Source organism: Benincasa hispida, chromosome 8 (genome assembly GCF_027475165.1).
Source record: "Benincasa hispida cultivar pf3 chromosome 8, pf3_genome.v1.1, whole genome shotgun sequence".
NCBI lineage: Eukaryota > Viridiplantae > Streptophyta > Magnoliopsida > Cucurbitales > Cucurbitaceae > Benincasa > Benincasa hispida.
In genome coordinates, this window is record NC_143485.1 from 62437289 (window position 1) to 62509377 (window position 72089).

At 32.7% G+C, this 72089-nt stretch overlaps 2 protein-coding genes across 3 annotated transcripts; one reads left to right on the plus strand and one right to left on the minus strand.

Annotated features, from left to right (window-relative positions):
- The first annotated feature begins 33880 nt into the window (after nucleotides 1–33880).
- LOC120083247 (pyruvate dehydrogenase E1 component subunit beta-3, chloroplastic-like) lies at nucleotides 33881–38433 on the plus strand. Of its 2 annotated transcripts, none has more exons than XM_039038920.2 (4): nucleotides 33881–34277; nucleotides 34359–34462; nucleotides 34552–34595; nucleotides 37142–38433. In XM_039038920.2, exons 1-4 carry the CDS (start codon nucleotides 34190–34192, stop codon nucleotides 38112–38114), a joined length of 1209 nt encoding a protein of 402 aa, XP_038894848.1. In that variant the 5' UTR covers nucleotides 33881–34189; the 3' UTR covers nucleotides 38115–38433. The 2 variants fall into 2 exon arrangements, with proteins under 2 accessions (XP_038894848.1, XP_038894849.1); XM_039038921.2 differs by having other exon boundaries at nucleotides 33889–34277; nucleotides 34359–34456.
- Nucleotides 38434–64228: 25795 nt separating this feature from the next.
- Nucleotides 64229–66284, minus strand: NCED2 (nine-cis-epoxycarotenoid dioxygenase 2). The gene has a single exon (XM_039038086.2). It carries the CDS (start codon nucleotides 66017–66019, stop codon nucleotides 64286–64288), a length of 1734 nt encoding a protein of 577 aa, XP_038894014.2. The 5' UTR covers nucleotides 66020–66284; the 3' UTR covers nucleotides 64229–64285.
- Between the last annotated feature and the right edge of the window lie 5805 nt (nucleotides 66285–72089).

Genomic DNA, 72089 nt, shown 5'->3' on the forward strand with positions numbered 1-72089 from the left:
AACGGTCTTAGTATATATAAGTTAATTTCTTTTGAAGCAAATCATATCTCCATTCCATTTTAAAAAAAAAAAAAAAAAAAATTACTTCCAAAGAAAGAGAGAGAATAATTTTGCTCAATCAAACAAGAAACAGAGATTAAATTCCTTTTCATATTAGGAACTACATATACATCATCTAATAACATATATTATTTCTTGTCCAAAAGTAACTTAAGCCTGCCTATGGCAAAAACCTCAACAGTACCAACTCGAAGAGTAATTCTCAACTTCCAATTATCTACAAGAATTAAATCACTTATAGGAAGAACATACGTGATTAGTAGCCCCTAAATCAACTATCAAGTCAGAATCATTATTCTCTACTAAGCATGACTCCAAGACAAGTAAATCAAAGTTCAAATAGGGAGCTGACATTATTGATTTTGTCTATATCAACCCAATCCTACTTGAATTGTAAGGACACTCGCTCAAACAACTCTTGCATTGATTGCATGATCTAAAGTGCAGTATGCTCTCAAATTTTTTGGCCAAGTCATTTGGTATACTCATCAAAATGTGAACTTGAGCCTGAAGATTGGCCTTCATCCACCTTTTGTTTACATCACGAAAATTTCGTGTTGCATCAAGGGTTGGAACTGGAGGACATTCCTCAGTCAGGACGAAGTTAAAGCCGTTAAACATGAACATAGTTTTAATTGATTCTTTCCAAGTTGTATAATTGAATTCGGTCAATATTTCAACATTAAGAAGGTTCATTGAAGCACTAGACATTTTTGCTGATACAAAACAAATTACTTATTTTAGACACTTATGCAAAAATTCATTTTAATCCAATCAGTTTAGCAAAAACTATGAACCCTACATTATTTTATTTTGTAATTATGCTTTAGTGATTTAGGACAAAAGTCACCGAAGGGTGGTCAGTCACCTCTTCCTTGAATTGAGACACTTCTCAACCAGTCATTACACCCTAATAACTTTTATTCCTATAACGATTAGTCACCATTATTTTGGTCAAGAAATTGTTAACTTGCTTAGCAATTTTTTGTAAGTGTACTCTTCGTTTTAGATCCTAGAGTTCTGTCTCAATGAATAAACTGAAGGGAAAACTCGATTGGGGAAAAAACTAAAGCAATCATATCTAGAAACTATTTCTGAAGTTTACCATTGATATTGACCTAATGCACAACCATCCGAAGGGGGACACTCCCTAGGCGCCTAGAAGCCATGGAAGAAGGTCTCAGAATGCAAACCAATGAAGGAGACCGTAGGACATGTTGACACATATCCTTCTCCCATTTACTATAAACACTCTCTTCATTAACCTTGATAATGACCCATGCAAACACCATTCAAAGGGAACGCTCCTAAGGTGCCTCGAGGCCAAGCATGAGTCTCACAGTGTGAACTTTTAAGGAAACAAGAGTGAAAAAAGTTGACATATCGTATATATCTTTTCCCTCCAACTGAGTATTTTACAAAAATTGGTTTATTAACTTAGTAAAAATCAACTAATTAATTTTTAACCAAGTCTTTGTTAATTTGCTCAATATAACGCTTATATTGAATATTTCAACAATATGTGACTTCATTTGTTAAACTTTTTAACGAAGTCAATCACTTATTGCATGCTTATAAAATAATTTTCCAATTCACCTTCCAAATCAGTTCCCAGGTAGAGGTGTTTCATTTCCATCAGGTTAAATACCTCAACCTAGACAAAACTTCCTTAAACAAAGGTCCCTTATGGGCAATTATTTTATAAATTTAATCTCTTATTGAAATTAATTTTAATCCTATTAAAAAGAATTAAAAGATTAACCTATTTCTAATCTCATTAAAAACTTGTTTAACATAAGTCTAGGTGAATTAATTTTAAACCATTTAAAATTAAATTGGGCCTATGTTTGCATGTAACTCTTTATTATAGATTTTAATTATAATTTCATTATACTTATAACCATTATAAAATAATGAAAAATAAAATTTATAATTGCATTCAAAGACATTGATTAAATACAACATTTATATTTATCTAAGTAATGTCATGCTTAATGCAAAATTTATTTTAATTGAAAAATATAACACTTATATCTAACAAATATTAAACACACATATCCATCATGTCATCATACATTATAATAATTAGGAGCTAGTATGATGCATGAACTATTGGGGTTGATGCCCTAAATCTCATAAGTTCTGTAGTTTGTAATTGTAATGTACAAACGATTTATTTATTTAATAATTTAAGGTATTTTATTCGATATTTAGTAACATTTATCCACAAAACCAATAAACTAAGATCCAAGATTATCTTCTGTAGCTTAAACATGTATGTAGAGACATACAGATGGATCACGTTTAAATAATAACCTAAATGGTTTATAATAGATGGATACGGCTGGATACCTTATCTTGGTGACTCTACTAATACAACCCGCTTTGTAGATGTTACAATTATTGTAAAGTGCTACAAATGATCTGATCCATATCATTCATATGGAGACATGTGAATGAGCAAAAGGGTCTATATAAGATCACATCACGAAATGAATAGTCTCATTATGTAACGCCGTTAATAGTAGACACTTATTTTCATCAGGATGACCATAGTTGACATGACCTAAATCCTTAATGAGTTGTGAACTCTTGCCTATGAAAGCGGATTTTGATTTGTATGGGTGAGAGTGATCAGATCTATGACTCAATAAGCGGATTTTGATTTGTATGTTGAATAACTGAGATTATTGAGAATTAATTTTGAATTAATTCTAATTGTTCAAATTACTTAAAGGAGTTAATTAATATGATATAATTGATATAATGTATTCAATACATTATAATATAAAGTTTATTTGAGATGAATTAAATATTCAAATATTACTTATGTGAATTGGATTCATATAATTAAATTTAATATAAATTTGATTTATATTAAATACCACGATTTATTGAGAGAAAATATAAACTATAGATTATATTGTATTTGATATAATATAAACTATAGGTTATGCGTTATATTTTGTTATAACATATAGTCTATTATTTAAATTAATTTAAAATTAGAAAGAGGGAGTTATTAAATAACTTTCCTCCCTTATTTTCTCTCTAAAAATATCGTGTTAGTAGGAGTGGTTTTTTGGGACCTGATTAGTCATCTTCTTCTTCACAAAAACATACAAAGAAGAAGTCTGTGTGTTTTTCCCCAAAAAGAATTCTCCCAAGAAAAAAAGTTATTTTTCTCCTCTCAAATCATCTCCGTCTCCCAAAACTCAGAGTCCACACACTCTTGAAAATTTTCTTCTCCTACAGAGAATACGGAGGTTGCTTTTTTAGTGGTGTCCTCGTTGACAAACTTTTTATTCGTGATTGATCGTGACCGAAGAGGAGGCCTTCGTGAAAATATATTGTTTCTTCAAGGATAAGTTGAATTCTAACCCTTCTTCCTTTCTTCTTATTATAAAGCATGCTGTAAATTATTTTGTGTATATGCATAATTTATTGTTCTGTAAATTTATTATGTAAAAATTGGGAATTGGGAACGATCCCACTTCCATAGTGAACCTCACAGTTCTTTCACGAACATGCTTAATGTACCATACATCTAAAATAATATAACACTTATATTAAGATGCATGAGCATGCTAATTTAATCATGCATCCAAAAAATATAACACTTATATTTTGACATGATGCATGAACATGTTTATTCTAATGTGGGATTTTGAATCTAAATGACATACTTTATGCACCTTCAAAAATAATTTAAATCATACATCTCATACATAATTCAATTATAAAAAAAAAAAAGTTGACCAACTATAAGTATTCCTAGAAAATCAAATAAAATCTAAAACCCTAGATTTTAAAAAATCCTAAAAGAAAATGGAAAAAGAAAAAAACATTGCTTCTGTTCAGCGGCGACACCGGATAAATTAAATCTCAAAACGACAACCCAACCGTTCAAAATGAGACCCTAGGTGTCCTAAATATACTGGCCAAATTTTAGTACAATCCAATGGTTTAAACTCTAGTTATCAATAAATTTGTAAAAGTTGTCCCTTAAAAATCGAATTGCACTGTATTGTTTCCCTTCTTTTTTCTTGTTTTGCCTTTGTTTTCCCGAGTTCTTTTCGCAACAACTTTTTGCCACAAAAGACATATACTTACAAACTCAATTTACAGTAAGATAATACTCAGAAACAATGGGTTTTATATTGATCTCATCAATTGAAACTGTAAATCTAAATACCAAAAGCCTAACAGTCAACCTACAAACCACAATTAAAATCACATACATCGCATGCATATATTTTAAAAGAAACCTAACATTCTATTCTAATTTTGTTTCTAAAAAATAAAAAAATCAAAATTACGCAAATTGGTCTCTGATGCCAATTGAAGGGATTGAATCCCAAATGGAAGCATGTGATCACCTTGCAATTTTGTTTTCGATTTTACATAAACAAAATACGTTATAAAAATAATAACATAATGGATAAAAAATCAAGATTAGCATGCATTTAAGAGAAGAAAAGAGGGAAGAGCTAAAACTTAGCTTTGTAGATTCTCAAATTCTTCGCGATTCTCTTCTCCGAAACATTTCTTCAATGATCAAGGGACACCACCGTAAGTGAAACCTTATTATTCTCTAGGTTCCCAAGAATTGGATGAGTAGTCTCCACAAGAGGAAGAAAAAGTAGTAGAGAAAAGAAGGGAGATTTTGATAGAAGTAATAAAAGACTAGAATTCAGAATTCCCAATTCAACTGTCACAAACATGGGCCATGAAGACCTATTTATAGAGAGGAGGGGTGACCCCTTTATCCTAGTCTTTCCTATTCCCATGAAGACCTATTTATAGAGAGGAGGGGTGACCCCTTTATCCTAGTCTTTCCTATTCCTACTCTAATTCTAATTTAATTAAATAACTTTTATTTAATTAATTAGTCAAATAATTAAATAATAATATATTTTAAATCCAAATTAATATATCATTTATAAATTAATAAGTAAACATGCTTATTTATCTCTACTTCTCAAACTTAATTAATTAATTAATTAATTAACCATTAATTAATCAATTAAACGATGATACTAAATAATATTTAATATAGAATTAATCAACATATAATTATCACATATTTATATGTAAACATCTCTTTAATATTTGAATTAATATTTAAATCTTATTCAAATATTTTTCTCTCATAATTAGAGATCACGTCTATAATTAACAATATTATATTAATCTTATTAATATGCAATTGATTTGAACAATTCAAATAATTCCTCCTATATATCCTTTAGTGAGCTAACAAGGGACCTTATGGACCTACAAATTAAAAGTTCCATTGATATAAGATTAATTAATTAAACTTTTTAATTAAATTAATTAATTTTCATTAACTATCGATCACTCTACTAAAGACCTATAGTTGTACTATTTGCACTGTAGATTTATTTCTATATTCACGAATATAACCAATCAATAGTGAGTCGACCCTTCACAAATTGCTCATAATTATAGCTGAGTCAAAATACCGTTTTACCCTTGTAGTTACATCTAACTCCTTAAATACCACTAATCCCTCTAATAAACAAACCGTTTGTAGTTCAACTATAAAACAACACCTCTCGTGCCAATGAGAGGTTGAGACCTCAATGTTCAAGACTCAGAATCGGCTATTAAGGGAGTAATTTATCTACTTTCCCTAAGGTCGGGAAAGGAGTGAATTCCATCTTGTGTAGTTGTGTTTCCTGCTCCCTACTCGGACAAGTCCCCAAAATGGTAGTCTTGTTCAGTCGCTAGAAAGGTCATTCTCACCTATACAAATCAAAGGATTGCCACCATAGATAGGAGTTCATAACTCACTCAAGATTAAGGTCAAATCACTTATGGTCATCCTAGCGAAATGTAATTTTCTTCTAGCAACGGTGTTATAGAGAGACTATTCATTTTGCGGTCTGATCTTATACAAACTCTTTGTATAGAATACCTCCGTTCGCATATCTCTGCATGGACGATCAGGATTAGATTATTTGTAGCACTTTACAACAATTGCAACATCTACAAAACAGGTTGTATTCATAGTGTCACTAGGATAAGGTACATAGCCTTATTCATTTACTACAGACCATTTAGATTATTACTTAAACATGATTCACCTGTATGTCTCTATATGTTAAAGTTTCATAAAATAGTCTTCTTAGTTTATTGGATTGAATTGATGCAGTCAAAGCATTAATAAAATACCTCCTATTTTATTAGATATATAATTTGTCTTTACAAACTACAAGATACACTTGATTTAGGACATTAACTCCAACACAACATAGCTAACAAAAAAGACTAGGACTTTTAATAACATGGGTTGTCAGGACCTTCGAAAAAGGCTATAAAAGGTTTATTATAGCTATTTTCGTTAGCTATCATACATGTTATTTCTTGATAGTGAATGTAGGAGAATCGGACATATCATGTATATCATTTTTTTCTCTCACTAAGTATTTTACAATTGAGGGTTCATTACTTAGGTAAATTAAGCTAAAAGATTTATCTAAGTCTTGTTAAATTCGCCCAATATAACTCTTATATTAGATAGTTTAACAATGTGTGATTATCATTTATTAAATATTTTAATAAATTATAATCATCTATTGTATGCTTATAAAACATTTGACTAATTCACCTTCCAAGTCGGTTCTTAGGTAGGGATATTCCGTTTCCGCCAACTTAAATACCCCAATCCTAAAGGCAATGTTCTTTAAACAAAGGTCCCTTATAGGAAAATATTTTATAAATTTAATTATTTATTTTCTCATTTTAGTCCTATTAAAATAAAAATAAAAAATTTATTTTAAATCTAATCTTATTAGAAATAAAATAAAGATTAATTAAAAAAAACTTATAACCATTTAAAACAAATAAATTAACCTTATCCTAATCGCATTAGGCTAGCATGCAATCGAAACATATGCATCTTGTGGTATTATTAATTGAATATAGCTATTATAAACAAATTAATAAAACCATATTCCATGCATATCACATTCATTAACATACATAATATAACTCTTATATTAATGTTTATGAATAACTATTTAATAGACATTTCTTTTTAATCAAACATTAAAACATATAATATAATTCTTATATTATAATCATGCAAATTATATAGTATAATCATGCAAGTACATACTTTAAGAAATAACCTAAACTTTAAATATAAATTTATATTTAAATATGATACATGATCATGCCTTTTCATTAATTAATATAACTCTTATATTAAAACTAATGAAAACAATAAACATGCTAGCATATAATATAACACTTATATTCAATAAATACATGACATACTAATTAAAACATGCAACCATATGCTATAACATTTATATTAAATATGATGCATGCATGCTTATTATAGCATGCAACCATATAATATAACACTTGCAACCATATAATATAACACTTATATTAAAAATGATGCATTAATATGTTTATCCTAAGGTGGGATTTTAAACAATATGACATACGTTATGCAACATATAATAAACATTAATTTAATCATATATCATTAGAAAAAGTGAAATTAATCAATAAAAATAAACCGAATTTTGGCATCCTAAAACTTAATTAAATTAATATCATCATATTATATTAACTTAATTATAAAAAATAAAAAAATAAAAGAAAAATGAAACTGTTGCAAAACCCACTCCATTTGAGCCTTGAATCTTTGACCTAGCAACCGCTTACATGCGTGTCTCATCCTCGGAGTGTAGCAATGCTCTGGGGAGCGTAGCTATGCTGGCTTTTTGTTGCCGTAGTGTAACACTATGCTGCCTCCAGATTTACTACGCTATAACTTTCCATGACGGACATTCAATAATAGACAAAAATTACGTTGGAACGCTCTTGCCTAGTATTGCAATGTTGAGCCTTCTGTGTTACAGCGTAAAACATAGCGTTGCGCTGTAACACAGAATGTTTTTCTCTACTTTGTCCTTCATCTGTTTTTGCTTCATTTTCCACCCATCTTCACAGCAACTCTTGCGCTTCAAATGACATGGACTTACAGACACGATTATAGAATAAAATGCCCAAAACAACAAGCCCTTACATCGGTCTCATCAATTCAAAAACTATAATCTAAATGCCAAAATTCGAAATTACCTATTTCACAAGCTTATACATAAAATGTGCAGAAAGCTACCCACCTCTACCCTGTTTTCAGTATAAAACAGAAATCAAAAGCATGATTTGGCTCTGATACCAATTAAAGAAATCGAATTCCTCAACGGAAGCGTGTGAACACATGTACAATCAAAATTTATTTTGGAAATTGTGAAAAACAGAGACACATGTATTACAGGATAAACATAAAATAATAAGCATGCTTTTACATAGAAAAGGGGATTAGAGAGCTAACCTTTGAGGAAAATCTTCAATGCTTTCCTCCCCATGTCATAAACAATTTGTACCACGAACATCTCCTCGAACTTTGATGCTCCTTCCAAGAACACGAATAGACATCACCACCAGGCCTTCCTTGCTATTCTCCGAAATGAGAATCATATGTGTGAGCTCCTTGATTTTGGTAAGGGAAAAAGTAATTTAGAGAGGAATTGCATGAGAGAATTTGCAGAGAAAATTTTCATTCAAGAACAATACTTGTTCTTCTTCTTCTTTCAACATGAGAGGGGAGTTAAAACTCCCCTCTACACATCGATAGAATAAAAACTCCCTATTGGTAGTTATCTTTTTAATTTATTTAATTTAAATACATATTAAATATTATTTAATATACAATTAAATTAAGAATATTAATTAGTAATTAAAACTCACATATTTAATTTTATTTGAATCATACTCAAACCAAACCTATGGTTTCAATATGAATCTTATTCATATTAATTTTTAGGAGTGTACGATGTTCGATTCGATCCGGTTTTGGACCAACCGAACCAAAGTGCTCAGTTCTCAAGTTTACATAACTGTTGGAAACTGGTTTCCATTGGTTTCAGTTCCTGAATCGAACCAACCTAAATCGGTTCAGGTCAGTTTCGTTCAGTTATAACTAATGGTTCTTTTTTTTTAAACAAAATATCATTTTCCACTGGTGCGTTGTGCCTTCTATTCAACTAGATTTTTACTATTCCTTGTTACCAAAATCTCAATTAAAGTTCATCCAAAATACCAATCAAAGTTCATCAAAATCTCAATCAAAGTTCATTCAAATCTAAATTAAAGTACATCCAAATCTTAATAAAATTTCATCCAAAATCTCAATTAAAGTTCCTCTAAATTTAAACAAAGTTCATCCAAAATCTTAAACAGTTCATCAAAATCTAAATTAAAGTTCATCCAAAATCTCAAAAAATTTCATCCAAAATCTCAATAAAAGTTCAATATTGAAGACATCCATCTAGAGTTGATCCAAATTCAAATATAAAATACAATCCATCCATCTAGTCTAAGTCCCCATTCAAAGTTCAAACACAACCTAAAATCAAAGTTCAAATATGAACTTAAAGTGCACAAATTACAAATTTGTGAAGTCCAAATACGATAAAATTGAATTCTAGACAAAGCAAGCTCAAGGTTCCTCTCACTCCATTCTTCAGTCATCTTGATTAACTAGTAACTACCATAGAAGCTTCGCCTTCTCCACTAATTATTTCTACAAAAAAAAAAAAAAAGTTTATCAAATATAAATAAAGAGATATCAAAAAGTATACTTAGATTGAAAAAAATTACCTGACTCAAATTTTTCAATACGGTCGGTTGTTATCTCAATTATCTCATCTTTATGTATAATTGATGCAGAACACATCCAATTTTGTGTACAACCAAGAACTTCAACCATTTTTGAAGACAATGTACTCTGTTATAAGTCTAAAACCCGACCTCTTGTGCTGAAAACAGACTCTGAAACTACAGTTGAGATAAGAATGGAAAATATATCCTTAGCCATTTTTGTTGAATCGTTTACTTTCCAGAATTTGCTTTCCACCATGTTAAGATGTCAAATTGACTATCTACGAGGGGATAAACTAATACTTTTAGAGTCTTTTATTTTTCGCATGACTCAATGATATACTTATTGAACTCAGTCTTACTCCCTTGACTATCTTTTTTTACTCAAGTGTTCAACAAATCTATAATAATTGCGAACAGCTCAAGATTCATCATCATTGTTCTTCTCCATCAAATTCTCCAATTTCTCAATTTGATTTGTTGTGCTATCCTCCTCCTCATCAGTACTTTTATACGCATTATACCTTCTTCTAATCACATCTTCAATTTTTTTTTTCCTAGCATAAATCTCACAAATTCCAACTTATAACGACGGTCTAAAACAACATCAACATACAAGAGAAGATTTATCCTATCGTTTTCCTTCTAATATTTGTCACATTTTGTTTCCATTCTTCTCAATGGCAGACAACAAAGGATTATCACATATTGAATAATCTTGAATTTGTTGTTGAATTAAACAAATTTCATGGAAATAGAGATTTGATGTTACAGTCAATGATGCAGAAATTCGCATAGTAACATAATGAAATAACTTCAAGAACTTGATTAAAGCACGTGCATTATCCCAATCTTCGCTCATAATAGGACCACTTCCTTTTTTCTTTTCGTTTTCCAAAAATTTTAAAACATATTGTTCATCCTCAACTTCTAATCTTTCAAATGCTTTTTGAAATTTTTCAATAACATTTAACATAACATATGTGGAATTCCATCTAGTATGAACATCCAAACAAAGTGAATTTTTACTAGCTATTTTCTCATTTCTCACACAATTTTAAAAAGTAGCTAGTCTAGATGGTGAAGATCTTACGTGTCGAATTGCATGCTGGATTTTAACAATTGAATCATTGAGTTCTTTTAGAGCAATCCTCACAATGAGATTAAGAATGAGCACATCTTACATGCAAATATTCTCCATCTAAAATGGTCTCATTCCAATTTCTCAGTTTTCTTCTCAAATAATTAATGGCCACATCTCACACTCAAAATATTATCTATCCCTCAATCCGACAAACATTTCTCAATTTTTTCCCCAATGATTTCTCTTTTATGATTTGGAATCATGCAAAAGTTTAAAAATTCTTTTTTGTAAATTCTAATTATCATCCATAAAGTGTGCTTAGAGAACCATATAACTAACATTTTGAATTGAGGTCCATGTGTCCGTCGTCAAACTAACCTTCAACCCTTTCTTCCTAATAAATTCTTTCAACTTTTTTTTTATTTGTGTAAAGTTGAAGACAATCTCTTGTAACCGTCCATTTGATGGCACAATAAATTTAAGTTGCAAAGTACTAGAATATTCACGAAATCCTTCCGACTCAACCACCCTAAATGGCATCTCTTCAACAATAACACAAATCTCTTCAACAATAACAAATTTTACAAGTACTAGTCTACATTTCTCGACGCTAAAAGTTGTGGCAACCAAACTAAAACTTCCTTCTCCTTCCTTTTCTGTGTTTTCAAAAAGAAATAGTTTTTGTTTAGCATCATTTATTCTTCCTGGATATTTTCTACACTTAGTACGAATATGCTTTAACATATTTGAGGTACCATTGTTTTGAGTATCACATGCATAGGTAAACACCATAATAATTACACTTTGCTCCAGGGAAATCAGACTTACTTTCAACTTTTGTAAAGTGTTCCCACACACCTGAGGTCTTATTCGTAGTAGTTGTCTTATTCTTCTTCACCACTTTTGTTTCAATAGATGGCTAGTTGAGTGGTAACTTCCTCTTGTCTTTTTTCTTTCTGCTGGGACTTGTATTTTCACTCACACCCACCATAAAAAATAACTATTTAACAAAATAAAAATGACATTAACGATTTTTTAGAATTGATATTCTAAAATCTCACTTTTTTTCCCTAAATAATTTCCACCAAAAGAATTAAACCAATTTTGTAAATAAAAAACATTAAAATCAACAGATCCGTTAATTTGGAGAACGATATCTGAGATGGAAGATGAAACTTGGAAGTAGGACAAAATGAAAATGAAAATGGAACTTCCGAGCGGCGGCTGGATGTACGACTCCGAGTACGAACGTAAACGTGAAGGCGGCTGGGTTCGCGCTGGATGAACGTGGAGCGGCGGCTGGATGAACGTGACGGTCGACGACTGACACTGGATGGAAGAATGAATGGGAGTGGTCACCTGGTCAGTGGAGTCCCTGATCAGCTGGATGGAAGAATGAATGAGATTAGGGTTTGGTTTTTTTTTTTTTTTTTTTTTAAGTTGAACAAAAAGATTGGGCTGGACTTATGGGCTTGGGGTATACATTTAATAACTTAATATTTAATATGGGCCGGCTGGTTAAATCTTAATAATACTTAATATAATATTTAATAAATATTAATATATAGGATCAGTTCGGTTCGGTTTTCCTCGATTTTTTAGGATAGCCAATTGTGGACCGAACCGAACCGACTAATTCTACTTCTTAGTGAACCATCAGCTAGTTTTTTTTTTAAATATATAAAAAAAGGACCGAACCTCGATTCGGTCCGATTTATCGGTTTTTGTCGGTTCCTGCACACTCTTATTAATTTTAACCTATAGTTTTAATATGAATTTTATTCATATTAATTTTAACCTATAGTTTTATATGGATCTTATTTATATAAATAATATTTTAATCTTATTCAAATATTTATCTCTCATATTATAAAGTACAATTTTGAATCTCATTCCAAATTAACTTTGTATTATAATGTATCTACATACATAATATCAATTTGAATCACATTCAAATATTTATTTCTCTCATATATAGTATTAATTATAAATCATATATATAATTAACTATATATTATAATGTATCTATATACATTATATTAATTATATCTTATACAATTAATTTCCTTATTTAATTTGAACAATTCAAACTAATCCAAAATTAATTGATTCTCATTTTATCCTCAATGAGCTAGCAAAGGATCTTATGGATCTATAGGTTAGAAGCTCCAATGATGTGAAATTAATTCATTAAACTATTTAATTAAATTAATCAACATTCATTAACTTTAGGTCATTCCACTAAAGACCCACAACTGCACTCTCTGTATTGTAGATAATCAATCAACAGTAAGTCAACCCTTCATTAATTGCTTGTAGTAACAGTTGGGTCAAATTACTGTTTTACCACTTATTATATCTAACTCCTTAAATATCGTTAATCTCTCTAATGAACAAACAGTTTATAGTCCAACTATAAACTAATCTCTCTCGAGCTAGTAAAAGGGTGAGGTTTCATTGTTCAAGATCTGAAATCAACCTTAAAAGAGTAATTCATCTACTTACCCTAAAGATGAGAAGGAGTGAATTTCATCTTGTGATACTATATTCCCAGCTCCTTACTCAGACAAATCCCAAATTTAGTAGGCTTATTGAGCTACTCTCACCCATACATTTCAAATGATTATCCTAAGTTCTTAACTCACTCAAGATTAAGATGAAGTCACATATGATCATCCTATGAAATGTTAATCTCTTCAATCAATTGTACTATAAAGAGAGATTAATCATTTCAAGGTTTAGTCTTATACAATTTCTTTGTATAGGATACCCCCACTCATATGTCCCTGTATGAATGATTATGATTAAATCGTTTGTAACACTTTACAAGTATTGTAATATTTACAAAGTGGGCTATATCCGTATAGGATACCCCCACTCGCATGTCTCTATGTGAATGGTTTGGATCAAATCATTTGTAACACTTTACAACTATAGTAATAGATAATGCACCCAACCTTATCTATATACTACATACCATTTAGGTTATTACTTAAATATGATCCACCAAACCTATAGTGGTTTACCTTGTAATAATGAATGAAGGTTAATTTAATTAAAGAGTATAATTAATTAATCTTGGATAATTTGAGCTCATAATCTGTAGGTCCACAAGGTTCCTTATTAGCTCACCATGGACCAACAAGGATCAGTTATGATTTGAAATACTCAAATTTCTTTAGGGAAAATATTAATTGTATTAGATACAATTAATATATAACTTATTATAAAGTTTATTTGAATCGTTTGAATGAGGTTCAAATAATAACTATATAATATGAAATTTTAATTATTTATTTGGATGAGATTCATATAAATAGGTTGTTTAATTTAAATAAGATTTTAGTTAAATAAATAGAGGAAGAATTAATTTAATTATTTGAGTTCGATTCAAATAGTTAATTATTTAATTTGGATTATATTCAAATTCAATATCCTCCAGAGAATAAATATTTAAACATGATTTAAATACTTTAGACTATTTAATATGATATGTTATTTGGGTAAATATTTATTAATATTGGATATTATTAAATATTTAATTTAACATCTCTATAGATGGGTGATCCCAATAGGATTAGAGTAACCAATTCTATAAATAGTGTTCGCTTTTTTGCCCTTAACCTTAAATTAATTAATTAATTAATATGTTGATGATAACAAACCTACTTTTATTTATTAATAATTTAAGTATTTTGAAGTGTCCGTTGCATAAAGCTCGGAACAATGGTTCCAACACAATTTGAATCACCTAAATTGGACCTCAAATGAAGAGATATGGCCAAAACAAGCTTAATGAAAAAATCCCGAGAGAAAGCGTACGCATTGAAATGTGCTACTTAGAGCCATGGAGAAATGACACATGGTGGACTTTTGATTTTTTGATTGGTTTTAAAAAAAAATGAATTTAATATTATCTTATATTTGTGTCTAATGGCTAATTTTTGACACATTGTGGACATTTGCTTTTTGTTGGATTTTTAAAAAAATATATACTATATATTTTTTTAATGTCGGGCCGCTAGTTGAGTCTAAATTTCCACCATTCAATTTTCTTTTACCAATCTCTAATGACCCAAATTAAATTTGGATTTCACCCTTCTCCTCTATTTAAACACATCTTCTTCTCTAAATTAATATAACAATTTTACATTACTTTTCAATCCTCCATAACTCAAAACCACCATTGCTATTCTCTCTCTAAGATTCAATTTTCTTCTTTTCATCTAATTTTTTAGAGATATCTTATGTATTGTGAGGATTGATTTGTTGTGAGCAAAAGATTGTAAATCTACTCTTCAAGAGAGTTTTCCTCGTATTGTTCTTCATTTCCATATTCATTGTAAGGGTTGCTCTTGATCCCTAAAAGTAGTGGTTGTAATGGTTTGACCCTCAACCGTGAAAATGATCGGGTTCGTTATTGCTCCCGAAAAAAAAAAAACGTTGTAGTGGTTCGACTCTAAACCGTGCAAAGAATCAAGTTCGTAGTGACATACCCAAGAGAAGCTTATAAAGTAGATGTAGGCCAATTGTGTCGAACCACTATAAAATTCTCAGTGTCAATTTCTCTATCACTCTCTTATTTAATTTTGTAATTAATTTATTAATATATTCCATTACCTTGAATTAATTGCTCTAGTTTATTCTTGAATTTGTTTATGCCAATTTATTGATCTTTTTAATTGAATGTATTTGCATAAAATTTTTGTTTAAATTACTAATTAACAAAAGTTTGTTAATTTGTTTAATTGGCCCACATTAGAAAAAGTTGTTCACTAGTTTAAATGAACTCTATTCACCTTCTCTAGGTTGTCATACTGATCCTACAATAGGACCCGTGAGAGTTCTCATATAACACATTCTATACAAGAATAATCTCTAAGTTTACTCTAAAACTCTCCCTTTAGGAATTCTCCCAATTTTCTTAGAAAAGTTCTAATAAAATTCTTCTTTTTAATTCTCTCTATTTTTTCAAGAAGCGGTTCCTACAAGCCGAATCCTTGCCATAGTCAAGGAAGATTTCGTGGAATAAGAAGAATTTAAGAAGGATTATCAATTTCAAGAGAAGATTTCATTGTGATCACATATCGACAGTGGTATGGTTATTAATATTTTCTTATTAATTTATATTTTTAATTATTTCAAAAAATCAAAGAAAGTGATCCCATACTTTCGTCGAAATTCAAATCCCTTTATTGAAAATATAAGTTAATTTGTGATTCAAATCCCTTACTCGAGAATATAAGTTAATTCGTGGGTTTTCTACCTTCTCTCTCATCCCTCTTTTTTGCCTTTTTTATGTCCTAAGGGAAAAACCATGTCCACTATTGTATTCATTTAATTTCTTTATCAGTAACTTTAATCTCCCATTTCCCAATCATACCAAAAGCTACCATTAAATGTTGTCCCATAGATTTAATTTAATATAATGAGAATTAATCTAAATATCAACCTAAATATCTCTCAGTTAACATTTATAATATGTGCTCTTGATAAAGAGATCATGTTGAACATAATTCAACTAATAATAATCATTAATTATGATGCTCAAAATTTCTAAATTGTTATGAAGCACCTCTAGAAACATTTGATAATACATTTATTTTTCCATTTCTTGTATCTCTTTCTTTCTTTTTTAAACATACTATTATATTTGGTAACTGTTTTTTAATTTTAAAAATATGTTTTTTCCCTAAAATTTTTAATTTCTCTAAATATTGATTTATATATATATATATGAGTCTTTTTAAAAATGCACAACAATAAAATTTTTTACTCTTCTAATTTAATAATACGTTGGAGTGAAAATTTGAATCCTTGACATTTTAGTTGATCATATACATATATTATACAACTTTAATTTATTAAATAGATTAAAAGTCCTTAATTTAAGGGGGTTAAAGTTTTTTCTTCAATACTTTGATTTTTTATTAATGAAAATCTCTATTCATGACTCAAAAAATTGTTGAGTTTACAAAAATGACCTGCTTTTTTGGAAACAATATTTTCTAACATTTTTTAAAATTATTATATATTATTTTATTGGAATTCCTTTGGGAAAAATGACTTTTTTGCCCTTATTCATTAATTGCTTGAAATTAACTTCTACCAAAATGTTTACCTAACTTTACCTAACGTTTTTTTTTTCTTTGAAGATTAGGTAACCCAACAAAAATTTGATCTTACAAAATCTATCAAAATCTCCCCATAACTCATTTTTGCAGAACTGATCTTCCAAAAGTTATCTAGAAAGGTACGGCACATAAAACTCCAATTTATTAATAATTAATATTTTTCTAATAGGAAAGACATTAAAATATAGTTTACAAGATTGAAAACGAATAAAGAGAACTATTTCAAGGTCTTCCAAAATTTTTTGTGTGCAAAGAAGTTGTGTCGATAAAAGGTAGGAGGAAAAGAGAGACTTCCCCTATATGCGGTTAATTTAGTCTCATAATAAGAAAAAAAAAATATTACCAATTTCTTTCTATTTCATTTATTTCATTTGTAGTTATTGCAAATTCCAACTTGAGTATCAAAGTTCGAAACTAAGAACTATTGAGGGTTCCAATCTCTCTCTCATTTTACTCAGCGAATAGATTTGGGAAGGTTAATAAATAAGGGGAAGTAGTATTACAACCGAAGATGAGTGAATGAGAAAGCATCTCTTCTTGGTAGAATAGGTAGAGCATGACTTCTCTCAACTATTCTATTATTAGTTCTTAGTAATAGTGATAGATAATGAGTTGTATTTTCAACTTTCAAAGAGGTTATTGATTGAGAAAGTCAAGTAGGGCAAAATCATGATAAGGACGTCAATGTTTCAGTGTAAACAAGTGGGGGCCGACTCAAGGACCTATTGGTTTAGGTAAATATTTAATGCATTCTCCAACAACAGAAGTCCAAGCTCATGGAATTGTTGATCTTGTAGTAGTTGAATAAAAAATATCAGGAATTTCATGAAAAATCCAAAATTTGAGATTTTATTTTTTTCATTGAGATTAATATAATATTTTCTATTACTATAATATAATGAACATTTAATATAAAATAAATAAAAGTAATGGAAGGAAAACATAAGGGAAAACACTCATTCATAGTTGATTTTTAAAAAAAAAATGTAAAAAAATATATGGTAACTTTTTGTACCTTAGAAAAAAAACCTTACACCTAAATAAACAAACTTCTCAGGTGAACATATACTTACCAACTCATATTCAAACATTCCTTGGTGTTCGTTGGTGACATTAGCAATAAAAACAAAATCTTATTTTTTAAAAAATAGAATATATTTTAAATTTCATATATATTAAATAGAAAATAGTAGTTTACTGGATATTTTTAAATATAAAAAATATTTAAAAATATTCACATTTTATAACAAAAAATTTCAAAAGTAAAAAAAAAAAATGTAAAATTTTTGGATTTTTTTATTTATTAGAATTTCCATTTCCCTGAACTTAAAAGATATATTTTATCTTAATTAATTTTCAAATAGAAAATATTCTTTTTGTTGGAACCAAACATAATAATTCAAAATCATATGAAATCACTTTTAAAAATTTGGAAATAAAGATAAATATAATTGTTTAAAAATAAATTTTACAAAATCAATTATACCTAAATCAATTACAAAATAAATTTCTACAATCATTACTTCAACAATCACTCCAATTAAGGTTATCCAGACAACGCTCAAGGCTCACATGCGAGCCGAAAGCCAAAAGAAAAACATGGAGTTGCATAGGGTCCATTTAGACCCTAAATTTTTTAAAGTTCTGAGTTTAAATTGATACAACCCTCAAAGTTTAGAGGTACAAATTGATATTCACGCTATTTTTTAATGGCAACAACTTTATCTTTTTTTTAAAAAAAATAATGTTAAACATGACAATTAATTATTAGTAAGAGCGGTGCTTTAGCTAAAATATTTCTAAACATCTGTATACACGTGTTAGGAGAATGAGAACGTCAAACTAGAGGATTAAGGACTCATCTATAAGCTCCAATTACTATAGTATACTAAAGTTTTCACAAACATCTGTGTCATGTGCCAGCAATATGAGATGATCAAACTAGATCATAATTCATCCATAAGCGTCAAGTACTGTACTAAAATTTTACTATTCTAAATTTTTTCAAAGATATTAAACCTTGAATATGGTATTAAATAGTAAATACACATTTGAGCACACAAAATATTGAATATATCACAATTCTACTATTTTATTAATCTTTTATTTGCAAATTTAAATTTTAAGATTATCAAATACACCCAACATTTTATAATCATTTATGGCCTTGGTAATTTTTGCTTTTATTCGATTTAATTTACCTTTAAAATATTCATTTTTTTTATTATAATTCGATCCTTTTATTCATCTATTTTCAACTTTTTTGTCCATTTTGTTCTCTTAAGAAAAAAACTTTGTGTTTAAAAGTAATTTTTTTTTTTAATCTTCTGTATTCCTTTTTTTTAGATCTCATGTAGGCTAAGATATGTTAGTTAGTATAAAATTATTAGTTTGAACTTGAAATTTTTTTTGTTTGGAATCTCTAGATTTCAAGTGATTTCAAATGAATTCAGTTATCATCACTAAAGAAAATGGTTATCTTAAATCCATGTTAAATTTAAACAACTGTTTTTTAAGAGAAAGAACTTAAACAACTTTTCTCAAGAAAGTGGTTGAATTTTCAAGATTTTATTTATTTAATATTTTTCATATTTGAAATACAAAATTTAAAAAGGGCGGTTTTCAAATATAACAAAATGAATCAAAATATAGATACAGTAGTCTATCGTGATCTATCGCAGATAGATTGTGATATTTTGCTATATTTGTAAAAATTTTGAGAAGTTTTGTCATTTAAGGTAATTTTTCAAATTTAAAATCATTTCTCTAGAATTTAAATAATTGCTAGCACTTTCTTTCAATCCAAACTCGATTGAGGATAGAAACCTCAAAATTTAGAAGAATATATTGATTTTTATTATAAATATGTTAAATTAGATGTAATTAGACGCCCAAGTCATGTGTCACTCTACCTATGTATGCTTTATTCATGTATCTCATACCCAACATTATTTGTGTCCACAATAAGATACATTGGTGATCAATCCAAAAAGATATGAGAAAGTGGAGAAATTCATATTTTGTTATTTTATTTACTTTTATTATTTATTTATTTTATATATTTTAATATTATATTTTCTCTATATCCGAGTTGTCCTTGTACGTTGTTTTGCCCCTCAATTTTACAATACATTATCAGCACGATCTCCTATCTCTGCTAAAGGTAGGTCCTGTTTTTTCATTTTTATTATAATTAATAAAGTAAATGTTGTTTTACATATTTGATATATTATATTTATAATATAAATATAATATTTTTAAATAATGTTACTATGAAAAATATTACAAAATTAAAATTTGTAGCATTTGATATTTTAATGGTAATAATTATTTTTTATTAATGCTTGATGCCAAAATACATCTGGATGCCATGAAAATATGATCATCAGAAAAAAAAAAAAAATCTTCCTAAAACTCATCGTAAATGGACACACTTGAGGTTCCAAAATTTAATCAATATGTTAGAGAAAACATTTTTTTACATTTCGGATATGTTCCTGCAGTACTAATATCAAGAGAAATATTTTAAAAGTATTATGCACTCATCTAATGTCTTCTCGTGACTAAATGAAATAACGATTTATTGATTAAAAAAAGTATATGAATCTCAACCGACTAAAACAACAACATTCCCTAAAGTGAATATTGTAAATTTTAATAATCGTAGATGAAAAATCATGTATCTCACCCAACTGGAACAGCAACATTCCCTAACGTGAATACTATGAATTTTAATAATCGTGGTCAAGATCGTAGTCATGATCAAGGTCATGACCGTGATAAATGAAGAAATAATTATTATTTTCGTGGTGGTCATTCTAATAATTCAAATTTCAAAAGAATCGCACAAAATGATTATCACAAAGGAAAAGCTCCACAAGATAAAAGTTCAAAAAGTGTTGAAAATAAATGCTTCCGATGTGGAATGACTGGGCATTGGTCATGTAGCTATCTATATCAAAACACTTAATTGATCTCTATCAAGTCTTCCTGAAGGAAAAATAGAAAAATGTTGAAGCAAATTTTGCATACTAGAATAATAATATATTTGACCCATCCTAAATGACTAATTTGGACGTGACAGACTTCTTTGAATCTCCTGAAAGATAGCCACTGTTGAACGAATATCAAATGTTTCTTTTGACTTTGAGAATATTTATACGTATTGTTGTTATTTTCTTTTATCTATCTTCATGTTTCTTTTTTTGGGGTAAATTTTAACTTTTGTATATTCCAAGTATTATTTTTTTTATTGTAATTATTTTCTTTTAATGAAGAAACCTGGATCATTTTCATATGTTGAGTGATTAAAAAATGAGCAAAAAAGATACATGTCCGGCAGACGGTGCAACTATAAACACAATACTTACAAGCAAAAAGTATATTTTCCAAACTAACAATGCTAGAAGCAAAAGTCAATACAATATTAGGTTCTGCATACCTAATTGAAGGGTTTGGAAAAGCAAATATTATTTTTCCTAGAGGAACACAATGCATTGTTCTCTAGTTAATCAAAGGGAAATCTACTAAGTTTTAAAGATATACGTTGCAATTGTTATCATATTGAGACTGATAGTAAGAATAATGTGGAATATCAATATATCATATCTATTGTCTCATATAAAAAACGTATACTGGAAGAGTTGTCTGCTTTATCTTCTGGATTACATTATAGTCATATACGAGTAATTGAAACATATGCAATAATGAGCTTGAAGTTCATGAATTCAGACATATTTACAATTTAGCATGACAGATTAGGTCACCTAAGGTTATAATGATGAAAAGAATTATTGAGAATTCAAATGGACATCCATTGAAGAGCCAGAAGATTCTTCAATCTAATGAATTGTCATGTGATGCTTGCTCTTAAGAAAAATTCATCATTAGACCATCATCATGTAAAGTGGGGATTGAATCACCTATATTTTTAGAACGAATTCATGGTGATATATATGGATCTATTAACCCACCAAGTTGACCATTTAGATATTTTATGGTATTAAAATACGCATCCAACAAATGGTCACACGTGTGCTTATTATCAAGTTAAAATTTTGCATTTGCAAGATTATTGGCTCAAATAATTAAGTTAAGAGCAGAATTTTCTGATTATACAATTAAGACCATTTGTCTTGATAATGCTGGTGAATTTACAACCCAAGCTTTTGATAACTATTGTATGTCAATCGGGATAAGTGTTGAACATCATGTAACTCATGTTCATACACAAAATGGTTTAGCAGAATCATTCATAAAATGTTTGCAGTTAATTGCTAGACCATTGCTTATGAGCGCTAAGCCTCCTACATCTCTATGGGAACATGCTATTTTGCATGCAGCGTCACTTGTACGCATTAGACCATAGCTTATCATAAGCACTTGCCATTACTATTAGCTTATAGTCATGTACCAAATATTTTCTATCAGAGAATTTTTGGATGTACAATATATGTTTCAATTGCTTCACCACAACGTATTAAAATGGGTCCTCAAAGGAGGTTAAGAATACATGTTGGATATGATTCTCCATCAATTATTAAATATCTTGAACCCCTGACATGTAACGACCGGATCCTTACATATTATGGTCCAACCGCTACGACATGCCTGCTTAGACTTTTCTATTATGAGATGAGTTTTGGTAAAAATCTCAAAAGAACATATCTAGGATTTTATTAATTAGGTAGAAAACTATATAAAAAGTTTATTTTATAAAACACCAGGATCCATAAAACACTAGTGTAATGATACAAAAATGCATATGCCTATAATAGTGAGTTTGATGGTTGGCCATTTGAGCGACGTCTAGTTCTGCCACCTATGCTGTGTCCTTATCTACAAAGTCTATAAAAATAGGATGAGTATATAATATACCCAGTAAGTAGTTCTCACATAGGGTAGTGACCAAATGCACAATCACATGCAACATGTTCTGAAAACATATGATTGGGACCGAAAACATATAATAACATGTGGTGGTCGGTTATGCTTCTAACGTAAATTTCTCCGCCCTGATAGGAAGATGAGGACTTAGGCGGAAACTAACCCATTTGATGATTAGCGGGTTATACAGTCAGTAGGGCCAGAGTCGCATCCAACATCAACTATTAACCTAAACATAAGATTGGACTAGAGGGGTGCAACCATATATACCCTGTTAGTCCCCAGCATAATCTTGACATAGAATTGAGTCTAGAAGGGTGCAACCAAACATGCCCTGCTAACCCTAGAAGCATAACCTTTATCTAATTAAAATTTAATCTTATGAACAAACATAATGCATGGGGTCCCTTGTCGATAAACGTATTTTAAACATGTAATGCAACATAACAATAACATAATTATGCAACATATTAAAGGTACACTACCATGAACCACTTAAAGAGAGGGTGAGATAAACTACTTACCTTGACTGCAATCCTAGTTATTCCTTATTATTCCTTATGGTTTAATCAGTAGAGCTTTCCCTCTTAAATTAGAAGGAAATTTGGGCAGCACTTTCCTTGCGTTTCCTCCTTCTAACTAACAGAATTACTTCATCCTTTTTACACGATTTTTACTACTGAGTTTTGTTTGAGAATCCGTTTAACTTCCAGCCTAAAGCCTCCTATTTATAGCCATTTCCAGCTCTTCTCTGTGTGACAACTCATCCTACACCTGACTTCTTTAAAATTACTTAGGTTTAAGAATTTCTTTTAATAAGACACCTAATTTTGGCTAACATTTGCCCTTACGTCATCAACATTTGTTTGTATTCCATTTTAGGGTTCCATGTATAATCTATAAGATCGTGGCCAAATTCAACGCATAATCCACGCTTCTGTCCAAATCTCGCTCTTTCTGTTCTCAAAATCTCGCTCTTTCCAGCTTTCTCGCTGGTTTGGCTCTCGTGACTCTTGCTCTCACTCTCGCTCTCGCTCCCGCTCTCTCCCACTCTCACTGATAATCTCACTCTCTCCACTATCGCTCTCTCCAATTTTTTCTCCACTCTCGCTCTCTCTAATTTCCTCTCCACTCTCGCTCTCTCCACTCTTGCTCTCTCTAATTTTCTCTCCAATCTCGCTAGTTTTCACGCGTGGGTTGCCTTCACTGCTTATGGATTCCACTTCCCATTTTTAACTCTTTCAAATTTTAAGAGTATATGGGCAATTAATTCACCTTCAATTCCTCCAATGAGCAGTGCCCAAACTAAAAGTTATCTACTGCCCTTTGTCTCCTGAATTAGCTAGCGTCCAACTTCTAATTAATCCTCCCTGATTCTGCCCTCTTATTCATTATTTTTTGGATAATTAATAAATTTCTTATTTTTTTTCTAATTCTAAATTTCCACCTGATTTTCCTATTAAATTTATATATTTTTCATTCTTAATTATATATTTTATTTGTTTTCCTGCTTTCTAAATTAGGGTTAGGGTATTATATTTACTACCCCTTAAATAAAATTTCGTCTTGCTTAACATTTGACTTTTAATTTCCTGTAGTGTATGCGTACAAATTTGGGTTGTTACATTCTTCCTCCCTTAAGAACTTTCATCCTCGAAAGTTTCTTGGTTCTTAAACAGATAAGGGTATTTGACTTCCATCTCTTCTTCTCGTTTCCATCTAGCTTTTTCTACTTGTCGATTTCTCCAGAGAACCTTCACTAAACTTATTTCCCGATTACGAAGTGACTTTTTTTCTCTTGCTAGGATACAAACTGGAGTTTCTTCATATTCCAAGTTTTCACTTATTTGTAGAGGTTCATAGTTTACTACATGTGATTGGTCAAACACGTATTTTCGAAGCATCGATACATGAAATACATTATGTATTGTAAAAAGCGTGGGTGGTAATCCCAATCGATAAGCTACTTGGCCAATACGTTCTAATATTTCAAAGGGTCAAGCGGGGGGCTAAGTTTGCCTTTTCGTCCGAAATGCATAATGCCTTTCATTGGTGCTACCTTTAAGAATACGTGATCTCCTACTTTGAATTCCAACTTTTTTCGATGGTTATCAGCATAACTCTTCTGTCTGCTTTGAGCTATTCACATTTTTTCCCGAATTAGCTTAATTGACTCTGATGTTTGCTGCACCAATTCAGGCCCTAGTAGTGTTCGCTCCCCGACTTCATCCCAGTGTACAGGGGATCTACATTTTTTTCTGTATAAGGCTTTGAAGGGAGCCATACCAATTTTCGCTTGATAACTATTATTATAAGCAAATTCTATAAGATGTATCTGCAAATCCCATGCTCCAATAAAATCCAAAGCACATGCCCTCAACATGTCTTCTAGGATTTGACTAACTTCTTCTGTTTGGCCATCAGTTTGTGGGTGGAAGGCTGTACTGAAACTTAGCTGTGTGCCCATTGCTTTCTGCAAACTTTTCCAAAACTTGGAGACGAAACGAGGGTCTCGATCTGAAACAATTGATACTGGGATTCCATGTAACCGGATGACCTCTTTTAAGTACATTTGAGCTAGTGCTTCCGTAGTGTGAGTAGTCTTGCATGGTAGGAAATGGGCCAATTTGGTGAGTCGATCCACAATCACTCAAATCATGTTGTGGCCTTTAACAGTTCTCGGGAGTCCTGAGATGAAGTCCATAGAAATATGCTCCTATTTCCATTCTGGAACATTTAGGGGCCGGAGGAGTCCTTGTGTCGTTGCCGTAGAGCTTTCACCTGTTGACAAACCAAACATTTACTTACATAGTCGGCTATATCTTTTTTCATGTTACACCACCAGTAATGTGCTTTCAAATCTCGATACATTTTGGTATTCCAAGGATGTATTAAAAAGCATGATTCATGAGCTTCCTTCAGTAGTTCTTTCTTGATTTCTTCATCATCTGGTACACATAGACGTCCACGATAGAGAAGTGCCAAGTCTGGGGCTATAGAGAATTGACCGGTTTCTCCATTCTCTGGCTGCAGTTGTTTGTTTAGGTATTTATCTATTTGTTGTGCATCAATTATCCTTTATCTTAATGCAAGTCTTGCAATTAACTGTGCTATTTGAGTTGTGAATGTTTCTGGTATTAGTGAGATCTTAGCTCTTTCAAGGTCATCCATTATGTATTTGGAGATGGTACTTAGGGCTGTTGTATGAGCTGACTTTCTGCTAAGAGCATTAGCAACAATGTTAGCTTTTTCTAAATGATAGAGGATCTCACAGTCATAGTCTTTGACTAATTCTAACCATCTTCGTTGCCTCATATTTAACTCTTTCTGGGTAAAGAAGTACTTAAGGCTTTTATGATCTGTATAAATTTGGATCTTTTCCCCATATAAGTAATGTCTCCATATCTTTAAGGCAAAGACTACGACAGCTAACTCCAAGTCATGAACTGGATAATTTTGTTCATAAGGTTTTAGTTGTCTTGAAGCATATGCTATTAGCTTTCCGTGTTGCATCAATACACAACCAAGCCCCTTCTTTGATGTGTCACTGTACACAGTTAAACCCTCTAATCCGTCAGGTATAGTGAGAATAGGGGCTGTGGTCAACTTTTCTTTTAGTTCCTGGAAGCTTTGCTCACATGCTTGATTCCAGACAAAAGGATTATTCTTCTTGGTGAGGTTAGTTAAGGGTAATGCTATACTTGAGAAATTCTTCACAAATCGTCTATAATATCCTATTAATCTAAGGAAGCTTCGCACTTCGCTGACTGTTGTTGGGCGAGGCCACTTGCTAACTATATCAATCTTAGCAGGGTCCACTGAGATTCCTTCTTGCTTTACGATATGCCCTAGATAGGCGACTTGTCGCGTTCAAAACTCACACTTGGAGAATTTGGCATACAACTTTTCATTTCTTAATATGGAAAGGATGTTTCTAAGATGTTTCTGCCTCAGACTTGGAATAAACCAAAATATCATCTATAAATACGATCACGAAGTTATCAAAATAGTCCTTAAAAATTCTATTCATCAAGCCCATGAAGGCTACTGGGGCATTCGTTAATCCAAAGGGCATCACAACAAATTCATAATGCCCATATCTTATTCGGAAAGCAATCTTGGGTATATCAGACTCCTTAATTCGTAGTTGATGATATCCAGATCGTAAATCTATTTTGGAGAATACTGAGGCTCCTTGTAATTGATCAAATAGGTCATCAATGCGTGGAAGTGGGTACTTATTCTTTATTGTCAACTTATTCAACTCCCTATAATCTATACATAAACGCATTGATCCATCCTTTTTCTTAACAAATAAGACAGGTGCTCCCCATGGAGACACGCTAGGGCATATAAATCCCTTATCTAAAAATTCTTGTAATTGTATTTTGAGTTCTTTTAATTCCGCAGGTACCATTCTATATGGTGCTTTAGATATTGGTTCAGCTCCGGGAATTAGATCTATACAAAATTCTATTTCTCGACTAGGTGGTAAACCTGGTAGCTCTTCTGGAAATACATCTTCAAATTCTCTTATTACAGGAATGGCCTTAATTTCATCCTTTCGGTTTCATAAATCCACTACACTTGCTAAATATGCCCAAGCCCCATGGTTGAGCAAATGTTTAGTTTTTAAGGCTGAAATTATTCTTGGGGCTGATTGTGTATTAGAACTCTTAAACTTAAACTTGGTTCCTGTTGGAAAGATGAATATGACCTCTTTATTATGGCAATCTATGCTTGCATAGTTTGCTGTTAACCAGTTCATACCTAGTATTATGTCGAAATCACTTATGTCTAGGATGATAAGGATCACCCCTAGTTTATGTCTTGATACTAACAATTCACAGTTTTCTACTACTGAGTGGGCCAACATAGATACTCCAGCAGGAGTAGCTACGGATAGAATGTAGCCTAAGGGCTTTGATGTTAATTGAGCATGTTGTGCAAATGTTGTAGAGATGAATGAATGAATAGAGCCTGAATCAAATAAAGTGAAGGCATAATACCCAAGGATGGGTAATGTACCTGTAACAATTGCATCTTGATCCTCTGCCTCTTAATGTGTAACAGCAAACACCCGTCCTTTCTGTTGTTGGGTAACCTTGTTACTAGTAGGCTGGGTGCTCTGGGCAGTTGATACTTGGTTGATGAGCTTTGGGCAAGCCGTTGCATAGTGACCCGTCTGGCCGCAGTTGAAACACACCCCTAAGTTCCAAAGACATTGCCCCTGATGGTGTTTTCCACAATTTCTGCACTTAGGATATGTGAATGTTTGACTCTTCTATTGTAACTGTACGCCCTGTGTGCTTTGGGAAATTTTTGCTTGCCGTTGTGAACGTTGGAATCCCTGTTGGGTGAATTTCCTCTTTTGATTTGGCATGAATCCTCGTTCAGAAGTCGAGGTTTTGGTAGCAAGATTTACTTTTATGAGTAAGGCCGACTCGAGGGCAAAGGCATACTCTTTGTGTCGGAAAGCAGTAAAAATGCCTTGAATGCCTTCTCTTAATCCCCAAATAAACCTTTCCACCTTCTTTTCTTCTGTGTCCACTAGTCGAGGGACAAAGTGAGACAAGCGATCAAATTTCCGTTCATACTCTGCCACCGACATGTTCTCTTGACGAAGATTAAGAAATTCCACTTCCTTTTGATATCTCACTATCAAAGGCAAATACTTGTTGTAAAAATCCTGATTGAATTGCTGCCATGAGACTGTACCTTTGATTGTTCTTTGTCTGGATTCCCACTAGAACTTTGCATCGCCCCTTAACATGAAGGTAACACAATTTACTTTCTATTCTTCTGGGATGTTCATATGGCGAAAAATAGTTTCTATTTCTGTTATCCAATTCTCTGCTATAATTGGATCCACAGATGATCCATCAAATATTGAAGGATTGAACTTCCTGAATTCTCGAATGATCTTCGAGTCATTTGTATCATTGGTTATTGGTATGGTGGACGAGGTTGTGTTTCCATTACTCATATTTTGTATTAGTATTTGTAGTGCCTCTGGTGTAAGTAACACATAAGGCGTTTGTCCATGTCCTGGATTTTGATCCCTTGTGGATTCACTTCGAGGTCTGCCTTGTCATGTTGGAGCCCTTTGTGGTGGCATCTGGTACACACATTTTATTTTTCATAATAAGGAAGCGATCTAATTTTAATTTTTTTTAACTCATACCTTATGTTTACTAAGTTATTTACTAAATTACTTGTTTGAAAATTCCACTTACCAGTGTATTTGGCATAACTGTGGGCATCACTTAACAAGCCGAACCATCAAACACCATGACTTTTCTGATTAGTAGAGCCTAATTGGCTCAAATGCTCTGATACCAACCTGTAACGACCAGATCCTTACATATTATGGTCCGACCGCTACGACATGCATGCTTAGATTTTTCTATTATGAGATGAGTTTTGGTAAAAATCTCAAAAGAATATATCTAAGATTTTATTAATTAGGTAGAAAACTATATAAAAAGTTTATTTACAAAACACCAGGATCCATAAAACACTAGCGTAATGATACAAAAATGCATCTGCCTATAATAATGAGTTTGATGGTTCGCCATTTGAGCGACGTCCAGTTCTGCCACCTACGTTGTGTCCTTATCTACAAAGTCTGTAAAAATAGGATGAGTATATAATATACCCAGTAAGTAGTTCTCACATAGGATAGTGACCAAATGCACAATCACATGCAACATGTTCTGAAAACATATGATTGGGAGCGAAAACATATAATAACATGTGGTGGTCGGTTATGCTTCTAACGCAAATTTCTCCGCCCTGATAGGAAGATGAGGACTTAGGCAGAAACTAACCCATCTGATGATTAGCGGGTTATGCAGTCAGTAGGGCCAGAGTCGCATCCAACATCAACCATTAATCTAAACGTAAGATTGGACTAGAGGGGTGCAACCATACATATTCTGTTAGTTCCTAGCATAATCTTGACATAGAATTGGGTCTAGAGGGGTGCAACCATACATACCCTGCTAACCCTAGAAGCATAACCTTTATCTAATTAAAATTTAATCTTATGAACAAACATAATGCATGGGGTCCCTTGTCGATAAATGTATTTTAAACATGTAATGTAACATAACAATAACATAATTATGCAACATATTAAAGGTACACTACCATGAACCACTTAAAGAGAGGGTGAGATAAACTACTTACCTTGACTGCGATCCTAGTTATTCCTTATTATTCCTTGTGGTTTAATCAGTAGAGCTTTCCCTCTTAAATTAGAAGGAAATTTGGGCAGCACTTCCCTTGCGTTTCCTCCTTCTAACTAACAGAATTACTTCACCCTTTTCACACGATTTTTACTACTGAGTTTTGTTTGAGAATCCGTTTAACTTCTAGCCTAAAGCCTCCTGTTTATAGCCGTTTCCGGCTCTTCTCTATGTGACAACTCATCCTACACCTGGCTTCTTTAAAATTACTTAGGTTTAAGAAATTCTCTTAATAAGACATCTAATTTTGGCTAACGTTTGCCCTTACGTCATCAACCTTTGTTTTTATTCCATTTTAGGGTTCTCCATGTATAATCTATAAGATCGTGGCCAAATTCAACGCATAATCCACGCTTCTGTCCAAATCTCGCTCTTTCTGTTCTTAGAATCTCGCTCTCTCCAGCTTTCTCGCTGGTTTGGCTCTCATGACTCTCGCTCTCGCTGATTTGGCTCTCGTGGCTCTCGCTCTCGCTCCCACTCTCTGCCACTCTCACTGAGAATCTCGTTCTTTCCACTCTCGCTCTCTCCAATTTTCTCTCCACTCTTGCTTTTTCCAATTTTTTCGCCACTCTCGCTTTCTCTAATTTTCTCTCCAATCTTGCTAGTTTTCACGCGTGGGTTGCCTTCACTGCTTGTGGATTCCACTTCCCATTTTTAACACTTTCAAATTTTAAGAGTATATGAGCAATTAATTCACCTTCAATTCTTCCAATGAGTAGTGCCCAAACAAAAAGTTATCTACTGCCCTTTGTCTCCTGAATTAGCTAGCGTCCAACTTCTAATTAATCCTCCCTGATTATGCCCCCTTATTCATTATTTTTTGGATAATTAATAAATTTCTTATTTTTTTCTAATTCTAAATTTTCACCCGATTTTCCTATTAAATTTATGTATTTTTCATTCTTAATTATATATTTTATTTGTTTTTCTGCTTTCTAAATTAGGGTTAGGGTATTACATTTACTACCCCTTAAATAAAATTTCGTCCTGTTTAACATTTGACATTTAATTTCTGTAGTGTATGCGTACAAATTTGGGTTGTTACATGACAGGTGATGTATTTATTACACGATTTGCTGATTATCATTTTAATAAAAAAAAATTTCCAACATTAGGAAGAATAATTAAGAAGTTGGAAAAGAAATTACATGGAATGCATCGTTATTGTCTCATTTAGATCCTCATACAGATCAATGTGAATTTGAAGTTTAGAAGATAATTCATTTGCAAAATATAGCAAATCAGTTATCGGATCCATTCATAGACACAAAGAAAGTAACTAAGTCACAATACCAACTGCAAATGTTCCATTGAAAATTGATATCACAATACAGTAAATTTTCACTAATGGGTCTAAAACACGACAGAAACGTGGTAGACCAGTGGGCCAAAGATAAAAATCCTTGAAAAAGAAAAATAATTAACAATAAAAAAGACTTGATTGAGGATGTAAATATCCATGAAGAAAATGTGGACATGATTGATAGTCGAATTAGTGAAGAAGGTGAAATACTTAAGATAATAATGAGATTTCAATAAACTATATCATGACATGAAAAAGATGGAATTAGACTCATGTAGTTATTGACAAGATTTTTGCGTATAATACTGATCTTGATATTGTATCTAAAAATGAAGATTATGAACCAAAATCTGTTGATAAATGTCGACATAGAAAAAAAAATAGCTTTAGTGGAAAGAAGCAATCGAGACAGAATTAAATTCATTTTCAAAACGTCAGGTTTTTGGACTAGTAGTCTGAACACCAGAAGGTATCAAACCTGTGAGATACAAATGGGTATTTGTGAGAAAAAAATGAAAATAATGGGGTCACAAGATGTAAAGCAAGACTAATTGAACGAGTTTTTTTCACAAATACATGGTATTGATTATGAGGAGACGTATTCTCCAGTAGTGAATACAATTACACTAAGATATTTAATGGGCCCGACTGTGTATGAAAACCTGGATACGCATCTTAGGATGTAGTCACAACATATTTATATGGATCTCTTGATGATGATTTTATATAAGAATCCCAGAAGAATTTAAAGTACTTGAAACGTATAAATCAAATTCTCGGGAATTGTGTTCAAGTTACAAAGATCACCATATGGACTGAAACAGTTAGGACGAATGTGATACAATCACCTGAATGGATATTTGTTGAAAGAATAATATCAAAAGAAATCAATATGTCTACGTATTTTTATAAAGAAATCACAGTCATAATTTGCTATTATAACTATATATGTTGATGACTTAAATATAATTGGAACTTCGGAAGAGATTTCAAATAATAAAATATCTTAAGAAAGAATTTGAGATGAAAGATCTTGGAAAAACAAAATTTTTCCTTGGTTTGCATAATGAACATTTAGCAGATAAATATTTGTTCATCAGTCAAATTATATAAGAAAATTTTTGAAATTATTTTATATAGACAAAGCACATCCATTCAACATTCCAATGGAAGTTTGTTCATTAGATGTGAGGAAAGATATATTTCGACCTCGAAATGATAATGAAGAACTACTTAGTTCTGAAGTACCATATCTTAGTGCAATTGGTGCACTTATGTATCTTGCTAATAATACAAGACTTGATATTGCATTTTCAGTAAATTTATTAGTTAGATACAGTTCTTCTCCAACAAAAAAACAATGGAATGAAGTTAATCATAGACTCTGTTATCTTCGAGGATCGATAGATATGAGTTTGTTTTATTCAAATAAATCAAATTTGATCTAGTTGATTATGTAGATTTTGGTTATCTATTTGATCCACACAAAGCTAGATCTCAAACATGTTATCTATTCACATGTGAAGGAACTGCGGTATCATGGCGATCAGTGAAACAGACCATAATAGTCACTTCTTTAAATCATGCTAAAATCCTTGCAATTCACGAGGCTAGTCGAGAATGTGTATGGCTAAGATCGATGTCTCAACACATTTGTTGTGGTTTGTCTTTTAATAAAAATTTTTCAACAATATTATATGAAGACAACACAACATGTGTAGCCCAAATCAAAAGAGGATATATTCAATGAGATAGAATAAAACATATTTCACCAAAACTTTTCTACACTCATGATCTTGAAGAAAATGCATTGTACAACAAATTTGTTCGAAAGATAATCTGTCAGACTTATTTACAAAGGCATTACCTACTGCAACCTTTAAAAAATTGGTGCACAATATTGGAATGCGACGACTCAGAGATCTCAAATAATGTTTCCACGAGAAGGAGTAAATATATGTATTCTTTCTAAGAGTATTGGATTATATGGAATATATACTCCTTTTCCTTCACTAGGATTTGTTCCGAATGGATTTTTTCCTAATAAGATTTTAACAAGACATATTTCATATATATAATAGACATCTAAGGAGAAGAGTATTATAAATATGTTAAATTGGGTGTAATTAGACGCCCAAGCCATGTGTTACTCTACCCATGTGTCTTATACCCACACATTATTGGTGTCCATACTAAGCCACCTCTTACTTCTTATTTGTCGTTTTACCTATAAATAGAGGTATTTGGTGGAGTTTGAGAACCAATGTATACATTAGTGATCGATTCAAAAAGATTGGAGAAAGTGAAGAAATTCATATTTTTTATTTGATATATTTATATATTATATTTTATCCATATTCGTATTCTTGTTGCATATTATTGTGCTCTCAATTTTACAAAAAAAAAAAAAAAAATTGATTTTTATCTCAAATTAAAAGTAAAAAGAAAGATGAAGAAAGAAAAGAAGAAGAAGAAAAGGGGTTTTGGAGGTGGCGATGAAAACGAAGCGAGGCACGAGGATGTGGCTGTTGTTATTCCTCCATTTAAATCGCCAATCTCTACGAAGAAGAAAGAAAGAAAGACTGACAGAAAGAAAGAAGGAAGAAAGAAAGCAGCAGCAGCAGCAGCAAATCAATAGCTAAAGGACAGCCACCATTGTTAAACCTTGAAGCTCGAATTCATCTCCATTCCTAATTTTCTCCGCCCCCATTTCCATATAAATTCCCCCTTTCCTCTATCTCTTCACCTTCTGTTCTGTAGATCCCAAATGGCGACTGTTTTCCACGCCCTTGGAGCTGGCTCCGCTTTGTCACCTCCCAACTCCTTACATTCCAACAGATCCTTCTCTGCTTTCGGTATTTTCTTTCTTTCATCTCTTTTTGCTAATTCTCCCATGATTTCATTTCGTCTTTAATTGTTGTTTTGATTTGATTTAGAGAGGAAGAGTCGTTTCTTGATTGTTCGATCTGACGGTAGAGGAGCTAACCATGTTCTTAGACCTGGATCTCGCTCCCAGCATTTGATCACTAATGCAGTTGCGGTTTGTTACTTTGCTTCCCCTGCTTTACTTCTTAATCAAGCGATAATTGTTAGGAAATGACACGTTTGTTTGTTTTACTTCTTTTTTAGACCAAGGCTGATAGTTCATCGGCTTCGACTACATCGAAACCAGGGTATGCTATGTTTTTCTCATCCTTGAATGTGAAATATTATTTCATTCTGTTAATTGACATTGCCTACTATTCATTTGTTGTTTTCCATCTTTGAATTTCAACGTCTGCACTTGACTTGACTCAATTACTCAAACCCATATATAAATGAAGGAATTATTTGGTGTGTTTTTTGTCTTTAAGTTCAACGAGACAATGTTGGGAATTGGGAGCTCTTTTCGTCTGAAACTACATGGCTTGTTTCAGATTTGGAAACTCCATTGCATGCAATAGATGCCTAAATATCTTCTGATCTTTACTTCATAGGGCACTTCGCCAACATTTTCATGAAAGGCTGCGATGGGGGTTTTAGGCTTATAATTTTATTACAAGAGAAGGTGGGTGACCCTGCTGAGGGAATTGCCTTTGGTGAGAAAGTTATTGAGAACATTAGCAGTGACAACAAAGATGAAAGGGGTGAGAGGGTTGCCTTGTCTAAGCCCTTTAGAGGCTTTGACAGGCGGTTAGGGGGAAGACGTAGTAAGAAGTGTTAAAACGACAAAATAACATCATTGATGATCCCCATTTAGGATCGAGGCTATTTCTATTAGCAAGGACCTCCAACAAGAAATTCTAGTCAACCGTGTCAAATGCTTTCTTCAAGATGGTTTTAGGAATTACCCCTTTTGCTTCCTAAGTTTGAAGGAGCAACGGTTGCCATGGAGAATGTCCTTGGGTCTTGTGGCAAGCACCTTACAGGTGGCTACAAGCCATAGAATTACAAGTATGAGTTTGGGATCATTACCTAAAGTCATTTATAGGTGGAACTTATGCTAGACGAGGCTTGGGTTTTTATGCTTCCATTGCGAAGACACATATACATGATGCGAACATGACACGACACAAACGCAGTAACTCATCAATTTACTTTAGTTTGGAAAAGTATAGATTATAGATGATATGTGTATATGATGATATATTTTAATACTTCATGATAGATAAAACATGTAAATTAACAAATATTAAGGGCTAGAAGATATAGAAGAATTGGGTTGACTATGTGAAGAGCGGGTTGGAGTATTAAGCCAAATCCATGACCAAACAAGAGAAATCTATCCCTAGAAGTTGAGGGAGACTCTCCAAAGAACTATGTTCTATACTCAAATAGGATTTCAAAGCCATCCTATTGCAACCCAAAGTGGCTATTTATTGCCTTGCAAGGAAATAAAACAAATACTTAATTAAACCTAAAATACTAATTAATCTAAATTAACAACTAAATTCCTATTAACTTCGTTATACTAGTAATTAAAGCTAAAATATTAATTAATTGTAATCAATTCACAATGACTTCAAGATGGAGTTTTCACGTAAGAGTACTTGGATCAAATATGCTGGAGTTTTCACATCACTTTATCTTTAGGTTGGGCTTACATGGACTAGGCTTTAATTTTTTTCCCCATAGACTGTTCAACCCATGTTCAAAATTAGAAAAAAGAAATAATTTCAAACATCAATTTTAGCGTGTTGGACATGTATTCAAAGCTCTGAGGCTTATATAGATGCTTTATCTAAAACGGAGTATTCATAATTCCTAGCCCCTAGGCGACAGCGTGTGTTGTGTGGGAGAGATGTGGGGGATTAGGATCATCTTCTTCATCGGTGCTTTTCTTTTACACAATTTGGTTCAAGCATTCTTGGCAGTGCTTTGGCTTCTAATTCTGCAAAGGAAGAGGTGTTTTTTCTGGATGGTTTGTTCCCACATTGTTTTCTCATTTAGGGACTCTGGGGTGAGGGATCTTTGGTTGGTAGGAATTATTTATTTTCTTTTGAGTTTAGGGGTGGCGGGCTGGTGCACAAGTGGAAATTGTTGCTGGACTGAAAGGAGGGGTATGTCCTTTGCAAATTATTGCGATGTTAATTGTAATAATGGTGGAGGTTGTTACCCTGTGTTACCTTTGTGTTTGCTAAGGCTTTTTCCTCCCCCTTTTTCTTTGAAGCCTCTTGATGCTGTTCCCTTGCATCCATTCATATTCTCGCTTCTTCTAATGAAATCTGGTCTTCTAAAATAAGAATCACATGTGATCCATATGTATTTGTTTTATACCTGTGCAAGTGCATATGTAAGTTTTTAGTGCATATTGGACCCAGTATACACGGTCATAAAAGATTAACAAGGTTGTAGTAATGAAAGTATCGCTCGAGAATAGTCTGAGAGAGTGAACAAATTATGTACCACAGACACAGTAGCTCACGTTGTACTTGTTAGCTTGTTCGATCAATGATGGTTCTGAAATTTGCTCTGTTTCATGTGTGATTTTTATTTATGGGTAAATTTTTATAAATTATGCACGTGAGACGAGGGGGATGGGAGTTGATTGCATTAGCACATCTAGTTTAAAATATTATTTACATATTTTGTTACAAATATTTTGCGCATCATTCATTTGAGTTATGTGATAGAATCACCACTAACTGGCCCTTCTCATGTGTTTATTAGTTGTATCACAATCATCAACGTATGTTATCAAAATTCCCATTATATTTAGTCGCTTCATTATTCTTCTCAGGCACGAACTCTTGCTTTTTGAAGCCCTAAGAGAAGGTTTGGAGGAAGAAATGGATAGGGACCCACGTGTTTGTGTCATGGGTGAAGATGTGGGTCACTATGGTGGTTCTTACAAAGTAACCAAAGGTCTAGCTACCAAATATGGTGATCTTAGAGTTCTCGATACGCCTATTGCCGAAAACTCCTTCACAGGTATGGGCATTGGAGCTGCTATGACTGGGTTGAGGCCAATTGTTGAGGGTATGAACATGGGATTTCTTCTCCTTGCTTTCAACCAAATCTCTAACAATTGTGGAATGCTTCACTACACATCTGGCGGGCAGTTCAAGATACCAATTGTTATTCGTGGTCCCGGTGGAGTTGGACGCCAACTTGGTGCTGAGCACTCACAACGTCTCGAGTCATACTTTCAGTCAATCCCTGGAATCCAGATGGTTGCTTGTTCAACACCTTACAATGCAAAGGGCTTGATGAAAGCTGCAATCAGGAGTGAGAACCCAGTGATCCTCTTTGAGCACGTTTTGCTCTACAACTTAAAAGAGAGGATTCCAGATGAAGAATACATCTGTTCTCTTGAGGAAGCTGAGATGGTTAGACCTGGGGAGCACATCACGATATTGACATATTCTAGGATGAGGTATCATGTGATGCAGGCTGCTAAAACTCTTGTAAACAAAGGTTATGATCCCGAAGTAATCGACATCAGGTCATTGAAGCCATTTGATCTTCACACAATTGGGAACTCAGTGAAAAAGACTCATCGAGTACTGATCGTCGAGGAGTGCATGAGAACTGGAGGAATCGGTGCTAGTTTGACAGCGGCAATCACGGAGAACTTCCACGATTACTTGGATGCGCCAATTGTATGCTTGTCTTCTCAGGATGTGCCAACCCCTTATGCAGGGACTTTGGAAGATTGGACTGTGGTCCAGCCTTCCCAGATTGTCACTGCCGTCGAACAGCTTTGCCAATAATTAGTTTAAGCAGCTTATTGCCAAGCCATGCTTCGTCTTCAGTCATGGAAGAGTTATTTATCTCTGTTAGACTCCCATCCAGTTAGTTTTAGTGAAAGTTTCACTTCATATATTTGAGCAATTTTTCGTTGTTGAAAACTATGAAACAGTTTGATTGTTTTGTTGTCTCATTACCCCCTGGTTCCATTCTTCTTTCGAACTTGTTTCTGTAATTGTCAAAGTTACAAATAGGGCCAAGCAATACGAGGAGTCTTTATGAGTTTTATAGGATCTATGAACCATTTTGTTTCTAATTTTAAGTGATGGATGACTTTTTCAATGTGGCTGTCACTCTCTTATTATTTCGCGTCTCCTCGAGGACTTGTGACAGATTTGTGGGTTTGATTGCAAACCACAATGAAAATTGACAACTTCAAAATACTTGGAGAACAAGTTGGTTGAAAGATACACTAAGAAAAAGTTATGAGCAGAATTAGACATCATCACTTCGTCAACCTTCATAAGATTCATAAGCGAAACCATTCTTGTTCTCTGTAAAACAGGCAACATGTATGTTCCGTTCCAACTTCCAACTTATAATATTGAGCCCCATTACGTGTAAAGTGGAGACCAAATGAAGGTGTGTGGCTCTGGCTGTGGTGGTGCGCTATGTCAACGATAACAACAGACATATTCCTGGTCCTGTATCGTAGGGTATTTGTCACCTGGGAGAAAAAAGACCTGCCGACCAACCGCGGCGGCTGTCAGAACCAAACACAAAAATTACTAATTTTAACCTAAAAAAAAGTTTTATCCTACAAAACTAACCTCTTCTTCAAAAACCTTTTTTTTTTTTTTTTTTTTTTTTTTTTTAATTTCTTTCTTACTTTTTCAAATTTTAAGTGGAAAATCCACCTGGTAAAAGTACTATTTTATCTCGCATTTAATGTATTCAATTTTACATTTTTTTAATACAACTTTTCAAACATATTTTCAATTTTAGACTCTAAATATCATTTTTGCATTTTCTTTTTCACCATGTTTTTGACAAGTTTTAATCAATATTTGCGGTAGGTTTGTTGTTATTTTTAAAAGAAAAAGATGGAAAACAAAATTTTATTGGGATTTCTGATAAAGATTGAAAAATTTATGATAAAAAAGTTATTAAGTGAAATTTTAAAATAGAAAAAAATTAATAAATTCCAACTCTTACAAGAAATTTGTGAGAGGTTTTTTTTTAATTCAAATTAATAATGGTAAATAAAAAATTTTAAAAATTATTTCCTTACAAGAATTCCCGTAAATTTAAGTTTTAAAAAAGCTAAATTAAACTTACATTAAAAAATTGGAATTGAAATTTCCCTTAAGAAGGAAAATGTAGAAAGTTCGGTGAATTCCAATTGATATGGGAAATTCTTGGGAGTTTTTTCTCCAACTCACTAAAAATGGTAAACAAAACAATTAGAAGCAATTAGAAAAAAAAAACTTAAAATATCCTTACGAGGAATATCCGTAAATTTAATTGGAATTGAAATTGGTTAGAAGCTTAAGCAATTGAAATTGTATTAACTAAATATAAGTTTAAAACGATGAAATTGAATTAAGTTTAAAAAGAAAAAGAAAAAGAAAAAGCTGCAGGAAAATTTGTAGTAAGCTAATTTTCTGGTTATTGAAGATTTTTACCAGGGAAATTTAAGATTTAAAATTGACATTGGGTTGAAAAAGTTGTATTAGAAAAAAATAAAATTGTTGATACTTGAATGAGGGACAAAATGATATTTTAACTATGTAGGACTCTCCATTTAAAATCTAAAAAAAGTAAGAAAGATATTAGAAAAAGTGTTTTTTAAAAATGAGGTTAGTTTTATAAGGTGAAAACTTTTGAGGGGCGTTTAGAACAAAAATTGTCCTCAGTAAATACTATTTAAAAATCCCAATTAGTTACCTTCCACATTATTTCAAAATCTCATTTGCTATCATTTTTACTATTTTACATCCATCATTTTTTATTCTTTACTATAGTATTTACTACTTTCTTCGAAAACTTAAATAGTTTACATCTCAAACATATACTAATATAATCAAAACTAAAATAATATACGCTCCAGATATAAATCATTATAATCCAACTTTATAATTTAGGGTTAACTTTGCTTCAAACACTTCTAGGATTTAAAATAGCAATTTCCCAACCAAACACGACCATATGACCCTGCCGCCAACCTTCCTGCCGATCGGCTCGCATGATTGACTCTTCTAGTTATTTTCTATTGAATCCATCTGGGGATGTTCACACGTGCCACTCCACAGCTGGGCTTCTGAATTTGGTCCATTAAATGAAACTTTTCTCTTTTGCTATACAAATTATATGTTTTGTATTGATATATTAACCTAAAAATTAGATTTTTTTTCAAATATAGAAAAATGAAAAAAAAAATATTTATAAAATATAATAAAATTTTAGAATTATCAAAGATAGACATTTATAGATTTCTATCAGTGATATTGATAGATATTGATAGAAGTCTATCAGTGTCTATCAATGCTTATCGTTAATAGTTTTGAAATTTTGCTCTATCTTGTAAATATTTTCAGTCGTTTTACCATTTGAAATATTTTTCTTAAAAATAATATAAACTTCACTAAGAACATACACGCCATTTGTTTTGTTTTTTCTTTTCAAAAGGTAGATAATCAAAATCTTTAGAGGCTTAAAATTATAGATATCTGATATTTTTAGATAATCATATTTATTGTGTAAGAACATTTTTTTAGATATTTGGAATACTTTGATAACAATGTTTATTTTGTAGAAATGGTCTTTCAACTATTTATTAATTTATATAATATATTTGTTTTTATCGATTTTGAATTTTTAAATTAACACAATTTATATTATTTCTAAGGTAATTGTTTTAAATGAAAACTACTGAAAATATTTTCAAATGTAATAAGTTGACTCATTTTCTTATATTTGAAAACATGTTATTTTTCTCATTAAAATAATATATAATAATTTAAGATTTTTTTATAAAATAAATATTAATTTCAATTTCAAATTTGAAAGTGTTGCTAAAAAAAATGACTACAATATAATAAAAAATAGTAAAATACGGATGCTCTCAACATGGGAATTTGAAAAACCCATATTTCAAGAAGACATAAAATTTTTTTGACATAGAACATCTTAGGATGCCTGTATATCTCTAGATATCAAAGCATTTTACAATACCGAAAAATAAACACGGTAATCTAGATGAATACTTCATTGGAATCTAGGTTGCCTAAGAAATAAATGATTCCATAAAGTTAAGTCAATTAATAATATTTGAAATACTCAAAGATATATAGAAAGATTTCTCTGGCTATGACCAGAGGATGAAGATGACATCCTACTATTTTAGGATTCATCAATATATATAAAGGTTTAGTCTATAAAAGAATCTTAATTTTCTTCCAAAAAATATTTTATCTTAGACACATTTTTTAGTGCAAGGATATATGTTTCAAGTGTGTTTGGACATAACTGTGTGCGATACAGTTTGTGCTTTATAACATTTGAGCTTATTGAACTGACACCAATCAACAAAGATTTAAATGAGAACACCACAATGAACACAAAATACTTGTAATTCTCATTGGAGTTATCAAAACCAGATCATATTTAAATACAAAATAACATCATAAACGGAATAGATTACAAAAATTAGTTTTAATTAAAAAAAATATTGTGGTTACAATCAATGAGATAGATTAACAAGCATAAAATTGCTCACCCACTCAACAACTTAGTATTACAATTTTTTTTTTTTTTTTTTTATTATTCATTATATGAATATGTGATTACCTAAGCAACAAGACCAATTGCAAGCATATCAAAGTATGGTATAAAAATTTGGTCCATATCAACGCGATATAAAATTTGTAAAAGCACCAAAATTGGTCAACTCAATCCAATTTAAATGAGGTATTGAAACTAAAAAGTAAAAAATGACCTCATTGATACACTAATCGAATAAAATTGGATTGTTATCTAAATTTTATTTGACATTGATTGCTATACGGCTCTTTGATTGTTGTTTGATTATTGTCTAATATTAATTACCAATTATTCCCGTTATTATTTTATTTTTGTTTTACTTTTGATTACTTGAGCATTAGTTCTTCTCTGTGTTTATTTTTACAAATTTCACCTTTTCTATTACCTTCTACTTTTTATCAATTAGTTAGTAGTTTCTGATATTGCCACTTGATTTTCTTTTGATTGTCAGATTATATTATATTTTTTATATCACATTTAACAAGTTTTGATATTGTTATTTGATTGATATCTGATTACTTCTATTTTTTGTCACATAGTGAGTTGTTTCTAATGTGGCCATATGATTGTTTTTTTTAATTATTATTTGATTTTTATGTAAACTTTTACTATACCATTATATCATAATGTTCAATAAATTACTTTGTTTCAGTTATATTCATTTGGGTAGTAATCAAGATTTCAAAATCTTTTGTAACGAGTTGAAATTAAAGAGCCGAAGGGGAAGAACAAAAGCCCTACATTAGGAAATAGTAAAATATGTGTTAATGGTAATAAAATCTACGGGAATTATATTTCAGATCTAATACCGTTCTTCGTTCAAATAAAAAAAATCAACATAATTTCTTCTTTCACGATCTACAATTTATGAAAATATTTCATGATTTATGAAATTACTAATGCAAAAGCAATTCATACAAAAGAAGAAAAAGAAGAAGAAGAAGGAAAAAGTAATTAAGGATTGCTAATACAAAGGCAAGGAATGAAAACTAGAAAAATCGAACTCTAAAATCAGAACCACACTCTAGAAAGCGCCTATGAAATGAATGTTGGGAATGTCCTAGAATTTCAGTTCGTGTTAAACATTCTATTTATCAATAATAAATTGTTGATTTTGCATCTTATTATGAAAATCCAATAAAGGTATCCATGGCATAAACAGGATCAAGTTAACAGTATATAGCTTAAATGGTCTAATAAATGTAGGGATGAAATTAGGTATATCATCCTGGTAACACTATTGGATGTGACCCACTCTGTAGTTGTTACAAGAAGTTGTAAAGTGCTACAAATGATGTGATCCACAGACGTCCATGTTGAGACATGTGAGTAGGGGCGTCCTATGCAATGAGTTTGCATATAGGCTGGAGGGCGTCCTATGCAATGAGTTTGCATATAGGCTGGACCACGAAAGTAGTCACTTTTCTTTATAACGACCGTTTACTGTTAAAACTGACTATTTCATTTATTAAATAACCTAGGTTAACTCGGTCTTAATTCTGAGCTAGCTATGAACTCATGTTTATTCGGGATTATCCTTTGATCTGTAAACGGTGAGAGCTGGGGACATATAGGTTGAATAGCCTATATGTAAACGATAAGCCTTTGATCTGTAAACGATAAGCCTCCCATTTTGGGATAAGACCGGATGAATAGCTGGGGACATAGCCCTGCAAGATGGAACTCACTCCTACTCGATTTAGGGTTAGCAGATAGGTTGTTCTCTTAAGTACTGATTCCAGGTCTTGAACAATTGGGCCCCCACCTTCTCATGATAGAGAAAGGATTTGATTAATAGGTGTTATGAATCAGAATTGTTCATTAGAGGGTCAGTGGGAACTTAATGAGCAAGATATATTCACAGGGGTAAAACAATTATCTTGACCCAGCTGTGATTACGAACAACTTGTGAATGATCGACTTACTGATTATGGTTATACAAAGTGGACATAATATATCTACAGTAAGAGGAGTTCAACTATAGGCTATAGTAAAATGTCCCATTAGTTAATGAATGGGGTTAGATCGGTCTAATGAGTTTAGCCGATTAATCTTGGATCATTGGAGCCCATGATCTGTAGGTCCGCGAGGTCCCCCTACTAGCTCATAAATGGCTAAGCTTTAGAGTAGCTTAAGAAATTGATTTGAAACGTTCAAATTAAAATTAAACAGAATAGGAGAATATATATATTTAAATATGATTTAAATATAGGAAGATGAGTTTGTGCAAAAATTAATTTAATATTTTATATTAAATTAATTAGTTTTATTTAAAAATTAATTTATGAAATTAATTTTATAAAATTAAATTTCCAGTTTTAAAATCAAAATGGATTTTGAAATCATGTTTTGATTTTGAGAAAAATTGAAAAATTCAAATTACATGCACAAAATGGAAAATCAAGATTTTCCACTACCATCTTCTTCATGCTCACACAAAACCCATTTTCTCATCTTCATTAACTCCAAGCATGAGCTGCAAGTCATGCAACATTCTTCTTTACATGTTCACCTGCAATAAATAAAGAAGAATGAAGTGAATTGAGGCATGCATTCTATAGAAATTTGAGAGAAAAATTCGGCTGGAAGAAAGGTTCTTCAAGTAGTGTGCTGTTGTGAGCTTCTCCTTGTGTTTACATTACTTCAAGCTGTTTTTGAGTCCCACAACTCGGTCTAAAGCTTCAAGAGGATAGTGGGAAAAATCTTAAGATGGTTCATGGTGATTTTTGGAGAAGACTGTTGCTGATTGATCGAGATCTTGAAGAGTTCTACAAAGGTATGCTCTAAAACCTTCTTATTTAGATGAGCATGCTTTAGTTTCTGCCAAAATTAGTGAATTTGAATGCTTATTGATCCTTGTTACTTCCACTGCATGTTATTACACTCTTATAATGAAACCCAACCACGGACAAACTCCTTCCACACGGGAGACCCAAGCCATTGAAAACGCTTTGCAATCTGGAGATCACCAAGTAAAAAATGTCTCTCAACCGAGACCACCAACGCTGAATACTCACTATCGTTTGAAGCCCTTACACTAAGACCCAACCGGACGACATGAACTACGATCTCTCTCTCTCTAATTTCTTCTCTCTTTTGTGTTTCATGATGGGTGCCCTAAAATTGGGGAAGATCTACATATTTACAAAATTGCCATCAAGCTTACTTACTTAAATGCTCTTAAGTTCAAAGCCATCTAAATATCTTCTTATTTTCTACATCAATATTTTCCCATATTTATAAATTTTGAAAAATTGATGATGTGATTGTTAAATCCTATATTTTATTTACTATTCAATGCAATTTCTATAAGCTATATAACTTACGTCTTTCCTTTAATTTAACTAAATATATAGAAGGGAAAGTATATCATTCTTATAGCTCGTCTGAAACCATTTGATTTTTATTTTTCGTTTGAAAATTATTAGTGCAATGAAATGAATATGCAGGTTCGCGAATAAGATAATTTATTGAAGGTAATTGATGCATTATTTTATTAAATGGAAATATGGATGATATGCGTTGATGAAATTGTGTTGTGCACTCAAGTTTCCCGAACGGAATTCAAGTGTAAATTTCTCTGAGTTTTCTGGTAAGTCCAGGGTCGAACACAGGGACTTGTGAAAATAGATTGCGTTGATAATTTTTGATGAAAATCTTGCGGTAACCGGGAAGATAAATAAAGTGTTTAGTTGTTGATTGCGTTGATTAAAAAGAAATAAATAAATGCGGTGGATTTGAGAAACGAAAGTTGCGTTGATAGATGCAATGAGTATGCGATGAACGGGTTGAGAAGATCTTTAGCTAGCGTTACTTAGGAATACGTCAGACCATGCGATCATGTTACTACCATGCACAACGAGTCATTTTCCAATGTAAATGCGATGCTCCTAAATCTAGGACGCATGTGTTGCATGCAAAATGTCCATAAAGCTTATTCCTAAGTCTCTACTTTTGTCCTATGTGGTGATGCAAAATGCATGAAAGCAAGGTGACCGCATACAATCATATCGTATCTCTAGGATGCATACAATGCGTTGATAACAAATAGTGCTCATTCCTAAGCGCCTATCTCTTGTATTATGCATTCTAATCTGACTCTCCCGAGCCTAGATTCTCACCTGACCTTCCCAAGTCTAGATCCTATCCTTAGACTACCCTCCCGAGTATCCCTAATGGACGAATGAAGCATACATAAACAAGATAATCATAAAGAATGAAGATTCCCTAGTTGTGCTAGCTAAATGCTTCTCAACTTACTCAACTAATTTAGCTACTCATGCGTGAATCACAGAGAATGAACAGATATAGAGAAAGAAATTCCATTCATATAAATAAGTTAAGTACAAAATGTCAATAGAAGTTTAAGGTAGAGAGTCTGGTAGCAATTCCTTGCTGACCGAGACTTTTTACACTGGAATCTCTATTCTGATCTAAAGATATTCCCGCTTCCTCAAGCGTCGGCCCTATCCCTATCTTTGAAGCTTCTGACGCTCTTCCAAGCTTACCGGAATGATCTACCGGTACAACTTCTCCCTCGCGTCCGCCTTAAAATGAAAGAAAACTAAAAACGAAGACGTGCGAAATCGAACAAAAGATTGTAAAAGTCGTGAACTTGTTAACCCCTTTTCTGAAGAATGCACTTGGTATTTATAGGGCATCAATGGTGAAAGGTGGCTTCTCTCTCCCGGTTGTACAGATGGGACAACTTTAATTCCTGATTGACGCGTCGAGTAATTATCATCGATAAAGCTGAATGTACTTCGTGACCGTTATCGACTGTCATCAGCTTTCTATACCATCGCTCTTAATTGGCCTTCCACCCAGATGCACCCACCATGTTGCGTTGACCAAGTTGCGGCGATCCTTCTCGGGCGAATGTTTGTGAGTACGATCAACGCAAAGTCTTGCTGTGAAGTTGTGCTCGACCGATAATTTCCTATGATCGCAATCTTGCATTACATTAACGCATATTTTGCACAAAAATATAAAAATCAATAGTTCTAATGCACTGAACGCATGCGACCGCAATATTATAGAATTTATGCTTAATGGACGCAATTTATCATATTTCATCAATGTAATCCATCATTGTTTAAGAACTTAGCACTTTGATAACGTGCATTTCTACCCGTTATCATACCCCCAAATTTAAACAATGCTTGTCCTTAAGCATAAGCTAAAGATTCCTTTAGCAAATCCACCGCAAAGTTCTTTTCCTAGATTTCTCAAGGATACTTCATTCAAGTCCTATATACTAGAATTTTCTTAGGTCTCATTCAAGTCTCTTCTTAAAATATTTCTAAGACCTAGGGACTGCAAGTTTAACTTTCAAAAAGACTTTACTAAATTCCGGAACATCGCATGATTTATTTCAAAAAAGAAAAAAAAAATTTCTTATTGGGGTGTCAAATTATTTTATCCTTACACAAAAATTTTCTTCCTATATATATATATATATATATATTTCTGACCTTGCGCTGATCCGAATGCCTTATCTTCATTTTGGCTTGCCCCCACGTGTTTCATGCGGACATCCAACTACGAGCAATGCATTCTTTCGCAGGCTAAACTCATACCAATTTGGCAGTAGAGTTGCGGTTATTTATTTATGCATTGATCCTGATGACTTACTTTCGTTTTGGCTTGCCTCCACGTGTGTCATATGGACATCCAACTATGGGTAAGTGCCTTTCACAACTTAACTCTTATCAACATGGGTTTCCCATTGCATTGACAGTGGAGTTATTCTTAATTTTTTTTTTTTTGAAATAGCAAGGTTGAAAATAAATACCTCACCCCCAAATTTAAAATGTGGCAATGTCCTCATTGCCAAAAGAAATTAAAATAAATCATGCGATGGTCATAGAATGCATTGTAAAGAGAGTATGAAAGAAAGCTAGCAAACCCATAACTTTTAGAAATATTTCATGAGGTGACTATCCTAAGATTAAGTTGACGTTAATATATACGAAAGAAATAGAAGTATATTTTTCATCATTGAAATCATACTTGGCAAAGAAACAGAATGCGGTAACTCACTAAATTTATCTATGTCAAATGATTGTGGTGATTAAAGAAGATGCGGTGATAAAACTTGAAAAACTAACATGCGATGTGATAGCGCAAAATTTAAAATAAAGATAAGGAAGAGTACATCCCCAAATTTTGCGCTGTCGCCCGCATTGTATTGACACATCCATCTTTGCAGAGATCTTTCTTCTTTGGGTTGCGGTGATGGAATAAGATAAGTGCTCCTTCGTGTAACATCTCCGCAATCCAACACCTCGATCGTTGCAAGAAAAACAAAGAGAGGGTCAAATGATTTTAAACAAAATAAAACTCGTTATTGCATTTTTTTTTGTAGAAATAAAGAAAGTGATAGTGAAATAAGGATAGATCAGAATTTGAAAAGATAGTAAAAATTTTGAGTAGTGGATAAAAGAGTTGAAGAATTGGGGTTTCCCAAAATTTGCGTCCCTGATAAGTTGCGATCATTTGATAACGCAGGGACCACTTATTTTCGGCTGGTATGCTCACGTCCATGGTGCCTTTTCTCTCTTTTCTTTGTCTTCTAGGGTCTTTACTACCTTAATCCAGAGCTTTTCCCTATGAATACTCATTACAATTTCCCCTTTGCGCACATCAATTTGAGCGCGTCCGATTGAAAGGAATGGTCATCCCAATATGATGGGCGCATCTTCGTCCGCTTTATAATCTAAAATGAGGAAGTCTGCCTATAGGATGAATTTATTGATTGAAATTGCGACATGTTTTAACTCTCCTTCAGGATGTATTCGTGATTTGTCCGCGAACAGGGAGTTTCTTTTGTGGGCATAAGTGTGCCGGCATTCAATTGTTTGAAGATTGATAGTGGCAGTATGTTTATACTTGCCCCAAGATCGCATAGTGTCTGGCCACTGAAGGTCCCTCCAATAGAGCATGGGATTGTGAAGATTCCCGGGTCACCCATTTTAGGTGGGATCATAGCATTTTGTGCTGTAGCCACTATTGTGATATTTTCTTCCTCATTTCGTTCCTTTTTAATCCTTGCAGAGTCACTGGTGGTTGGACTTCTTCTGTCTCAAGATCCACAGGCTTAAGGGTGGACGCAACTTCAGGGTCTATTTTCTCGGGCTTCTCCAAACTACAGATCAACGGGTCTTCGACTATCACCGCATTCAAGTTGGTCGCAATGCGCTTCTCCCCTACTTCCGTAGTCGTGTCATCACTTAGCAAGAAGATTGCTAAGCATTTTTCCTTCTCATTACCCCCAACATTGCGAGGGAGCTCAGTTGAGATCGGCAACGCTTCTTGCGGTCTATTTTTCAGCTCACTCGCAATCTGGCCCATCTGTAATTCAAGATTGCAGATGGACATGGCCTGACTTTGAAGCATCGTCTCATTTTTCTCTATATATTGCTTCAATAGGCTCTCCAAAGAAGAGGATTTCGGTGGTTGTTGTGAGCTACTTGCTTGATTGCTCGGTTGACCGTTATTGCGTTGAAAGAATCTTGGTGGCCCTTCCTTTTGCACCATAGGTTGAAAATTTTGTTGTTGATTCTTCCAAGCAAAATTGGGGTGGTTTCTCCACATGGGATTGTATGTATTGGAAAAGGGATTATCTCTCATGATGCATACCGACTGTGGTTTATTGGGCATTCCTCCATCGGGTGAGCATCACCTCAAATGACACAACTTGCGTTCGTCTGCATAATTGCGTTGACCTGCCCTTTCTTCGCTCCTGTATTATTAATTGCGATGCTTTGTATTAAACTCATCATCGCAGTCATTTGATTTTGCAAGGATGCGATGGCCCCATTATTTGCGTCATTTAATTTGACTTTTAATCTCTGATCGCTTTCCCTACAATCCTCATGATTTCTGGAAATGCGATCAAGTATCTCTTAGCCTCCTCATATGTTTTGTCGAGCAGACCACCAGCGGCTGCCACATTGGCAGCAATCTACGAAGCAGGATTCAAACCGTGATAGAAAATTTCCATTTGAAGGCAGTCTGGTAGCCCATTATGCGGACAATCCGGGACTAACCTTTTAAACCTCGCCCAAGCAGCGCTAAGCGATTCGTCCATATCTTGTTCAAAATTAGTAATAAGCTTTCTTCGTCTTACGTTCTCGGTAGGTGGAAAATATTTTTTCATGAATTTCTCCACTACCTACTCCCAAGAAGTAATCTCTCCTTGTTTGAATGAATAAGTCCATTTCCTAGCCTGATCACAGAGAGAAAATGGGAACAAGTTAGTCAAACTTCTTCAACAGAGATGTTCGGGAACACAAAAGTATTGCAGATTTCAATAAAACTTCAGAGGTAGGCGTGCGGGTCCTCGCCACGCCTTCTTTCAAATTGACCTGTAGTCTTGATCATCTGCAGCATCACTGGTTTCATCTCGAATCTACTTTCGTCGAAGGTAGACCTCATGATTCCCGGAGAGAAATTATAGAGGTTTGGCGATGCATAGTCCCTAATGGACCTATTGCGATCGTTTGCCAATAGAATCAGATTCGCCATGACATTATTATCATTTGGTGTTCCACCTCCAGGCTGCTCTGCCATCTCTTCTTTATCGGATTGTGGTTGCTGTTGGCAGTCTCTTAGTCTCCTTCGAAATGTTCTCTCAATATTCGGGTCGTAGTTCACCAGAGATTGAGAGTTCTGCAAAGAAATCACAAAAATTACCGTTAACAACTATTTTGCTGAAGTCCTTGGCAACGACGCCAAAAACTTGATGCGTTATTTTATTAAGTAGAAATATGGATAATATGCGTTGATGAATTTCATTGTGCACTGAAGATTCCCCAGCGAAATTCAAATGTAAATTCCTCTGAGTTTCCTGGTAAGTCCAGGGTCGAATACAGGGACTTGTGAAAATAGATTGCATTGATGATTTTTTATGAAAACCTTGCGGTAACTGGGAAGATAAATAAAGTGTTTGGTTGTTAATTGCGTTGATTAAAAAGAAATAAATAAATGCGGCGGATTTGAGAAACGAAAGTTGCGTTGATAGATGCAATGAGTATGTGATGAACGGGTTGAGAAGATCTTTAGCTAGCGTTACTTAGGAATACGTCAAACCATGCGATCATGTTACTACCATGCACAATAAGTCATTTTCCAATGTAAATGCGATGCTCCTAAATCTAGGACGCATGTGTTGCATGCAAAATGTCCATAAAGCTTATTCCTAAGTCTCTACTTTTGTCCTATGTGGTGATGCAAAATGCATGAAAGCAAGGTGACCGCATACAATCGTATTGTATCTCTAGGATGCATGCGATGCGTTGATAACAAATAGTGTTTATTCCTAAGCGCCGATCTCTTGTATTATGCATTCTAATCTGACTCTCCTAAGCCTAGATTCTCACCTGACCTTCCCAAGTCTAGATCCTATCCTTAGACTACCCTCCCGAGTATCCCTAATGGACGAATGAAGCATACATAAACAAGATAATCATAAAGAATGAAAGATTCCCTAATTGTGCTAGCTAAATACTTCTCAACCCATTCAACTAATTTAACTACTCATGCGTGAATCACAGAGAGTGAATAGATATAGAGAAAAAAATTCCATTCTTATAAATAAGTTAAGTACAAAATGCCAATGGAAGTTTAAGGTAGAGAGCCTGGTAGCAATTCCTTGCTGATTAAGGCTTTTTACACTGGAATCTTTATTCTGATATAAAGATATTCCCGCTTCCACAGGCGTCGGCCCTCTCCCTGTCTTTGAAGCTTCCGGCACTTTCCTAAGCTTACCGGAATGATCTACTGGCACAACTTCTCCCTCGCGTCCACCTTAAAATGAAAGAAAACTAAAAACGAAGACGTGCGAACTGGAACAAAAGATTATAAAAGTCGTGAACTTGTTAACCCCTTTTCTGAAGAATGCTTTTGGTATTTATAGGGCATCAATGGTGAACAGATGGGACAACTTTAATTCCTGATTGACGCACCGAATAATTATCACCGATAAAGCTGAATGTACTTCGTGATCGTTATCGGCTATCATTAGCTTTCTGTCCCATCGCTCTTAATTGGCCTTTCATCTAGATACGCCCACCATGTTGCGCTGACCAAGTTTCGGCGATCCTTCTTGGGTGAATGTTTGCAAGCATGATCAATGCAAAGTCTCGCGGTGAAGTTGTGCTTGACCGATAATTTCCTATGATTGCAATCTTGCATTGCGTTGATGCATATTCTGCACAAAAATACAAAAATCAATAGTTCTAATGCACTGAACGTATGTGACCGCAATATTATAGAATTTATGCTTAATGGACACAATTTATCATATTTCATCAACGCAATCCATCATTGTTTAAGAACTTAGCGCTATAATAACGTACATTTCTGCCCGTTATCAGTAATCTCCCATGAAAATCCTTTCTATTTACAACCTAATTATCTTTAAACAAAGAAGATATTTCACTGTCAAATATATGCGAATGTTAGAAAAAAATTTGTTTCACCAATCTTTTATGTGTTAATAATACCTCTTTTTATTTATACTTTGCTCTACAAGCCAAATTCGTTAAAATCTATTGGATTAGTTCAATTGAAAGCAGCTATATAAATGTATGTGAAAATAAAGTGTTGATATCTAAATTTGGTACCAACAGTAAATTTATAATATTAAGAAAAAAACGAAATGATTGTCTTGCAAAATAATAAGATCTAACACTAGTATGGTACTTAGCCACCTACACTACGATGATCAAGTCAGTTACAATACTACATATTAGAGAGCTAAGAGTACTTTTAACGTACTTTTATTGTGATTAACTCTCTTCATTATATAGAAATTTGGTTTGGTACTGGTTATTCGATTAATTAACTCCTCATGTTATTAATTAGACTGTTTCTATCTGTTATGTGACAATATTATTAGAATACTTTGATTATTCGAGCTTAACTTTTTCCAAGATCAACCCTTTAAGATGCTTCTTGATTTTGTCTAAAACCGAACCAAATCAAACGTGCACACCCTGTTCAAACCTCGAAATCAACACTTAAGAGAAGAGCTCATCTACTTCTCCTAAAAGCTGGAAGGAGTGAGTTTCATCTTGTGTAACTATGTTCCAGCTTCCCACTCGGTCCTGTCCCCAAAATGGTAGACTTATTGATTCAGTGACTTGGGACACTCTCACCCATACATATCAAAGGACAAGTCCTCACAGGCAGAAGTTCATAACTCACTCAGGATTGAGATCGAGTTCCATATGGTTATCTTTTGAAATATTAATCCCTTCAGCCAACAACGTTATAAAGAGAGATTAAGTATTTTGTGATCTCATCTTATACAATCTCATTGCATGATACCCCCACTCGCATGTCCTCGCATGAATAATTTGGATCACATCGTATATAATATTTATAACATTTCTAACAATTACACAGTGGGCCATATACATAGTGTTACTAGGATAAGGCACCCAACCTTATCCATATACTATAGACCCTTTAGGTTATTACTTAAACATGATCCACCTGTATGTCTACGATATACTGTTCAACGCTCATGAATTAACCTTGAATTATTTCCATAATGTATAACTAATCATTTTATATTTAAAATAATCAATTATCATATCAAATAATTAACAAACTACGAGGCTTTAGGGTATAAATTCCAACATTTTGAGGCTCTTATGACCCTACATTAATGCCATGTCTCAAGCATTTATCATGACCAACCTACAGGGTTGGTTCTCGCCTTCTCTCATGACCAACACTATGGGTTGGCCTCCATAGGCACGTGGAACATCATGTCCGACTCTATGTGTTGACCCTCTCCCTCTCTCATGCCTTCAGTAATTATGGCCCTTTCCTTATGAGTTAGCCTTCGTATTTAGCTAATTATACATTATCTCTTTCAATGACCCAAAGTCATTTCCTCTCCATTTCTCATGGCTTTAACTATGACATTTTCTTTATGGGTCATTAGCATCCATACTTAGCCAAATATATGTGGATGGAACATATATCAACACCACTTTAAACATCTCTATGTTGTGGAGGGCATTTGTTGCTAACAGCCTTAGCACATAAAAATTACTTTTCAGTTGAACAGAACATATATCAACACCATTTTTGGTAATAAACACTTTATCAAATGAAAAATGTAGTTGCTATTTACATTCTAGCAAACACTTTACAGAAACTAAGTTCCTCTTTAAATAGAAAATTACAAATACATCATTCAGAATGAGAAATTTGTTCTGTTAAGTTAACTGGAGACCTTCCCTTGCCACAGTTGAGATGACGTACCTGGTTCCAACTCACATCATCATCTCACCAACACCAAGTTGTTGTCAGGAACTAATTCCCTAAAATGAAGAAGAAACATGGTTAGTGGTCCCAGAATCAATAATTCAGGCAGAATTATCATTCTCCACTAAACAAGTTTCCAAACAAGTAAATCACATTTATCTTGTTTGGCCTTCTTCTTTTCTGCCAAATATCTGGGGCAGTTTATTTTCCAGTGTCCATCCTGGTTGCAATGGAAACACTTTCCTTTGTCAACCCTCAGTGGTTGCCTACCCTTTGAAGCAGCAGGTTGTGGGTTAGCAGGCGCCTTCCCTTTACCACCTTTCTTCTTCTTCTTCCACTTTCTAGTGTTCCAGAGGTTGAACCTTTGTGGAACTTTTTGGATGATGAAGTAACATTTACTTCACCCTTTTTCTCCTTTCTTTTCAACAAGGATTAGAAAGTCTGCAACTCGTTGAGTAGAGTTGTAAGGTTGTAGTCAACCCTGTTCAGAACATCGTTGCTAACAAAATGAAAGAAGTTTTCTGGTAAGGATTCCAGAATTATGCTAACCTGGCCTCATCAATGCTAGCCCTGTTCATCTCAACCACGTTGAAGTAGACCATCATATTGAGAACATGTTCCCAAACAGATGACCCCTATTTCATTCGTGAATAAAAGATGTACTTAAAAACATCATGCCTGAGCTGCGCGGATGGTTGTCCGAACATCCCCTGCAGGGACTCCATGATCTCGCGTGCAGTGACCATGGGCTCATGCTTCTTGGCCAAAACTTCGTTAAGGCTGGCCAAGATATACGCTCGGGCCTTCTCGTTCTCTCATGTCCAGCGTTCATACGTTGCTCGAACGTTTCGAGCAGCAGTAGGAGGTGGAATAAGAGGACATTCCTCCATAAGGACGAAACGGAGATCATCGATGATTAATATCGTTTTAATGGTGTTTTTCCAACTAGCATAATTTTTGCCAGTTAATTTATCGGCGGCAAGTAAGCTTATAGTCGCAATAGCCATATTAAATTGCTGAAAAAGGAACAAACTTAATTAAATCTACTTGCATTAAACCACTTTTAGAAAACCAATAAAGTTTTAGCAAAATAGTCTAGTGTACTCTAAGTGACATCTATTTTGTAATGATGCTTCAGTGAGGTAGGACAAAAGTCACCTTAGGATGATCAAGTGCCCCTTCACTGAAATGAGACAATCTCAACCATTAGACAGAAACAACTCCTTGTAACTGAATCTAATAGTCACCACTGTTCGGTCCAGAATTTGTTAAAGATCCTAGAGAGGGATGATGTTAAAAAATATAGTATTTTTTAAAATTATAGACAAAAATGGGGTATATGAGAAAGAATTTTTAAAAATAGGTGGGTATTGAAACTATTGACAAAAGTAGGATAGTGAAATCGTGTACGGGGTACACAATTAATGTTTAATCCAGTCAGTACCACGTCGGCTGACTTAGTTGACCGGTCGCATGGAGACTCATGGACCGGGTCCATGATTTATTTTTTTTTAAAAAAAAAAATAGACTGACTATTTTTTTTAATTGGAGATGTACAACAATATTAAAACTTTAGGAACGGGTCCACAAATTCATTCGTTATTAAACTTAATTATATATTTAAGTTACAATGAAAACACAATTATTTTATACTCATATTAAAAAAAAAAAATGTCATGATATTAAAGAAGATTTATAATTAGTTCTTTAATTTGAAAATAAAAGTTTATATGAAATTTAAAAATGATCCCCTGGCCCTTACCCCTCATGGGGTTGTCTTCGTATCCCTCTAAATTAGGTTCACGTTGCTATCCTTGTCGTCTATGAAGAATACGTCTACGATCGGTGTCAACAAAATTAAGTCGTCTTGTTTGTTGAATAATACCTTCTATGTTGACCAATGTTTGCTGACACATTGACCCAACTCTGGTAAGCTATGCTACAATATTGTTGTACATCTCCGATAAAATTATTCTATACAATGAAAAAAAAAATATTAAACAATATTCATATCATATATATGGAAAATGTCTGATTTTAAATATTTTATCATGCAGTAATAGTAAGTGCCGTCATGATAAATTGCCTCGTGATTGAATTGTACTAGGAAAAGTAGTCATCTGATACATTTGTTAATTCTCCCTGTGCACAACGATCATGTCGTTCATGCCACTAGGATATATATTCCGCGTGGATTCGACGCCAGTCTTGATCATGCTTACCTCTCAAATCAATTTGCTGTAGTGTTGGGAGTGTATAGGACAACGAAGGTATCATTTGTCGCAGACCAAACTGTCTCAACACACGATTTGGATGATGCCACTCTACTATATGGAAGCATATAAGAGGGCTAATGGACAACCAGATGTTTTCATCATCACGACAGTAATCAACTAGTGATGACCAAATTTGTTGTGTGTATGGTGTCCAAATAATCTGACCAAAAAAAAAAAAAAAGAAGAAGAAGATAAGTATACATCCAAAATATTTTAAATATTCATTTATATATACATTTCTTACCTGATTGTGCATCAATCTGTCAAATATTTTTTGGTACATGAGCAACATATTTGTTGACTGTTTAGAGGCAGCTAATACATCACTCCATCTAAAATTATAAAAAATACAATTAATTTATATTCTTCCATAAAATGATAATGAAATAAATATATAAATGAAATAATATCGGACACTAAGTGGACGATGATCTGGGGCCTATAACTGGACTTGTGGTGCCATAATTGGAAATCTATCATAAGCCCATACTTGTAATAGTATTAGTGGCCCCGCTATTTCCAACGCTTGTGTATTGGTAGCCCGACAAAATTCTCTATACAACCATGTAAGACAAGCACCACCCCATGAGTACATATCAGCATGCTGGAAATCAAACAGTAGTGGGAGGAACATGAGATGCACTAGAGTATTTGACTTGTCAGTGAACAAAAATCCTCTAATAAATTGCATAATGTATGCTTGTGCATACCTACGTACGCTAATGTCGTCGGCATCGGGAGGTAATTCTGGAAACTAGGACACCAACCAGGGGATACTCAATCTTGAGCCTTTCAGATCATCTGGTAGAATGCCTAAGAGCTTTTCACAAACATTCTTCCAATCATATTATAGTGAACCTGTCAATGGTTGCCCGTCCACTCATAACCCAAACTGTATGGCAACATCCTACAACATGATTGTACATTCCCCACAAAGCAGGTGAAATGTGTGGGTTTCTGGTCTCCAACGCTAACTAGAGCAGTAATAAGATGCCAATCAAGCTGGATAAATCTGATTTGTGCAACCCCAAGAAAACCTGCATGTTCAACGTAGAGAATGATGAGGTGATCAAATGGGATAGTATGTTATGCAGATGCCTCCCTTCTCCGACAACTCAAAGCTAATGTAGAAGAACTATCCCATACCGATTGTGAACGATGTGTATTTTGTTGATATAATTGTACAGGATTAGAAGGGCCAAGTTCCATTACGTAATAAGTTCAAATTATGTTACATAATAAAATCCATCACATAAAATATACATAAAAAGATACAATTACATGAAAAATAAATTCATTACATAAAAATTACAATTACATAAAAAATATAAGTACATAAAAGATACAATTACATGAAAAATACAAGTACATAAAATATACAATTACATAAAAAAATATAAGTACATAAAAGATACACCTAATGACCCGAAGACGAAACACCTAATGTACGTTGTGGACAAGAACATTTGTTATGTCCTTCTCTCTTGCAAATTATACATTGAATTTTTTGGCTTGCCTCTCTCTAATCCATTTCATTATAAATGCGCGTACTTTTTGGCCGACCCTGTTCTCTTAGTAAGTCCGCATTCGAACGAATTTCTGTAAATGATCATTCTGGCCAAAATCTGGGCGTTCTATTGGATAGAAGCGACCTTCATAACATCGCTTGAAATTGGACAATTTGTAGCATTCATCAATAAGTGGTATGTATGTCAAACACATGTAATTAAAAACCGTAATTACATGAGAGCATGGAATCTTGAATGACTGCCACTTATTACAAGAACATGTTCTTTCTTTCAAGCTCAAAACTTATGTGTGTTGTCTTTTATAGGAAGAAATCTTACTTATGCCAGTTTGTATTTCAAAAGTTTGACTTTTCCTGTCAATAGATGTCATCGTATGTGCAGATGCTCGTTTTTCCCACCTCTTAAGTTTTCTCAGGGCAAATTTTGTATACATGTCCCCACGATCGCGTGCTTCACTGATTTCTTGTCTTCGACATTCAAAATACAGTATTGTGCGATAAAATGTTAGCCTAACCAAAAAAGTAATTGGTAACATTCTAGCACCTTTGAAAACACCATTCACGCATTCAGCTGCATTACTTGTCATCCACCCATAGCGATACCCACCGTCATATGATGGGGTCCATTTTTCCAAGTCAATATCTGAAAAATATTCAAGGCATTCAAGTTTTCATTATTTCAATTCTTTCATGCACCGAATGAACTTACGCCTTTGGTGTTGATTTCCTGTCTTAAACACCAAATCTTTTAGTTGCTTTGATTTATATTTCGTATTGAAATTACTAACAAAATGAAAAAGACAATATCGATGGTACGCTCTAGGTTCACTCCAACCAATTTCCTCATTATTAATTGCAGCAAGAATGCCCTTATGTCTATCAGAAATCAAGCAAACACCATCTCTTTGGGTAACATATTCATGCAATACCCACAAAAACCATGACCAACTACACAAATTTTCACCTTCAACAATAGTAAAAGCAAGGGAAAATATATGCCCGTTTGCATTAATAGATAAGGCGGTCAATAATTTCCCCTTATACTTTCCGTAGAGATGAGTTCCATCAATCTGGATTAATGGCTTACAATGTTTGAAACCTTTTCTTAGAAGGACCAAAAAACTCGACCAAAAATAGTCGTACCTAGCACATCAGACGGAAGGAAATACCAATCTGTTCGTGTTCCTGGATTGTAATGAACAAGAGCACTCAACCAATAAGGAAACTCTGAATATGATTTCTCCCAATCACCAAACACCACGATCAACGCTTTTCTCTTAGCTTGTCACACCCGTCTATAATTAACATCATAGCCATATTATTTTTTAATTGCTTCGGGCATAGGTACCCCTAGGATAAGCTCTAACCAAATTTTGGATTTCGATAGTCATAAAATTTGAATCAAACTGTGAATGATCCTGTGTCAATTCTGAAAACAAACATAAGTGTTCCCTTTGAAATTTGGTGATTTCGAACATCCCATAAGTTTTACTCCGGCATACCCGTAACCTCCAATCACAATCATCCCTCAATGATTTACATCTAACATACCAAGATCTTGATTTGATTCCACTACAATAATCTCGTAGTGTTCTGTCACACAATATTTTTTTTACAGCAAGCTGTAAATCTTCTTTAGTATTAAACAACATTACTTTCTGTATTAAACTACAATTATCTACACCTGTACTTCTTTTCTCCAAAGTAGACCCTAGTTCACATGTTGAATTTGTAATTTTCCACATGTTGAATTTGTAATTTTCCACATGTTGAATTTGCAATTTTTCAATCTATTTGGGTGAACATATTTGACGGTACCAACTCAAGATGTTCCCTACTAATTCAACATCAATATTACTGTCTTCATAATTTCCAGGTTAAAAAATAACTAAATCTTTAGGACGCATCGACATATTTATTATGATTTTTTCAACTTTATGGTTGACAATAAATATGTTAATATGTTAATCCAACAAAATCCAATTTCTAAGTTCAACCTATAAGATTTAAATATTATAGGTTTAAATCAATCCAAATCTAAGATCTATAAACTATACATTTAAATCAGCCAGATCTAAGATTCATAAACTATACATTTAAATTAGCCCAAATCTAAGATCCATAAACTATACATTTAAATCAGCACAAATAAAAACAAAATAATATATCCATGAGTCATAGATTTAATTCAGCCCAAATGCAAACAAAATAATATATATGAACCAATCTTTATTTCTATAAACATATACATATATTTCTAGGTTCAACCAAACAAATACATAATCATCCAACAAATTAATCCTAAAAAAAATAACCCAACAAATCGGCAAATATAATCATCCAGAAAAATAGCCCAACAAAATCTAATTTTTAAGTTCAACATATATCCAAAAATAAATCATGGATTCATAAACTACATATTAAGTTCAGCCTAAATGCAAACAAAATGATATATATATATATGAAGATTATATATTGGAAAAAATTAAAGAAAAAATTTTACCTCAATCAAAGAAAATCGAAGGAAGACAGACGGTTTAATGGAGAAGGAGGAAGACAGAGGAAGATCAAAGTTTTCGGACGATGTTTGGACGGACAGTTAAATTTTCAAATATATCAGGAGGTTTTCAGACGATGTTTGGACGGAGGAAGACGGAGGAAGATCGACGAAGAAGGTTTCAGATGAAAGAAGAAGAAGGGCTGTGCGACGGTTTATGGAGAAGGAAATCGTGTACCCGGTACACGACTTAAGGTAATCATGTACCGGTCAACCGGGTACACGATTGAGTGCTAATCGTGTATCGGATACATGATTCAGGCATAATCGTATACCGGATACACGATTAAAAAACCTATTTTTGTCAATTTTTCAACTCTATCCTATTTTTGTTAATATGTATTAAAATAGCATTATTTAAAAAAAATCCATAGAAAGTAAATGAAAAGTTAAACTCTCAAGAATAGAAATATAACATAATGAAATGTTTTTTTAAAAAATGATGAAAACTCAATAGTAGAAAATATTTCTACATTAGCTTCAGAGTAATGAGTAAGCTACATCGAAGACGAAGATGGTAGAAGATGAGGGAGAAGGAGAGAGAAAGAGAAATATAAAATAAAATAAAAACATAAAAATGATACATCAACATAAATTAATATAAAATTAATAAAAATTGTTACATCATTTAAAATGTGTCACTTCATCCATGTCACATCATCTTTATGTTAATCAACTAACTATCAAATAACTATTTAAAACAAATTTTTAAATCCAAAAGACCAAAAATGTCTATTTTAAAACTTTAGGGATCAAATAGACATCTAATTCAAATCTTAGGGAGCAAAAATGTATTTTTCCACAATTCATTTAATGACACTATAAAAAAAATTTCATCTGAATTTTGTATTTTATTTAATACCCAAAAAGCAACCTTCCTAAACTTTTTTTTTTTTTAAAAAAGAATTGTTAGTGATTAAAAGTATCTTTAAACTTTCAAAAGTTTTACTAATACTTTTAAATTTACATAAAAAAATAAAAAATAAAAAATACATTCATTGTTGGTATATAGAAGAAAACCGTCAGTATCTTGTATAAAAAATACGACTAAAATTTCAAAAGTTGTATTAATACCCTTGTTCTTTGAAAAAAAAAATGCTTTTTGGGTTGTTCGAGGGCTCGAATGTCATGGATTTATAATGTAATGTAATGAAAAGGGCTAGTTGAATAAATGAAATTCAAGCCCAAAATAACAGAATATGTAGTACAAGGATAAAATATTGTTATATAGAACAAAAAAAAAAGTAAATGACCAAAAAACCCAAGCCCAACCACCATTTTACGTGTTGCTTCCCAGTTTTCTCAAATTGAAAGCTATCACTGATAGCTGCTATCAGTAATAACTTTCAATTTGAGAAGTGTGCTATAAGTAGCTATCGGTAGTTATCACTGATAGTTGTTATCAATGATAGCTTCCCATTTGAAAAGTGTGCTATTAGTTGCTACAGCTGATAGTTGCAATCAGTGATAACTTTTTATTTAAGAAATATGCTATCAGTCGTTATGACAATAACTGCTATCAATTGCTATCAATGATGTTGCTATCGGTGAATATCATCAATAGCTACTATCCGTGATAGTTTTCAATTTGAGAAATGTGCTATCAGTTGTTATCATTGATAGTTGTTATTAGTGATGCTGCTATTAGTTATAACTTTCAATTTGAGAAATAGACTATCAATTGCTATCACAGATATGTTTCTATTAATGATAGCCAAATAATAGCTATTGCTGATATGTTTCTATAAATGGTGATGTTTTGATGCTTTTTATTGTTTGAATTTGATACCATGTTATACTTGTTTGTAAACAATCAGGGTCTTTTGATTAATTTGTTGATATATGTAATGTGTTTGTATGTCGTTATTGATGCATATAGGTACAGAATGATATCCTTCTACATTGATAGTCATAAAGGATATCATTGATAGTTACTGTTAGGATATCTTTCTATTGCTATCAATGTAAAATATATCATTGATATATTTTACATTGATAGCAATAGAAAGATAGAAAGATATCACTGATAAAGATATCACTGATAGTATTTATGTATTATGTAATGTAGTATTTAAGATTAAATGACTCCTCTAGATTGTTTGATTGTGCATAAAAGTTTTCATTAATAGTATGATATCATAGTATCATCAATAACATGTTGATAGACTTCATATTCTTAAAGTCCTATAAAAGGGGAAAAAACTATCGACATGTTTGATAACGTTCTCATTTCTCAGTTTTTGAGAAATAAATTTCTTTAATAACAATTATCGTTTCTTATTTCAGACTTTCAATAAATGTTTCGAAAAATGGAGTAAACTTGAGAACTAAAAAAAGTAGTTTCTTTTAAATCCGCTTTCATTTGAAATTTATATTTAACGTTTCGTTATAATAATCAAATTTGATGATTTGCTTGTTGGTGTTTAGTCACTTATGAGTTTTACCTTCAAGTCTTAGGTTTGAAATTTAGTCTCATAAGTTTTTTTTTTCTTTTTAATGATTCTAGTGAGAAATGGAAAGACGACGGAGAGAGATGAGAAGATGGGGAGATGGAAAAAAACCGGAGAAAAAGAAAGAGAATAAGAAAGAAAATAAAAGAAGCATGCAACAAAACAAGAGGGCAAAATTGAAAATTAGAACAAAATTCAAGAAAAAAAAAATTCAAAAGTTGAAAGTGTAAATATTTTCAAATATTTTTTTATATTTAAAAATGCCCCTCTTTTAAATAGATACTATATTTTTAGATTTTTTCCCTTTATTGTTCTATCTATTACAAATTTTCTAATCTAAAAACCCATGTTTGGATTGAGCGTTTTAAGCCCGATTTGTAATACCAAACTCATTCTGTCCTCACAATTTTTAGCCCAACCCTATTTTTCACTGTTTTCACGCTTCATGATCCCGTTTTCGTTCCACCTTTGATTCCTCATGTATTCCAACATTCATGTGATTTTTAATAATTCTGATTATGCCTCTGAAACAGCCCATTACGGTTAGTATATCAATGAAAAGAGTTTAAATAACTAAACCTTCATCATCTCTTGCTTCTATCTTATTTTTCCTTCCACTTTGATATTTTAAACCAAGTATACATCTAGCATTTATGCAACAAGACAATACTAAATAAATTTTCAAACCCATCACTTCTACGTTGTAGGGACTATGAAAGTTTTATCAAAATCATATAGATTAAATTTTAATTATAAATTATATGAGCTAAATTCTAACTTTTTCTATACTATAGAGATCAAATTGACAATTTAACGAAATAATAATAAATAAGAGAAAATTATACTTGTTTTCACAGCTACATCAACATAATAAAACTCTCTGCTACAATATACGAGATTTTCCAAATAATTTACCTTCATTAACAATGTATGAAAATCTTTTTGATATGCTAAAGCGAACATAACTCAAATCATATACAAAAGTGTTATTAATCACATGGTATGTGGTTTAATTCCCTTACTTCTACCATGCTAAAAAGTCTTCTCCATATGATATATTTTTATTGGTATATTCTCATCACATTTAACAAATAAATAAATCCATACTAGTTTCTCAATCCTTAAAATGCACCACATACATCCTCCTATCGAGAGCCTACTATCATTTTTTCAATCAAAATTTAGATATCGAAAATAATTTTGAAATTCGAGAGTGACAAAATTTTGAATCAACGTCCAATGATTACTAGAAACAATTACAACTATTTGTGCTGAACTAAGCCTGATGTGTTAAGTCATTAGCATGTACAAAAGTGCCGTGAAAACCATAAGGTACTCTACTTGGCAGCTCCACACAAGCTTCCAACTTCAAATCAATGGCGTTCACAATCTGAAGCTCTGATCTCCATTTCTTCTCGTCGTGCACCAACACCACTATATACCCATCATCTTCTCTCTCACAATCACAACCCATTTCTCTTCCCAAAAAAAACGGCTCTCCGCCGTACCGTTCATCGCCATAAATATACTTCTTTATCTCTCCTGATGAAACATCCACTTTCGCGAACCCACAGGCCTTCGGCCATGGCTCTGTAATTGCCAAATAAACGTACCGAGTTTTCCTCCCCAGCCGGTTCCGGTTCACAACTCCGACTTCCAGGTTCACGTCCTCCGATTCCGAAACGATCGCCCGGCGAGCCGATTCCCCGGTCCTCAAATTGAACCGGATTTCGGTTAGAACCGCCTTGAATTCCTCGTCTCGTTCGTTGAAAATGGAATCCGGTGGGGTCATGCAGGACCCGATCACGATGATCTCGTCTGACTCTGTTTCTTCCCACGCATTCCAGAGATGGAAACAGAACGTGTCAGCAGGAGAATCAACCCACGTGAGATTTGACGAGTCTCTTGCGTTTTTCAGTAAGAACCCGAATCGGGGATTCTTTTTCTCGTCGTACATCACTGGAGATCCTCCGGTGAGCATTTTCTTAAGATTGAAAACGACTTGCTGGTCAGGGATCACAATGAAGTTCTCTGTTATGGCGAAATCGTGCATCATCGTTGGAATTTCCACTGGAATTTCGATTTCCGGTGAAATTTTCCCATCTGGTGAGAATTGGAAGTATTTAAGATACGGCTTATGAGTGAAATTGTAGCTAAGAGCAAAAAGCTCGCCGGTATCCGGGTCGATTTTGGGGTGAGCGACCATTGGAGAATTGAGTTGGCCCTCGAAATTATACCGACCGGCGGTGATTAGGTCGCCGGAAGGGGTGATACGGACGTGGTAAGGAAGGTCGTCCTCTGACATGGCCAAAAGACGGCCGTTGAAGTAGACCAAACCAGCGTTGGCGACTCCGGTGCCGTGATGGTGGTCGATTAGTCCAAAGAGCCCTCGAGCATAGAAGAGAAGAAGACGGGCAATGCCGGAATGTCCATGAAGCTCGCCGACGGCCTTAGGAAACACCGGCCGGCCGATGGCTTTTTCTTGCACGAGCCTTTCTGTTTCAGTGAACCTGCAGGCGTAGCTGGCACGTCCACCACCGATTGTGACAGCGTGAATCATGCCGTCGCCGTCGAACAGGTGGTGGCCAGCAAGGGGTTCGAAAAATGGGTTTGCGCCGTTACGGAGATAGACGCCATTGATGCAATCGGGGATTACGCCGGTGACCGGAAGTGAGTGAGAAACTGGGTGTTCCGGCACCGGAGCATAGTTCCCGGCGATTTGGACATGTGGGTCGAAGGTTTTAGGAAGATTTCGATTGTCGTTATTTAGGAAAGCTTGTTCAAGGATGTCGAAGGCCATGGAAGCTCCTTTTTGCAGTAAATTCCAGTGAGAAGGATGACGACATTTGAAAGTGACGTCTTCTGTGATTCTTGGCTGTTTATTGGGCTGTTTTGGGAAATGGAACACAGACGGGGAGTTTAGTGGGGACGAAATCACCTCGTTTCTCTGATTGGGCTTCTTCTTCACAATGTTGATGGGCCTTGTAGGAGAGCCCAAGCCCAAGCCCATAGTCTTTTTTTTTTTTTTTTATGTTGAAAAGAAATGAATTTTCTTTTTCTTTTCTATTCTTTTCTTTTTTCTGTTAAAAAAGAAGAAGAAGAAGAAGAAGAAATTGGAGTTTCTAGAGAGAAAGAGAGAGAGAATGATTTTTTTTGTAGGGGAAAATTGAGAGAGAAGGAAGCATTTATATAGAGAAAGGAAGGATTTGGAATTCTTGTCCACATTAGACAATGTTAGAAAAGAGCATGTGCTTATTTTGTTGAATCGGTACTTTGGGATGTCAAACTTCTTCAATTTCATTCCTCTTATATACATAATGGCATACGTTTTTAAATCTTCATAAGTATAACGCTTTAGGCTCAAAATTCATATTAGGATTCAAAATCTAGGTTTGACATCAGATAAACCTGTTGATCTCCTGCTTAAACATTGTTGTCTTGGTCTCGTGACTATCCTCACAGACAATACGAGTCCTTCCAAGATGTTTTATTCTCACTCACATGTTTTCTAAAAAAATTCTCAACAATGTCACCTAGCTCCAAGTTAAGTACACTTAATTTTGGAGTATCTATGATTGAGTCATTAAAAAGGAATATGTACTTTCGATTCGTCTTAGCATGTCTTAATCATATTTTTCATATCCTTAGAATCCTTCTCATTCAGATGTGATATTAGTTTATTCTTGAGTCATTAAAAAGGAATGTGTATTTCGATTTGTCTTAGCATTTCTTAATCATATTTTTCATATCCTTAGGATCCTTCTCATTGAGATGTGATATTAGTTTATTCATATACCCTTCCTGAACTCGAGCGTTATAATATGATTATGTTAACTTGAGTATAATTCAATTTGTTTAGATATATATTTTTGACCAAAATGTCAAAAGTTCAAATTTCTCTACCCCATATAAATAATATCTCAACTCTAAATGCCACCATAGCCAGAATTTCAAGTAATTAGTTTCTTTTTATTTTTTAACTTAATAAATATGAGTGAACTCCTAACAACCCCTTTCCCTAACCAATAATGTAGTACCACATTGAGCTTGAGTTTTCCCCTCCAATAAATCCGATTCACTGTCAATCATAAGAATTCATATCAATAGAGATAATTGTTCTCATTTATATATCCATCATCACTTCTTTCCCTAACCAATATAGTATTTTGTTCGCACTAATTATGATTATGTTCGATAAACGCTAAAAGAAAAGGTAGAAATGAAAATTTGGAAGGTATAGAGTCTAACACGAAAATGCAACTTGTGATGTGGGTTATTATTATTATTATTTGAAAAATGATATATATTTTAGTGCCAAACTTCTTTGAAGTATCTAAATGTTATTGTGTTTTCTTTGTAAAGGAAGAGTCAAAATTAGTAAAATGGCCATTCTATTATTATTGTCGTCATCATTATTATTTGGTAAACATCACTCAAAAGTTCCAAATGAACAGCTCTTGTTTCTGTCCACACAAATTTGGGGATATTCAACATATAAGAAAAAAAAAAAAAAAAGAGAGAGAAAAAACTTTGAACACAAAATCAACTTCAACTTCCTCTTATTCTTTTATTTTTTTCCTCACTTTATTTATTAATAAGTTTAACCCCTTTTCAAAAAAGAAAACTCAACTCTTATAATGTGGACTTTTTTGGGAGCTTCCTAAAGTGGCCTTCTCTAGATACATCTTTTATTATCAACGATTTTTTAATAGGGAGGGAGATATATAAAATATGTTCAGCTATGTAAGATCAGTTTAGATGGAGATGTTTGAATTTTAGATCTCAAAAGAGGTAGTACATGTACCATTTAACGACTAATACCACATCTTAATATTATACTGGTTGACAATTAGTTTGTTGCTTCATAAAAAAATATACTATAAAATTCTTACACTTTTATTATTCTTCCAACAACTAGTAAAGGTAAATACCTGATTTCACACCAACATTTAAAAAACTAAAGTTGTATATTAAACCCTAATTCAATTATATGCCTAATAATAAGAAAGAAAATAAACAAGCAATACATGGCCACCTAAATATTAAAGTTATTTAGTACCTTTTTTAAGAGGGTGTAAATTCAAATTCTTACTCTCTTATTCAACTTTTAAGAAAACAAAAACAAAATTGAATTTAATTAACTTTGCTCATAGGCTACCAATTAATGTATAAAAAAAGGACAATTTCTATATTGGTTCCTTTTACTTCCCACATTTTTTTAGACATAGTCCTTGACATATATCTTTTGGTCATAATAGTTATGCACCGTTGATTTTCTACTTTGTGGAAATTTGGAAGGAGGTATAAAATTATTTTCTACTTTGTGGAAATTTGAAAGAAGGTATAAAATTATTATTTCTTAATTAAAAATAAACAAAAACAAGAAAAAGAATAAAAGTAAAAGAGGTATAAAATGTGGTTTTATTATTATTATTATTTTTGTAAATGAGAAATAAAACGCATTCTCCAACTTTTCATTAATTAAATATTAAAAAATTACTAGCCTAAAATTTACGGCACATATGATGACATTTTGAGTTTTAAAATTTTATTTTTTAGAAGTAGTTTTGAAATTCTAGGGGAAATTTTAAAAATATAGCATAGTGTTGAAGTGTCCTTCGGAAAATATTTTCATTCAATGTGTCACATATATATATATATATATATATATTTACACTTTTATATTTAGAAAAAATTTCACAGATAGAAACAATGTCAAATTATTTATAAAAATAATAAAAAGAAAAACACTCTATCATCGTCTACCAGTGATAAACTTCTATCAATTTTTATCACTGATAGACACTGATGGTCAGTCTCTATAAAAAAAATTAAAATTTTACTATTTTATATAAATAGTCTCCCATATTTTTTCTATGTTTGAAAATCCTCCTTATGCTTATTGTATTTTGAATCTCTACAGTATGGTTGTATAAAAATAATTTTGTGATAACCAATAACATGACTAAATTTCTTTAATAATAACAAAGAAGAAAATGAGGCCAAAACACATGAAGAAACATGTTTGGAGTAGTTTTTTTGTTTCGCTGGGTATATTCTCTATTTGTTTTTCTCTTTGATGACATCACATGTTAGTTTTTCTTTATGCATATAATTGAATATGTTGGATCCCATAGCACTTCTTTGGGTTGGTGGTTGATATTATTCCTTGATATTTTCTAAGAAAAATTAGATTTTTGGATGTCTCAAGTTTGAGTTAAGTTGTATTTTAGTCTTCAAAGTTTGGTTTAAAAAGAAAGAGAGAGGCAAGATAAATAAAAAAAATATTACTAAGAAGATAATTCTTTTATTTAGAAAATCACGAAATATATTTTTATTCTAAAAAAAAATAAAATTATAGATTTTTTAATAAAAGATTATTGTAATGTCAACTTTCGTTAGATAATTAACAAAAAGATGGAAGGTCGAGATAAAAAAATGCTACTCAACTCAAGCTTCAAGTGTAAAATTGTTGAGCTTGAAAATTTAATCCAAACCTTAGGAACTGAAATTTGTAATCTTCCTCCTTCTATTTGCTTATTGAGGGAGAGAATCAACTCTCTCCTTCTCTTTTCCTAAATGATCGTTTTTTTTTTATTTTTTTCATATAAATTTATTAAGAATTCAAGCATGTTGAAAAATACAAAAGGGGACAAGAATAAGTTAATCATAGAAACTAATTACTTAAGTATATTAGCTAAACTAGGATAAAGATTACATTATATACATACATATGTTTTAAAAGTACTTAGAGATGTTCACATTCTCACCAATGTTGGAACTATGAAACACTCATGGGGAGGGAGAATTGCATGGATTCTTATGGTCAAGTGGGAAGATACAAACAAAAATTTGAACACAAATAAATGGAATGATGTGAAAAACACATGTGGCAGTGAATAAAAGATGAGTAAAGGGGCTCAACTTTATAAAAGGAGAAATGACAGTGTCTTGAAGCAAAATTAGGAAATATGCTCCATCCTCCACTCCACTAGTGCATTTGCTTTCATTCATTCTTTCTTCTTGGGTCTCCTTTTTCAAATCCCACCACCACTCTTCACTACATGTCACTTATGGCATAATTGACACAAAATAGAAACAAAACTCAAAATCGACCTATAATAAAGAAAATAACAATATTCAAGTAAAAAGTAGCATTTGAGAAAAAAATAGACCTAAGAGGAGGATTGATTTGAGGCACACTTGACCGAGGATGAGCCAGTTAAAATGCCTTATGGGACATACTTGCACATGTTGTCTTGACCCAAGAATATTATCTCAAGACCAAATGATCCTAGGGGAGATGCTTAGTCTCAACTTTGCAAAATGGTTAATGAGGCATGTTCCTTGCATGTCCCGACCTGAAGAGTTAAATAGTTATCCTAATATAGCTTTGAAATTCTGTGGAGAATGATCTAGATTATCTATTCCTATGAATATATTATTATATTGCTCTAGAGAAAGTCAATTCTCACTCTCAATTGTTTCTTGAACTCTCACACTCTCACTCTCTGACTTAAGTATATGTGACAAGAACAATATTGATGTGCAAGTTTCCTTTTGTTTTGTAGATGATCGTGTTCTTTCCCTTCTAAATAAGTTTGTTATTATTGTTATGTAAAGGTCAAACTCTTTTCTTTCTCTAAATTTTGGCATCAATGTATATCTTCGTTTATCAAATAATGGTAGAAGAACAATAGTGCACAAAATTATTATGCAAGTTTTCTTTAGTGCCCCAAAAACCCTTCTGATGAATTCCCAATGCAAACGTACCATTTCTGTCTTAGCTTTTTGGTTACATGTATGATAATGGTGAAGAAAACCTCAAGCTCTTGCAAAATTGAACATTTACCTAACTGACAATCAACTTTGGGAAGAACATCTTTTCATTCACATGAGAGAGAGGGACCCAACAAGAAAAAACAAATTATAGCATTATATGGGGAAGTTAGATTGCCAAATCTGTACCTAATTTTTCTATTTTGTGAACTTTCTATAATCACATGCTTAAACTAATACATATACTTCATGAAATGAGAGAACATTATCGTATTGGAAAAATTAACTTTTTAGTCCTTAAGTTTCGAAGATCCTTAAATTTTAAAAATATACCTTTTTAATTATCGAATTTTTAAGAATAAGTGCATTTGTGATAAATAGGATTCTTATTCTTTACTTTGTATGATCTATTTTTCATATATTTATGATTTAATATTTGGTTATTTTCTCCTCCAATGGCTGGGTTAGACATGTATGTTTTTGGCTCTTTATATTATGAGATTTTAATTGTTTTCTCCCTGTGAAAATTATTATCAATAATGAATGTTTTTCTCTCTTAATCTATAGTTTGTTAATTTGATCCCTGAGCTTTCGAAATGAATCTTTTAGCTCATGAGTTTTTAAGAACACGTTTAAAAAGTTTTGTAATATATATATTTTATATTTTTTTAAATAATTATATGATAATTAAAATTAGAAAATAATTTTTAAAAAATAATTTAGAGAAAAAAAGAAAAACTTTTAAAATTAATTTTAATTTAAAATACCATATAAAATTATTTATAATGATAAAAAAATTTAAAAACTTATAATAGAAAGCAAAATCTTGCAAATATGACAAATGTTGAATGATCAATTTTTATTTTTTTTAATTTTTTTTTTAATTTCAAGTTTGCCCTTGTTTATATTGCATATTATCGGTGATAGAAGCTATCATTGATAGCATGATATCAATGAGATTATTGATAGCACATTACCAATAATATCGGTGATACAAATTAGTTAGATATCAGGGATATTTATGTATTAGTGACATCAAACTTAGATGTAAATATTAGTGATATCAGTGATAAAGATCTATCAATGATAGTAATTATAGAAGTCTATCAGCAATAACTACTAATAACTTTAAGTGTAAATCTTTCAAAGTTTATAGTCACTGATGAGAGTCTATTAGTGATAGTTTTTTATTATTGACAGCTTAATCTTTCAAAACTGATGGTAATAACTACTTATAGAAGTTTATCATCGATAGCCATAACTACTTATCAAAGCTTATAGTAGTTTTCTACTTAGTAAAT

Excerpts from the sequence above, each read along its gene's own strand:
- LOC120083247 (XM_039038920.2), top strand. The coding sequence starts at position 34,190 with ATGGCGACTGTTTTCCACGCCCTTGGAGCTGGCTCCGCTTTGTCACCT. Across the intron at positions 34,278-34,358 it reads CAGATCCTTCTCTGCTTTCG|AGAGGAAGAGTCGTTTCTTG; the intron begins GTATTTTCTTTC and ends GATTTGATTTAG. Across the intron at positions 34,463-34,551 it reads TGATCACTAATGCAGTTGCG|ACCAAGGCTGATAGTTCATC; the intron begins GTTTGTTACTTT and ends CTTCTTTTTTAG.
- NCED2 (XM_039038086.2), bottom strand. The coding sequence starts at position 66,019 with ATGGGCTTGGGCTTGGGCTCTCCTACAAGGCCCATCAACATTGTGAAG.